Source organism: Neophocaena asiaeorientalis, unplaced genomic scaffold, assembly GCF_003031525.2.
Source record: "Neophocaena asiaeorientalis asiaeorientalis breed wild unplaced genomic scaffold, Neophocaena_asiaeorientalis_V1.1 scaffold515, whole genome shotgun sequence".
Taxonomy (NCBI): Eukaryota; Metazoa; Chordata; class Mammalia; order Artiodactyla; family Phocoenidae; genus Neophocaena; species Neophocaena asiaeorientalis.
Genome location: NW_020175829.1, coordinates 626,199 through 698,287, shown reverse-complemented (window position 1 = coordinate 698,287; position 72,089 = coordinate 626,199). Strand labels below are relative to the sequence as shown.

Here is a 72,089-nt window from a genome sequence, read left to right as displayed (position 1 = left end):
CATGTCTACACTCCCTCTACAACAAAGCACTTCTCACCCATAAAACAGTCAACTACTTTAACCAACAAACACAGAGGAAATGAGGTCTCAACCACACCTCTGTTAGCAAATTGTAAGTATTTCCCACTGATGTATTAGAATATTGTTATTACTAATGTAATGATTTCAAGAGTTTGGCTTTGAAACATTATTTTCATTAAATGCATATTCTGTTTTGGAAAGCTTAAGTGATGTCCTGATAGTTTTAGTAATTTAAAACTCTTTCACATATTATTGCATATTCAAATATTTCATGTTTTATGTTTCTCTGTTGAGAACAAATACAGATTGAAATATTAATTCTTAAAACCTTCATAATTTTACTATAAAAACAATGAGTTATTCTGAACTTTGTGCAAAGCAAGACATTGTGTTTTTGTGTTCTTGGAGTGCATTTTATAAACTAGATCACTGATCAACAAATGATTTGTAGTAAAAGCTGAGCGATGTCTACTATAATTTCGAATTTGAATATAATATGAAATCACCTCTTTAAAAACTTTGAATTTACAATTTTTTAATGTAGAATTATTCTAGAAGAAATAAAATGAAGGGTTTTCTCTGTAAACTAGAAAATATTCTATAGAGTACGGGTTTCTTAATGAGAGGAAACCAGTTAGCAATTTGATGTTAGGAATTATATTTGAGAATATAACATAAATGCATCTGTATTCTAAAGCATGGTGAAATATATGTTTTTACTTTGGAAACACTGTGTCCCTCCTGATTTTGAATTGTATGCTATAGTAGGTAAGCCAGAACGAGTTCATGACTCTAACTCTACCTAAGAGCCATTTCTGTTCTATTTATGTAAATTTGCATATGCCTCCCAATTGCTTTCCTTTCTGTATTAAGGCCACCCAGTCATATCATCCTAAATCAAGGATCAAGTGATACTGATTTTTAAGATGAACTGTCATAGAACAGTACCTGTTTGGCTTTGTTTTAAAATAAAGAGATTGTCTTAAAATATTCCAACCATAGAATTTTTTTTTTTTTTTGGCCACGCCGAGAGTCTTAATGGGACCCTAGTTCCCTGACCAGGGACTGAACCCCGGGGCCCCACAGTGAAAGCGCCGAGTCCTAACCACTGGACCACCAGAGAATTCCCCAACCATAGAATTTTAGGAAAAAAAACCTAGGGATCATGTGGTTCACATACTTCATGTTAGACAAAAATGTTTAATCAGGTCTCCAGGGTCACACAGCTAATTAGCCACAAATAGGTCTGTACTCAAGAATTTCCTGTCAGCTAGTTTTTAATTTACTATCTTAGTCCTCCAAAAGTTAAGAAATACCCATGGCCTCTTGAAATAATGATATTTGGGACTTAAATGAATACAGTCAATTAAAAATCAAGAGTCTTTTAGACCCAACTTCCTTATACTTCCTTATAAGTTTGGATAAAGAGATACCATGTTAAAAATTAAGTACCTAAACCATTTCTTTAATTCATAAGATCAGTAACAATTTGCATTGTTAATAATCAAACAATTTGCACATTCACTGTTAATAACACTTTGCAGATGTCAGAATTACCTTAAACATATATGAGTCAATTCTCAGACTCTTAGATATTTAAGGTAATTCTGACATCTGCAAATGTTAGGCTATATTTTAAGTTAGATTTTTTTAGACAGTAAAATGATAGTTCGTGTTTTGGAAAGGAAAATTGCTACACAGGCATGAACAATGAGATGATGAAAGTGTACCTACAGATATACATGAAACTTTTTATGGTATTGTTTCAGCTTTGTCTGTTCACCAGTTGGCTGCTCAGGGAGAGATGCTCTACCTGGCTGCTCGTATTGAACAAGGTACTAGCCTATTTTTTTAGATGTATTTAAAACAAATTTAATAGGATTTATCAGATTTGTTATTGTTTTCTTTTTATACAAGAAAGTATAAAGACAAAAAAAAAATAGTTGCATAACCTCACCAGGCAGATAACCCAATAGATACTTTAAAAAAAAAGTAATATAAGGTATAGAAGTTAAAGCTTCCCTTACCACCCTCGCCTTTTCTGCAGAAGCAAACATTATAAGTTTCTTATATTTTCAGAAGACTTTTCTGGAAATTATTTATACTTGGGGCAATATGTGAGAGTATAGTATATATGTGCTTTTTTTTATTTACACAAGAGGGAAAATATACACACTGCATTGCGCTTTACTTTTTTCACTTAAATTTTGAGATCTTTCCTTATAAGCACATAAAGATCTATTTCATTCTTTTTAATAGGTCTGTGATTTTGCATTGTATTGCATATACTGTGTTTTTTATTCTTAACTAGTTCCCCTGGTGGTAGTTGATTCCAGTTTATTTCTATTAAATAACAATATTGTTGGCATTCTTTTAAAGTATATCCATAGGGTAAATTCCTACAAGTATATTTGCTGGGTCAAAAGGTATATGAATTTTTATTTTTATATACATTGCCAGATGTTTGCCCTGTCCTCACACCAGAGTTAGTGTTTCTACTTCCCCATACCCTCACTGACACAGAATATTATCAGACTTTAATCTTTGCTAATCTTATAGGTGAAAAATGGTATTTCATACTGGTTTTGTTTGCCTTTTTAAAATTATGATCTATTTGAATTTCTTTTTGTGTGAACTGCCTGTTTTATATTGATTTATATGAACTCTTACCTAAATTAAAGAAGTTCACTTTTTGTTTATGTTGAATCTAGTTTTTTCCCAGTTTGCCATTTTTCCTTTGACTTTATGATGTTTTCAAACACAGGCTTAACATTTTTAAGTGGTAAATTTATTTTTTTCTTTGTGACTTCTGAGTTTTATATCTTGCTTAGAAAAAATTTCCTATTCCAAGATTATAAATAATTCACTCATACCTTATTCTAGAACTTCTGTGGTTTCTTGTTTACATTTCAATCTTTGACCCATGGAATATGTTTTGGTGTAATGAGGTAAAGGTGGAGCTTAACTTTTATTTTCATTTTTCAAAAAGTTAGCCAATTGTCCCAACATTATCAGTTGAATGCAGGGCATATGATTAAAGAGTGGCTTTTTTTAAAAATCATGTCATTCTTTTATAAGAAAGACTTCATCATTATATTCCTATTTGTTTATAAACATTTGAAGGTTTTATTCTCAATCTACTAAATAAATTTAGGGAAAAAACTGTGGACTTTATACCTGGTAGACTGAATCTAGGGAACAAAATGGGTTTTGAGGTAGAATTGCGTAGAATTGTGTTTCAGATTATTCAGTCTTCATTCATATTATATTATGTTAGCAAACCACCAAAAGTTTTAAGAGACTCAAAGGCAGCAGTATTGGCTAGAGAGTAAAAATAGCTTTACTAATTTGGGGCTTTTTATAATATGTATTTATGTAATGCTAAGGGCTATCGTATAACCTCATTTTTATTGTGATCCTCCCAGCTAACTACTGAGATAAGCAAGGTATTCTGGATATTAGAGGAATTAAATGACATGCCCAGAATCACACTGCTAGAAAGTGACAGTCAGGATTCAAACTCTGGTCTCCTGATTCTGTGTCCAGTGTTCTGTGGACTGCCCTGTACCTAGCATTATGTTGTGTCTGGTAGTTTATACTTTAAATAATATGCTGTTTGAACTCAGCTACGTACCTTGAGGCACAGTTTAATGCATTGAGACTGCAAATTGCAAACACACTTCAGTGAACACAAGTCAGCACAAACGTGAACCTCATTGGGTAATATAGTCACCTTTTTAGAATGCCAGTATTTTCATAGAGATATTAATATGTGGTTGTTAAATTAGATCACAAAAATTGCTTTTCTTTTAAATAGAAAATGTTATCAATCACACGGACGACGAAGGATTTACTCCTCTGATGTGGGCTGCAGCACACGGGCAAATAGCTGTGGTAGAGTTTCTACTTCAGAATGTAAGGAAAATGCCTCAGAAAAATGTATATGTACAGTTACTTAAGTTCAGTTAAGTATTTAGTAAAGTTTTTACATCTCCAGCCAGCTAGACGTAATGGTAGAGGATCCAAAAAATGTTTACATGCTCTTCATATTCTTGTGGAGCTTGCATCTGGTTGAGCAGGCAAGTGTAGTCGTCCATGAAGCTGGAGAGAGAAGTGAGTGCCCAGCCCTGCTAAGCACGATGGGAACAAAAGTCCTGTCAGCCCTGTAGGAGAAGCTTCTTGGAGAAGATACAATTTGACTCCAAAGTGACAAGATAGTTAGGATTGAGGTAGAGGGAGGAAGGCAGGCCTTCAGACAACCTTGATAACAGAACGTCCAGGAGTAGAAGTTTGTGTTCTTTCTTTATTAACCCCAGAACATTACCTGACCTAAGTGTTGAACTGTAATTATTATTGATAGAAGTAACAATATTCTTGTTTTCATAAACTGAAAAGTCTTTTATCTCTATTTCCCACTGCAGGGTGCCGATCCCCAGCTTTTAGGAAAAGGTCGAGAAAGTGCACTGTCATTAGCCTGTAGTAAGGGCTACACAGATATTGTCAAAATGCTGCTGGATTGTGGAGTTGACGTAAATGAATATGACTGGGTGAGTCTGTAATACTGATTTTTAAATTACTGGAACAAACTCTAGGATTTATTTGGTTTGGGGAGACATAATAAGCTTTATTAAACCCTTGGAAGAATAATTAATTACCTTAGTTAATTAAACAGCTGGGAGGAAAAGTTAATGTCCTAAACTCAATTATTAGTTCTGATTAAGTATTCTTCACAAAATATTAAAATTACCTTAAACTACTTTTACATGCCCAATTCACAGGAGCATTAAATTATTTGAATCTTGCTCACCTTGAAAAACTAAATCACCTTTCCTTTTGCAGAATGGAGGGACGCCTTTGCTTTACGCTGTACATGGAAATCATGTGAAATGTGTAAAAATGCTCTTAGGTAAGCAGATAAAAGTGGAAATATTTAGAAAACGCCACATGAAGACATTATTTTTTACAAGCTAGCCTCAAGAGAATCCTGAACTATTATTAAATACGTTATTCACCCCTGGCGCACCTGCTGCCCTAAGGTTCCCATGTAAGCCGTAGCTCCATCACACAGCACGCCTGCAATCGCAGTATCTGTCCTTATTGCTTTCCTTTTAGGGATCACATGTGAATCCTCGGCTCTTTTCTCTGTCCACAGTGTCTTTAAGCCTGAGTGCTGTCTGTAGTGGTGTATTAGTTTCAGTTGCTCTAGAGGATGCCTGTATGTTTGAAGTGTCTTCCCTCCGACCCACCAGAGTGAATTCTATGCCCTCTGTGTACTCTGTACTTTGTCAGACCATCCTGAAAATACCTTCCAAATTTGCAGAAAATCTGTCCCGCTAATTGCGCATGAGCCAGTGATAGACAAACATATCCATATTTTCATTTTATTTATGTAGATTTTTCTGTTTTGGTATAGAAAATGGAGCTGACCCAACAATTGAAACCGACTCTGGATACAATTCTATGGATCTAGCTGTAGCCTTGGGCTATAGAAGTGGTAAGTGGTTTAGAACTCTCAGGTTTCATTTTAGTAAAGTTATATAATAATACAAACCAGTGGTCCAAACTATTCTCATCACTTGCAGTTATAGAACATGCATGTTATCCTAACTCCTGACATATACTTTCAACTGTGGGCAAAATCAATAGATTCCTACAAAGTCTAGAAATGAGTTTGTTACTATTACTTTTCACCATCCCAAATAATTAGTTGCTGGAGGATACGTGTACGCCTATTTACAAGATGTGTTTAACATTTCATAGCAAACTATTTATAAAATGCTTTATAGTTGCCCTTTCTCTGTTCCTTAGAACAACCTTGTATTCTGGACTCTCCTTCAGTTTCAAAATTTAGAAACCAAGAACAGAAAACCCAGTAACTTGGACAATTACTAAAGTCAGTGACAGACTAAGTTTGAAGTATTGCATTGTAATCTTATTGCCCTCAGACTATGATTATATCCTAATTAGAAATTATTTTAGGAAAATGTTGGTGATGTTAAGTTGAATTTGATAGTTTTTAAAAATTTTGTAATCAACATGCTGTTGATTGATCACATGTGTGTTCTAGTTCAACAGGTTATTGAGTCACATTTACTGAAACTGCTTCAGAACATCAAGGAGTAGACATAGTCATCAGAAAGTGTTGTCTGCCCTTCCGTTTACTTTTGGCCCTTATAAATGATAGTTTTGTTTACTTATAAATTTTTACCTCAGTTGCAATATTGACTGATTTTTAGTAAGTTTTAATAAATATTCCTCTGAGTAATTCACTGGTTTATAATAAAATTAATGTTGATGCTTTTTTATAAATGTGTTTTACCGCATATTTAAAATTATAAATGAGTGTTTTGTGGCATGTAAATTTTTATGGTACAGATAGTTATCTGTGTTTGTATCAAGTGCTGTAATTTAACATTTTTGGAAATTATTCTGCCCTATTCATCTTCACTCTTGTATTAACTCATTGACTTTATATAGAGTTTGCTATAAATCCATAGGAAAAAAATTTGTTATTATTGAATTTAAAAATGCACAGTGTGGTTGTTTACAAAATGGTATTATAAATGAATAAAGTACTTTTCTTCTGTTAGTTTGCATGCAGGTTGTTCTTTTTACATTGCGTAAGATTATTAAGGTATCTCTTTGGGAGTTTTAGTTTAACCCTTCTGTCCTGCCAGGATACTCCATTAGATCAAACAATATAATTAAAATAAACCGAATGTTAATTAGTCAACAAAGACTTATTGATTGTCATTTCTAGAAGTATATTGAGAATATTTTAACCTTGTGAGTAAGTTTTCAGTAGGAAAAGCCCTCTGTGAAAGAGAACTCATTTCTTCAATAAAAGTCAGTCAGATGCTCTTTCCACTAAATTCCACTCAAGGAGCATTATAAACTCGTGCTATACCAACATCTGGAAGAGAGCCACGAGCTAGGAGTTGACATGACCACTGAGCGTGGGACTTGGGTTAAATCACTTCATCTGGAAAATAGGTGTGATGTCAGTTATGACAGTTGGGTTGTAAGCCACATAAACTTGATCTAGCTAATTTAAGCAAAAAGGAATTAATGGAAAGACACAGAATGGAAGGAAAAGCTGAAGAAGCAGGCCATACCAAAGGGATGAAACTAGGCCAGGGATCTCAGTCAGGAAGTCATGGCCAGTCATTTTGGATGCCGCTTTGGTAATGCTTAAATCCTCTTGTTTATCATTCTGCTCAGAATTAAATTTTTCAGGAGGCAGAAATCTATTTAGCATGGGATATAAATGCACCACTGTATGGAGTTGAGGGGAGAAGGGGATGACTTGTTAACAACCCACCATTGCCCCAAGACCACCTGGAAAGCAGGAGGCCTAAAGGAAAACGACAGGAAGAAAAAAATGATAGATGTTCACTCCAAAGGCAAGCTAAATCATACGTGAAAATAGTACTAATGCTTCCCCCCTTGTCAGGCATATGCTTTAAATCGATTTTACCTAAAACCATTCACCCGTCCATTTGGTTCCTTTTCTTATCGATGGCACATTATCCATGAAGTGTTTGTTACTTCCTGTTCATATTACAAAGTAACAAAATCAATGATCCCTTTGGGCACATCGCTCAGTATTGTTTGCAAGTGCTCTCCGCAACTGAACAGCAACCAAACAACCCATGCTGGGATTGACTCTAAAATAACCACTCCTAATCGGACTCAGGTCGACAGCCAACAGATCTCAGAGAATATCTTGAACAAAATTCCCCTTTCCTATTCTATCACCTTTTAGCCTCGGGGTCCCTGATAACAAACCCCAGAAAAATCCCTTAAGAAATAGACACAGTTAATTAAAACACAGGAATGATACTTATGGGCCAGTTCTGAAATTCCTCTTTTAAAAATCAAGTACCTTGGACTTCCCTAGTGGTGCAGTAGTTAAAAGAATCCACCTGCCAATGCAGGGGACACGGGTTTGAGCCCTGGTCTGGGAAGATCCCACATGCCGTGGAGCAGCTAAGCCCATGTGCCACGACTACTGAAGCCCGCGCACCTAGAGCCCGTGCTCCGCAACAAGAGAAGCCACCGCAATGAGAAGCCCTCGCACCACAACAGGAGAGTAGCCCCTGCTCGCCACAACTAGAGAGAGCCCATGCGCAGCAGCGAAGACCCAACGCAGCCAAAAATAAATTTATTTAAAAAAAAATCAAATACCTTTTAGGTAGTGTTAATTGATTGCACAAAAACTTATTTAGAGCTTATGTACCAGACACTGTGCTTGATGTGAGGATAAAGTACTGAGCAAAAATAGACACAGTCGTGCTGTCAAGGCACTCACTGCCTAGTACAGTACTAGGGCTCGTTACTGCCACAGAGTGAAATACACTAACAATAATTTTCAAAAAGTTTAAAAACATTATTCTATGTAAATATAAACTGAACACCTGTCAAAGATTTTATTCAACTAATTAATTGGTAAGGAAACCAGTTAGATGTTAAAACTAATTCCAAGAGCTAGATATTTTAGGCAATGTTAGTATAAGCTTGCTGAGTTAGACACAAATCTGATGAACATCCAACAAGGCCATAAACCGTAACCTTTGAGGCTATCTTTTCCACTGGACAGAAATTACTGGCATCTCTATAGTATAGAAATCTACAAACTAACATGTGACTTCACTAAATCCGGTACTTTTAGTCAATAGTAAGCAGAGAGTTGAACTACTTAGTGGTTTTCCCCAGATTAGTGGTTCTCAAATTTTAGTGTATATCAGAATGATCTGAGGGCTTATTGAAAATATAGATTGCTGAGTCCCACCTACAGAGTTTCTGATTCAGTCAGTCTGGATTGGGACTCAAGAATTTTAATTTCTAACAAGTTTCCAGGTGATGCTGGAAATGGACTATCCTTATGTGAACTTGAATTCATAAAATGTTTCCTAGCTAATGATTTCTGTAAGAAAAATATTTTTCTTAATACTCTAGCACACAAAATACCAGAGGAGATTCAGTTTCTTCTGGGATTTGAGGGAATATTTGATTCATGTAAGTGACTATCTTTATAAACCAATCTAGTTTTTTAATACCCTCCAGTGTTAGGAAGATATTTCTCTTACACAACGAGAGGTAAAGGTCTTTCTTAAGTATAGACATGCAGACACACAAACAGAGGGAGAGCGTCTAGCTTTGTCTATTAGCTACAAATCAGAAGTGAACCAGAAACAAAATCTTAGAGTTATTTTTCTTCCAGTGAGCACGTAGTTCTTAATTGATTTAAGGTTGCAAATAGAAAAATAGATTTTTTTTAAAAGAGCAAAAACAAAAAAGAAAGAAGACTACTAAGTGGATTCTCTGTCATCTTCCACCCAACAGAGAACAGGTCTTCATTATACACCCATCAGAGATCACCAAATAGACCATAAGAGCAAATCCCCAATCGTTGCTGACACCAATTCAGACTAACTTACTGAAGGTGTACAAGCCAGACATAAAAACAAATACGTAATATCAGTAGAAAAAGAAAAAAAGAACTAGAGAGTCAGAAAATTTAAAGTTCTGTTGCCACCCAGGATTCACTTCAGAAGCCAAGAAAAGATGTGCAAGCAAATAGATTTAATTTGTCTCTGTTGGGTTAATCCCCTCAAACATCTCAGTGGATGACCTTCAAAACTGATCAAATATAATTTTCTAAAGGTTATATCAATCATGCGAATAAAATGAACACATGACAAAGATTTAATTCAATTTATTAACCGATGATGTAACCGAAAGTGGGGTCCAACTGCTCACCGCTCAATAAAGAGGCAAGGTTGGTGGAAAGGAAAGTGTGCTTTATTTTGGATGTCGGCATCCGGGGTGGGGGGTGGGGGGTGCAGACTCCTGTCCAAAGGCCGAATCCCACCACCTACAACCAGGGAGCAAGAGCTTTTATAGATGGAGGGAGGGAGGGGGCTACATGCAGAAACAGCACCGACAGCTCTGACAGGCATCTTGAAATTGGTCATCGGTGGTCTGACCAGCGTCATCTTAAGTACAATTAATCTTCAGTTCCAGGGTCGGTTTGTTCCCATTTTCTTGAGGCCAATTCTTGGAATTGTGGCAGCTTATGTCATGGCTACTGGTCATCATGTAGTTAATTTCTTCCACCTGATGGGGGTTTCAGTCTCTATAAGACAGCTCACAGGATATGGCTCAGAATATTATCTATATTGCCCTTGAGGAGGAACTAAAGTCCTTGACTATGCTTAATGACTAAACTATTGGAAGGACCATAGTGTCCTGCTCCGTTTCAATGAGGAAACCAGTAAGATATGAAAACTGGCTCTAAGAGCATTTGAGAAGCTGAGCATTTTTAGCAATGTTAAGATAAGAGTGCTGGGTTATAGACAAATCTGACTGTTGTCCAACAGGGACAGAAATTATCATTTGGGTGATTTTTTCCACAAGACAGAAATTATTTGCTTCTCTACCAGACAGAAATATCCAAATTAACATGTAACTTCACTAAGTCTGGGACCTTGAATAAATAGTAAATGGTGAATCAAATTACATTTCCCTAGGTTAATCCTTGGGTGGCCTTCATCTCACATGACATTGAAAAAGGATGTGTGGCCATGACCCTTTTTAGTACTTCAGTGAAAGCCAGCCTGGGAGTAAGGTAATCACCTTTGTAATGGCTCTTCTGTCATCAGCTGACAGGTAAACTAATATAAGCCTCCTAGTGTTGGTGACAACGCCTCTCTCACATTCTCCTCCAGACTAGACCATATAATTCATTTTCACTTTCACTTTTTCCATGGTGAAAGAAGCTGTGAACCAGAGAGCTCAATGAAAAAGGTTAATCATTTTAATATTCTTGAACTTTCAAAAAATATTGCCAATAGCTTGAAGAAAATGTTTGTTTTTATGGAAGATGTAATGGAGGATGTTAATCACTAAACTATAAAGATTTTTAAGGTTTATAGCTTTGCATTTTCTCTAAAATCCATTTTCTCTAAAACTGATTTTAGAAAACACTATGATTTCATTACCATTTCCTGTCTCTTTAGCCATACCTAGAGTTAAAGTAAGTCAAAAAGAGAAAGACAAACACCATATGATATCACTTATATGTGGAATCTAAAATATGACACAAATGAACCTATCTATAAAACAGAAACAGAATCATGGCCATAGAGAACAGACTTGTGTTTGCCAAGGGGGAGAGGGTTGGGGGAGGGGTGGAGTGGGAGTTTGGGATTAGCAGATGCAAAGTATTATATATAGAATGGATAAACAACAAGGTCCTACTATACAGCACAGGAAACTATATTCAATATCGTATGATAAACCATAATGGAAAAGAATATAAGGAATGTATACATATGTATAACTGAATCACTTTGCTGTACAGCAGAAATTAACACAACATTCTGAATCAACTATGCTTCAATTTAAAAAAATGTCATGTACTAATTGAAGTATGTTCAAGGCTCAAATATGTCTGTTACTGGGTTTCCCATATACCACTTGTTCTGCTGTGTCGAAACATCAGTGCTCTTATTGACACAACAGAAACTCCTATGTCCTGAGGGGAACCAGAGGGCCCAGAAATTTAGAGTGATGGAAGAAAGGTCCATTCCAAGGGCAGCTGGTTCTCAATTGCCACGGTGGAATTATCTGGAGAGGTTTAGAAAACACTGAGGCTTGGGCTTCCCTGGTGGCGCAGTGGTTAAGAATCCGCCTGCCAATGCAGGGGACACAAGTTTGATCCCTGGTCCGGGAAGATCCGACATGCCTCAGAGCAACTAAGCCCGTGCGCCACAGCTACTGAGCCTGTGCTCTAGAGCCTGCGAGCCACAGCTACTGAAGCCCACACGCCTAGAGCCCGTGCTCCTCAGCAAGAGAAGCCACCGCAATGAGAAGCTCGTGAACTGCAACGAAGAGTAGCCCCCGCTCGCCGCAGCTAGAGAAAAGCCTAGCTGCAGCAACGAAGACCCAACGCAGCCAAAAATAAAATTAATTAACTAACAAAACAACAACAAAAAAAAGAAAACACTGAGGCCTGCCCTCTGCCCTCCACCCCAGAGCGTCTGATTTATCAATCTAGGATGCCGTATGAGGATATATAATAGATTTCCACGTGATTCTAATGTACAGTCAAGGCTAAGAACCCCTACTCTAGGGGCGATTAGCTCCTGGCTGGTGGAACCAGCATATTGCAAACCACATCCTAACGTTTGCCTCTCACATTGCCATCTTGTCTACAAAGAACCTTATGAAAGAACCTAGTTTATCCTTTCTCTCTGGCCTGTTGGTACCTTCTCTGATTTTTTTGGTAAAGATAAACATGTACCCTTTTAAGCCTATGTGACAAAATAAAGAATTTTGAAACCCTAATCTTACCTTTTGTAATTCACCTTGTTGTTCAGCAAGTTGTTAGCTGTGACTCAACATCCTTTATTAACCTGCATTTCTTAAAGACAGAGCCCATATGTGATGCCGTGTGACTGTTTATCTTGCTTACCTTTTGGATAAAAAGGAGTCCTGAACGTTCAGGACAGCAATTTGCACCCACAAATACCAAAGAGCTTATCTTGTTATTCCTTTGTTCTAGGATTTCCTTGGAGACATGGGTGTTGACTGAAGCACTGGCCTCCAGAACCCATGCCAGCTCACAGGGGTCACAAGGCCAGGTAACGCCTCCTCCATCATGCATGCCTGTTATGAAAACCTTTTCCTCTTAGTTGGCTGTCCTGGTGTTTGCCCCTCTTCCAAGGAGACTGTCAACAAGAATTAAGTCAATTGCATGTACCCCTGTCTCAGTGAGCCCCTTCCTCAGAGGCCCCCTCAGCTGAGTCAGGAACAGCATGTCAGTATTTAAGCAAGAGCCCATCCACCTAACCAAGCCAGAGTTTGGCCTGTTCAGAAGATAAACCACTCTCTCTGCGCCATTCCAGATTCTTCTTTTAAAGATAATGTTGCCTTGCCTATGTTGATGAGATGTTATAGGGCCCTTCCTGAGAGAGCATTGTGTACTTGGTCAGCTTTCACGTAGCCCCCTACTTGGGGAGAAATCAAATATATCAACCACTATTGTCTGCGAGAAAGAGCCTAGCACAAATGTCAAGCTTTGTGCTGGCTGCTGGGGTCATTGGCTGTGCCTCAATGCGATACAGATTAACTAACAACAAAGCACTATGAGATAATAGATAACAAAAGCCATCGTCAAGCAGGAATAAACTGGAGGAAGAAAATTATTTCTGTGGCTTTAGGAAGCAAATGTCAAATCACTAATACTTAGGCATTTTAAAACTTTATTACTTTTCTGAATATAAAAGTAATGTGTACTTCTTGTATCTGTTGTTAGGATGCTTTTAGCTATCAAATAAGACCCGCCTAAGATGGCTTAAATAAATAAGTGAATGTATTGTTCACATGAAGAGTTAGGTACACTTCAAGGTTGGTTCATAGATAGCAGCTTAACAATGCCAAGTAAGACCTGGATTCCTTCAGGCTCTGCACTCTGCTGGCCACAATTCAGCTTCATCCTAAGTCTGGGTGCCCTGCGGGTCATAGTGTGACTTCCAATAGCAGGGGCCATATGCTTCCTCGTTTCTGTCCAGTCCACTGAGAGAAAAAGGTGTCCCATACCCCCTTCCAATAGTGAGGAAGAACTTCCCCAGAAGCTTCCAGAAAATCTCTCTCCTAGTTTTATTTCCTGCAGTTGGGTCACATACTCATTTCTGAACCAGTCATGGAGATTGAGATTACCCTAGTACCCAGCAGTCATGCCCATTCAACTGAGAGTCAGCATCTTGTGTAGCACCTGGGCTGAGTGGGGAGAAGCATTGGCCTTCCATTAAGAAGGAGAAAGAGGAACAAATACAATACACGTGAAATTCACTTTGGAGAGCCCTGACCAGTCACCTTAAGTAGATAAGCAAAAGAATAATACAGAACTAGAAAGAGAAGATAAAATGGAACGATAAAAAAAAAAATACTTGATTGATTCAAAAGAGGGCAGGAAATGAGAAATATGGGAACAAAGAATAGATGATAGACTTAAATTCAACATTAAATGTATGAGGACTAAACATTCCGAGAGACTGGACTAAGGAAACCAAGCAAGAATCACCTATTACTATTTTAAAGAAACATACTTTAAGTATAAAGATGCAGATAGATTTAAAGTACAAAGATAGGAAAAGACACCATCAAACATCAACCAAAAGAATGTTGGTGTGGCCACATTAATGTTGGTACAAGGAACTTCAGGGAGCTAGGCTGGCCAAAACTTGAAGAAGAACAATGTAGAAAAATTAAATTACCAGGTATCAAGACTCACTGTAAAGCTACAACGATTAAGCCAGGTGTTGACAAAACAAATAAACCCATGGAACAGAAGAGAGAATCTAGAAACAGATGTGTACATATATATCACTGATTTACACAAAGGCACCACTGCAACTCAGTGGAGAAAATAGTATTTTTTTTTTTAACCAACAGTGCTGGGTCATTAAATATCATTGTGAGAAAAAATTAAGTTTCAGCTTTCACATCTTACTACAAAATTAACTAGAGATGGATTACAGGTCTAGTTAATTTTGGAGGAAAACGTAGGAGAATACCTTCATGATCTTTGAGTAGGGGAAGATTGTTCATCAGCCCTCCATGGTTTCTAACTTTTTAATCTTCTTCAGTCTAATGATTTAAAATGGTAGCTTGTTTCCATTTTAATTTACAATTTTTTAATCACAAGCGAGGTTGGACACCTTTTCACAAGCTAAGCCACTGGTTTTTCTTTTAAGTGTTCATTTGTCCCACTTTTCTGTTAGGTTATTGCTCTTTTTCCTATTAATTTTTAAAGTTCTGTATATACCAAGGAATGCTTCTTAATTTTTAAAGACTTTTAGAGCAGTTTTAGGCTGACAGCAAAATTGAGCAAAGGTACAGAGATTTCCCATATACCATCGTCCCCGCACATGCACAGCCTCTCCCCTTGTCAACATCCCCACTGGAGTGGAACGTTTGTTACCCTTGATGAACTTACATGGACCCATTATAATCACTCAAAGTCCATAGTTTACATTAGAGTACACTCTTGGTGTACATTCTATGGGTTTCGACAGGTGTGTAATGACATATGTCCATCATTATGGTATCATACACAGTATTTTCACTGCCCTAAAATATCTTCTATGTTCTGCCTATTCATCCTTTCATCTTCCCTAACCCCTGGTAACCTAGCAAATGGAATTCTATTCCTTGAAAAAGGAAGCCCTACTACTTGCAAATAATAAAGAAAAGAGCTACTGATACCAGAAGAAAAGATGAAATACTAAGTAACAATTTAAAAAATTTTATTTTTTAAATATTTATTTGTTTGTTTGTTTATTTATCTGGGGGCACTGATGCACAGCTTACAGGATCTTAATTCTCCTACCAGGGATCGAACCTGCACCCCAGCAGTGAAAGTGCCGAGTCCTAACCACTGGACTGCCGGGGAATTTCCTAAAAAATAATTTTAGATGCATCTGGAGGTTGAAATTTTTAGAATGAAACCCTGTCTTATATTTAGTAATCAATAAAATTTTCCTCATGAGGTGGTCTGTAAAAAGTTCTTTTCTGAGATATCTGGCTTTCAAAGTTTGATGCTGTTCCTTAAAAATCCAGCTTTTAATCTCTAAAAATCTTGTATGCTGACTGGAAGTCATGGATAACTGGATTCACACTGAGATTTGTAACTCTAGAAGGTATCAACTACCATTCTTCTATGTTAAAAACAAACAGTCTCAGAACTTTTCCTTTCTCTCCTCTCCTTTTGTACATAAAGGTATGTACAAAGTAAGATGACTAGTTGATTCATCTTAAAACAAGGTGTTCCAGGAAGTTTATTCTGACAATCAGGTTGTCATTGTCTTTTGGCTTTATGCTGATTTTTCCAGAGCAGGCATAGTTTCTTTTCTTTTCTTAATAAATTTATTTATTTATTTATTTTATTTTGGCTGCACACAGGCTTTCTCTAGTTGCGGTGAGCAGGGGCTACTCTTTGTTGTGGTGCGTGGACTTCTCATTGCAGTGGCTTCTCTTGTTGCGGAGCTTGGGCTCTAAGTGCACAGGCTTCAGGAGTTGTGGCACGTGGGTTCGGTAGTTGTGGCTCGTGGGCTCTAGAGCACAGGCTAAGTGGTTGTGGTGCACGGGCTTAGCTGCTCCACAGCATGTGGGACCTTCCTGGACCAAAGCTCGAACCCGTGTCCCCTGCACTGGCAGGCAGATTCTTAACCACTGTGCCACCAGGGAAGTCCAGGCATAGTTTATTTTCTGTGTAGTTAAATTCACCAGTTCCCTGGTGCTCCTAAAACAATGTCTCAAATCACTTCCCTTCAAAGAAGCCAAAAAGCCCAGGTGCTCCCTTTCCTAGCTTCTCCTTTATCCAGCCTCCCTTGCAGCTAGAATGCAAGTATGTGATGAAGGTTTAACCAATCAGATGCTCCCACCCCAGATTTTTGAATTGGTGGCTACTGATGCAAAGCACTAAGAACAGTGGAGTCCATAGCAGTGACGGCAGTGACCACAGCAATATCCAGTTTCTGGGAACAGCAGATACTATACAAAATGTCACAGCCATGTCCTCACTGGTAAGATGTTGGCTGTGGCCCCGCAGCTGCCTGGTCTCCCATGTTTCCTGCCTTCCTCCAGCCTGCTTCTCAAGGCTTCCTGGTACTTTTGTGAACCAACTGCTTTTCAGTCCATTCCTTTTCTGTTTAACTAGAGTTGGTTTCTGATGCTAAAATTTTTTGCCAGTTATAAGGAAACAAGGAGAAAATCCCTCTCCCACACTCTGTGTCCCTCTTTGCCATCTGAGCACTAAGAATCCTTCATGAAAACAGCTCCTTATATACAAACAGCTCATACAGCTCAATATCAAAACAAAACACAAAAACAAAAACAACCCAAACAACCCGATCCAAAAAAAAAAAAAAAAGGCAGAAGACCTAAATAGACATTTCTCCAAAGAAGACATACAGATGGCCAATAGGCATATGAAAGGCACATTGCTAGTTATTAGAGAAATGCAAATCAAAACCACAATGAGGTATCACCTCACATCAGTTGGAATGGCCATCATCAAAAAGTCTACAAATAATAAATGCTGGAGAGGGTGTGGAGAAAACCTACACCGTTGGTGAGAATGTAAACTGGTGCAGCCACTAAGGAGAAAAGTGTGGAGGTTCCTTAAAAAACTAAAAGTAGAGTTGCCATGTGACCCAGCAATCCAATTCCTGGGCATATATCCGGAAAAGATGAGACCTCTAACTCAAAAAGATACATGCACCCCAATGTTCATAGCAGCACTATTTACAATGGCTAAGACATGGAAGCAATCTAAATGTCCATTGACAGATGAATGGATAAAGAAGATGTGGTATATATACAGATACAATGGAATATTAGCCATACAAAAGAATGAAATAATGCCATTTTCAGCAACATGGATGGACCTAGAGATTCTAATACTAAGTGAAGTAAGTCAGAGAAAGATAAATATCATATAGTTTCACCTATATGTAGAATCTAAAAAATAATACAAATGAATCTATATACAGAACAAAAATAGACTCACAGACATAGAAAACAAACATATGGTTACTAGCAGGGGACGTGGGGAAGAGATAAATTAAAAGTAGTTTGGCATTAACAGATATACACTACTATATATAAAATAGATGAACAACAAGGACCTACAGTATAGCACAGGGAAATATATTCAGTATCTTGTAATAACCTATAATGGAAAAGAATCTGAAAAAGAATATAGATAGATATATAGATAAACTGAATCACTCTGCTGTATACCTGAAACTAAAAAAACATTGTAAATCGACTATACTTCAATTAAAACAAAAAAACCCAGCTCCTTTAGTCCTGGCTGTGTGTTTGCTCACCCTCCCCGCCCCCTTCTCTCATCTCTCCAGGTCTCAGGTATGATTTCAGTTTCCAGAGCACCAGCCAGCAGCAGAGACGTTCAGCTTGCTCTCTCTCCATCCCTCGCTGTCTCAACCTCCTCCAGGACAAGAGCCCCACCCTGTACAGCAGGGCTCCTATAAGTACCCTCCTGGAGCCACCGTTCCATTCATTCATCCATTTGCCCAGACAAGTCCGGCTGCCTGGCGAGCACACAACTGGGGCCTGGTTTAGAACCCCTACATATTGAGAAACTGGATACTTTGGGAAATAAATTGTCCTTTTTCTAAAAAGATCCTTCTAGATTATCTTTAGCAGGACTAAATGATTCCTGTTGAACCTGACACCTGCTTCCTAAAGGCTTGTCCCCTCCCTCTTTCCTCCCTCTCTTCCACCAGCATTCACAGAGCACATTTTAATGAGACAAGATGGCAGAGCCTCAGCTCAGCCCTCCCTCAGAGAAGTTTCACTTCACTCCAGTATGCTGTGTAACCCAAAATAAGTTCCTGCGCATCAGAATAGTCAAGACTGTTCCTTCTCTTGCAGGTGACAGAAGTCTCTCCTCTTTCCACTGCAAAGGAAATGCCTTCAGATCGGAAGGCATTTACTTTTTTCAAAAGTAAATAAAATGGGACTTCCCTGGTGGCACAGTGGTTAAGAATCCACCTGCCAGTGCAGCGGACACAGGTTCAAGCCCTGGTTCAGTAAGATCCCACATGCCGCAGAGCAACTAAGCCCGCAAGCCACAACTACTGAGTCTGCGTGCCTAAAGCCCGTGCTCCACAACAAGAGAAGCCACTGCAATGAGAAGCCAGTGCACAACAAAGAGTAGCCCCCGCTCACTGCAACTAGAGGAACCCCGCGCGCAGCAACTAAGACCCAACACAGCCATAAATAAATAAATAAATAAATAAATAAATAAATAAAATGGCTCTGCAAAACAAGAATCATTCGGTCATGTCCCAGGAGCCACTCAGTGATACCTTCTCTGTGTTTCAGCCAATGGCTTCAAGGCACCTAAAGTAGCAGTAGGTGTTTCCCAGACTCTGGCTCCTAGGAAACTTTACCTGGAGGGTGGTTGCAGGTATATTCTGAGTAACCAAGCTGGTTGGGGTTAAATCCCACTTAGTCCCTCGGGGTCCCCAGGGACTAAAGATTACGTACACGAATGGCTCAGATACATCCACTGCCAGTCATTTGCAGTAACCAACTTTCCATAAATGTCAATACGCGGGCTTCCCTGATGGCTCAGGGGTTAAGAATCCGCCTGCAAGTGCAGGGGACACGAGTTCAAGCCCTGGTCCAGGAAGATCCCACATGCCGCGGAGCAACTAAGCCCGTGCGCCACAACTACTGAGCCTGCGCTCTGCAGCCCACGAGTCAAAACTACTGAGTCTGTGTGCCACAACTACTGAAGCCAACTGCGCCTAGAGCCCATGCTCTGCAACAAGAGAAGCCACCACAGTGAGAAGCCCATGCACTGCAAAGAAGAGTAGCCCCCGCTCTCGACAACTAGAAGAAGCCTGTACACAGCATGAAGACAAAACACAGCCAAAAATAAAATAAATAAAATACAAATTTTTTTTAAAGCCAATATGCTTATATTGACATGAATATGACACACATATATAATAGTTTCATTATAAAGGCATATTTTAATAAAGTTAAGTATATACATAAACACACATAGTCTCAATTAAAATATATAGGTTAAGTTTTTTGCCCTAAAAGTTATAAGCAGGCTAAATTATTTACAAAATAATAAAAACCAGCCATAATTTTCATCCTGCTGAAGATGACTTTCCATGATCATGACCTAAGCAGATTTTTCATAGGCCACAGGACCCGGAGGTCAGATTTTCTGCATCTCCAGGTGCCAGGGGCACACACACTTATAATCCTCTGTCAGAGACTTAGTCAGGACCTGGGAAGGATTATTCCAAATCAGGGCCATCAAGAGGAGGAGAGGGGGATCCCCAAGTGACAAAGCCACAGAAGAGCTCAGGAAAGCCTCTGTCTTCACCTGCTTTGAGGAGGGCTGGCTCTATTCCCCACAGTGTCCCTAAGTCACAAGCTTCCCTACCGCCTCAAGGGCTCATTTTGGAAACTATCTTTGGCTGCCTAAAGAGAAGGGTTCATGCTCCAGCTCAGGTAGTCCCCACATACCTGCCACATAAACGTACACCTGGGAGAAAGTTGAGGCTGCTCTTGGGTGGGCTTCCCAGCAACCTGTGCACCAAACTCGTGTCCCCCCACTGAGTAGGACTTGAATGCCATTGCCAATGGCTTAATGGCCATTCCATAAGATAATAATTTGTCATCGCTTTTTAAACCTTAAAATTGGCCAAATTCTTTATAGCACACAGACTTAGATCCAATACTTTGATTTCGTTCCAAATTATTTTAAAAGTCAAAAAGATTTTAAATTGAAAATTTTGTTTCGACTACCTCGGGCACTTGCCAAAACACTCTCCAAGTATTTTTTTCAGCGATTCTCATTATACATTTGCAGAAAGCTTTTAATAGTTACCAAAATGCATCTTCCCATTGCTTCATTGGATTCACTCAGGAGTCCCTAGGAGCTCGAAGGCTTGGTGAGTGTATCCATTTGACAATCAAGGAAACCGACACCCAAAGAGGCATGAGACTTGCACAGCTAGTAAACAGTAAAGAAGCCAGACTTCCCAAGATTGTTCTCTGTACATGCTCACAATAGAAATACACAGAGGACTGTCCCTTGGCATTTTCCAGGCTGAAACACTGAGGCACAAAAAACCCCCCAAGAAACCCACTACCTATCTTATGAGGTCTGTTATTTTTTATTTAAAAGAGAAGAAGTTGACTGTGAATAATTTTCTATCTATATTTTCCAAAAGCAAAGAGAGAGAAAATAAAGGAAGATGATCAGGACTAATGATGTACTGATGTAAGAGCCTTTTCTCTCAGCAGGTGAAAGGCAGGCAACAAGCACAGGTTCTGTGAGGCTGCACTGCCGGCTGTCACCTCCTCTGTGCAATAGTGACGTTTCATCAACATTGTGTATTAATGCTGGGATTTAGTAAATCAAACTGTATTTTTTTAAAAAACAGAGTCATTAAGGAGCTAATATGAACATTTTATGTAAAACGAATAATTAGTCCTTAATATTTTTATGCAAATATACCCTATTCAACGATTCTAAAGTGCGCTCGATTTTTTTCTCATTTTAACCTCTAAAATCAGCACGCACCTGTGAAAGTAGGATGCAGTCAATGTGTCATACAATAATTGTCCACCAGGTGGCAGTCATGATGTAGTAATAGGAAATTTTCCATTGACGCATTCCAATAGGATGGAGAAATCCTCAATCTCAAAAGCACCTTAGATTTGATGAAATACGTAATGGCTTCTTTGGAGCAAGATACAACTACAACAAGTGTTTATTTTAAATAATACTAGGACCTAGGTTATATTCTAATCCTAGTTTTAGAATTCACCAACAGAGTGAACCCATGAAACCCTAAGCACTCCAACTTCCACCCCAATAAAGGCAGAACCCCAGGTTCTGTCGACCCACACCACAACCTCTCTGTGTGACCCCGGGTGTGCTATGCACCCTCTAGGACTTTTGAGTAATAAACCTTGTCTTTTCAAAGTTCTCTGATACAACCAGTTGTTGTTGAGGTACGATTTGCAACTATAATAGGAACCACAAGGGCAGGTCCAGCCGCGACATTGGTTGGGGAATATCTGTGGGGGGCCTCACCACAAGTAGTACCTGCTGGGGTGAGTGCCCCCAGGCATTCCTCCCTGATAGCATCACTCTTCACAGGCTGAGACCAGACACAAAACAACTGTGCTCTCTTAAACAGCTCACACCACTATTTCATGACCTTTTATAGTTGGTGGCTTCCATAGAAAATTTCAAGTACATATTTTGTGCTAGGCAGATAATTATTTCCTTCTTCTCCACTCCAGCCTTCCGTCAATCTGTCCTCACTATACATTTCATAAGCACACCAGTCAGTATGATTAAAATGTCCCTAAAAAGGCAGCCAATCTTCAAAGAAGCCAATAAGACATGACCCATTTCAGGAAAAGAAAGAAAAAAAAAGTTGGTTCAGAAACAACTAAAATGTCAACATGGTTTGAAAGAAACCAATCAGTAATACAGACATAAAGATGCTACGCTTGTGATTAGCTTGATTAACAAAATAATAAAGCCTGTTAGAAAAATATTAATAAAACATTCTGGTGATGAAAGCTTATCTCTGATGAGTTGGAAAAGCAAAGAAAAATAATCCCGAGCCATTTCCCAATTTAGAAAGATTTTGTTTATCCTTCTTTGCTGGAGTTGGAGCCAACCATTCTGATGGTTTGGATTAGCTCTTAATATTTCTAGCCATTTGAGTATTCACATCAACAGTGCATTTCTGGGAACAGGCTATATCACCACAGAGAGCAGGCTGTGGAACGAAGCTTCTCCACACCTAGGTCACAAGCCTCCTCTCTCCTTTCACCACTTTGACCAGTGGCCTTTAGTCGAAAATGGGCAAGGAGAAGTCAGTGACCCCAGGCCATCAATGCACCCAGGCGGTCCACATGGTGCCCATTGGTCTTCCTCCATCCCCAGGCTTTCCAAGAGCTCAGCTGCCCACTAAGTATCCAGGCTTGCAGCCAACTAACCCTCCCTGTTAGGCATCTTAGTCACTTGTTTTTTTAACTACATTATCGAAGTTGAGGCAGTGAAACCATGACAGAGGGAGAGAAGTTAGTGTAAATAAGAGGCTCGTACAATTCTTGAGACTTGCGAGAGATGAGTTCTTTTATCAGGATACCTATTTTAGGCTTGAATAGAATTGATGTGTTCATTTATTCATTCACTTTACAAATCCATTCTCTCTCCAAACAGCTATATATAAGATTCATGCCATGGTGGAAATAATTAGAGTTTTAGAATCAAAGGGACCTGGATTCAACTCCTGACTTAACATTTTTTCTGAGCCTGTTTCCTCACCTGTAAAGTTAAAATAATCATACCATCTTTGAGGGTTTTTCTAAGGATTTCAAATAATGTATATAACATTACTGGCACATAGTAAATAATAAATCAGAGCTATAGTTATTACTATTTTATTTTTATTAATGTTGCTGCTGCTAAGCAGTACAACCCCCCAGTTCAATCCTCCATATTTACCTGAGGATGATTCTTCCTTTTAGTCAACTTCTTCAGTCTGACAGAGAGAAATTCAGATTTCCACCAGCTTTTTGTTAACTCAGCTCAACCATGGCAGTTCTCAGCCTCTATCAAAGACTTCTTCCCTGGGCTTCCCTGGTGGTGCAGTGGTTGAGGGTCCGCCTGCCGATTGGGGGGACACAGGTTTGTGCCCCGGTCCAGGGGGATCCAGCTGCCGCGGAGCGTCTGGGCCCGTGAGCCATGGCCGCTGGGCCTGCACGTCCGGAGCCTGTGCTCCGCAGCGGGAGAGGCGGCAGCAAGACTTCTTCCCTGACCAAACCTTAATCAGGCTCCTCCTGTTACTGAGCAAGGGCTCATTGCCTGACGCACGTAGAAGCCAATACCATGGCACCGGCTTTTGAGAAAAGAAAAAGCTTTATTGTGAGGTCAACTGACAAGGAGGCTGAAAGCCTAACTCAAATCCGCCTCTCTGATCCAGGGTTCGGGAGAAATTTAAGCGGTTAGGGGAATTTCAAACTTGGAAGCTGATTGGCTAGTCTCAAATCAGTCCTCATAAGCTACTGGTGCTGCTGGAAGCCAAATTTTCTCTACTGAAGGACTTCTCACTTCACATAAAGGGCTCCGGTGGAAACATTTCTATTCTTTGGTCCTGGGGTCATCCTGGAGACCTGGCTTCCTGTCTTGCACATGTGCCATGCTGTGTCTAAAATAACTCGTCTGATTAGTCAATCAACCTATTTCAGGAGGCAAAGCCAGTTTAAGCCGGTCAACATTTTACATGCTGTTTCACTCTCAGCCCTCTTCTTAACTTGACCTTGGGCTGCTTCCTTTGACCTTGGCCTGCTGCCCTTGACCTTGGCCTGCTGGGCCCAGTCTTGGCACAATTCTTCCTAAGCCAATTAATTTATTGAGAAGCCCCCACCCTTGATAGGTAATCACCGTGGCCTGCTTTAGCAAGAATCCCATTCATCAAGAATCACCCTGCGCTTGATGTCTGATCAAGTTCCTCCTGGTGACTTCTGTCCACTGGCCCCCCTCACTCTGTTTGTTGGCCATAAATCTCCAGTTTGCCTTTGCTGTATTTGGAGTTGAGTTTAGTCTTCCCCTCTTGCAATGGTCTTGAAAAGAAGTCTTCCCACCATTCTAACAAGTGTTAGAATAATTTTTCTTTTACACCCCTCATCACTGCACGTCATTTCTGATTAGATGGTGTCACTGCCCATTAAGACAGAAAATGGCACTTGGCCTCTAGAGTCAGGACGTGTCACCAGGGGGCCCAGCTGACTGACATGGGGCCATCACTCATCCGCATGCCATAGTGGACACTCATCCGCTGAAATAGAACCACAGAGCTGGTTCCACTCAGAGCCCTGGAGGAAGTGAGATGGCTCCACTCCAGGCTCAGGCCTCCCCAGTGTGTTGAACCCTAGACCCCCGGAGAACCACACTGTTGCTCTGCACAATTGCCTTTGCCTCCCCTTGAAGGCCTGCCCTTGCCCTCTCTCAGTTAATTTCTGATTCAAATTCACGCATCCTGTTTCTCCAGTCCCTCAGAGCCTTATTGAGCGACTCACTGACAATACTCTTAGGAGTGAACCGCTGATACTGACTCCAGGTTCTTCCTCTCAGAGCCACTCTTGCAGTGTATCCAGGGCCTTTGATGACTCAGAATTTAAGAGCTGGCAGAGGCCTCAGTGCTCAACAAGTCCTGTGTTTTCCTGATGATAGCATTGAGCTGAGGCCCTTGTTAAATACAAGTTACCAGGCATCTGCCCCTGGATATTCCAAATCTGGGCTGGGGCCCAGGAATGTGGGGGGGGGGGGGTGTTTTGTTTTGTTTTTTGCGGTACGCGGGCCTCTCACTGCTGTGGCCTCTCCCGTTGTGGAGCACAGGCTCCGGACGCGCAGGCTCAGTGGGCCCAGCCACTCCGCGGCATGTGGGATCTTCCCGGACCGGGACACGAACCCGTGTCCCCTGCATCGGCAGGCGGACTCTCAACCACTGCGCCACCAGGGAAGCCCAGGAATGTGGGTTTTTAAGAAACACTCCAAGGGGTTCTCATCTTCAGGGAAGACTGGGAGACACTGAAATTCTACCATAACCCTGATTATTTTACAGAAGGGGAAGCTGAGGCCTGTATAGGTGTAAAGGCTCACCCAAGGCTGCCTGCTCCTCCTTGGCAGATCCAAGTCCAGGGTCAGGTTGCTGACTCCTGGTACAACGACTGTGCCCTTCAGTCTGTAGCCTTGGCTCAGGGAAGCAGGAGGCTCAGGCTGGGAGTTTGGGCACCATGTTGGCCAGTGGGTGAGGGGTCCACTGCACCCATAATAACCCCTCTCCTAATGCCCTGTGTCATGCCTGCGGTCGAGTCGGCCTCCCATTTAAAACAGGAAATGAGCAGGCCTGTGCGAATAATGACTGCTGCTCCCTGCCCTCTTTCTGTGGATCTGTTGCCTGTGCTAAGGGTCAGGAGAGCCAACTACAGTCTCTAGTGACCTTGAATTAGAGACACTTTATCCATCTAGGCCCCAGTTTCTTCATATATAAAATAAGGTAACTGAAATGAGATTAGGGTCTCAAAACTTTTCCCAAAAAAGAGAGTCTCCTGATGGGCCCAGGAGCTCAGTGTGGAGTTACAGTAAGAGTTGGGGCTGATGTTAGGGAAGAAGAAAGAGGAAGAAATGGAATCTGTGGGCAGTGCTCAGAGGTGAGCTGTCCTGGAGTGTAAGTTCCTCAAACCAGGTAATGAATGGACCCCTTCACATTCTTGGGAAATTATTGCAGACCACTAACTATCGTTTTAATTTTTATCATAGTGTTATTTCCATATGTACAGCCATAAAAATGTATAAACTCCATGTTTATAGGTTACTATATCATTGCAGAACAAAAGTGAAATCAAATGCCGTAAAGCTAATGAAATTCAAATCTGTGATATTAATTTAATGTGATAGGTAAGTGGATGATATTGTCTTGCAGAAACTAAATTGCCAATTTGCGGTTAATAGTAGAAAAATGTTAGCTCAGGTCTGGTCATATATTTGGTCTTTTTCTATATTGTGAGTTTGAAAATACAACTCCCAAGAACATCTGTTTGCACACAAAACAGAAGTATTAATGCATCCCAGCCTTTGTTTGTAATTCAGGAGGAGGAAACCTTCCACTTAACCAACACGCTGTAAGTGAGCAATGCAGATGTTACTTGATAACTCTGTAAAGTTTTCTCTTTGATTTGAAGATATTCGTCTGCATTCAATGGGCGACTAATCCAATTATTGTTGCCCTCCAGAACAGACCATTCTTCAAGACATACTGACTACTAAAATTATTGTTAATTGAATGGTTGAAAATTGATATTTTCAAAGACTGAGACCACAGTGCACATCTATTGAAAACATAAACACGGACGTTATGAGGTTAAGTTCCTTTTTTAGTCTGACATGCCTGTATTCTGTGTATCCTGAGATGATTCAATTCTCCCACATTTCTGTGTTCAGCCTGCTGCAAAAAAATCTCAGTGATGGAGTATACCAAGAAGGCAACTGGATTGCACTTGGTATAAACTCAAAGATAAACACAAATCAAAAGAGAAAAACAAGGATTCTGATGATACATGCCACTACTCAAGTGTGGTCATCCATATGATTCAGAATCTGCTTATAATAACTGTTACAGACGATCATCACCATGAAAACAAAAATTTAAATTTCTCATAGAGAATTTACAGATCCTTGAGAAATTGACTAACTCTGGGAAAGAAGAGTTTAGTGGGAAAAGTCAAACAGTTTGCCTTTGGGAGACTAAAGTCCAAGTCCAACTGTGTCACTAACTGACTCTGGAAGGTTGGGCAAGTGTTTACATCTTTAGGCATCTGTTTCCTCATCTATGAAACAGTCCTATAATCCCCCTTACGTCACAGGTCCACTATGACGGTGAATGAGACAGCTTACGTGCAGGTGCTTAAACAACCCTCATCCTGCTTACAAATGGAAAACAATCACAATGGCAGGGCCAAGTGGCTAGAGGTTGACTTCTATACGCTTTGAAATGCCCTGGCCACTTATTCCTGAGTAGCAGGGGACAGATGTGAATACCTCCTGGCCCTTCTGGTCCTTCCTGTCCAGGCCTCTCCTGAGCAAGTAAGGGTGGTGGTTATTGGTTAGCTTTCTGAAAGCATCTAAGAGGAGTGAGGGCCCATTCCTTGCTCTCTGCTGCCCTCTTCAGTATGAAAATTGGCCTTGCATCGGACGGGGTCTCCGCAGCAAGTCCGGAAGTACCGTCCAAGCCCAAGCCTTATTGCCCTCTGGGCACCTCAGCTCAACAGACCAGCTTCAGCCCCTACTCAGGATCCCACAGCTCCAGGCTGGCCCTGGTTCACTGCAGGCTTCAGGCCCTAGGCCTTGTGCAAGCTCCTCTGTTCATTTCTCAGTCTGCACAATTCCTTCTCCCACTTTCTTTGTTGTTAGGGCTTAGTTAAGATGATTTTAGGGCCCAGAGACCCTATAAAGTTTCCTCATGTTTGTTGACCTGCAATGAAATGATTTCCAATTACACATTAGCCCCTGAGGTAAAAAGATATGCTCTGTTGTTCTAATTCCATTTTAATGTTTGAGGTCAATTTGAATGTCTAATTCTATTTTAATGATAAGTATTTGCATTAGCCTTTTGAACACCCTTGAGGCATGGCACTAAATAAGCAATGAGTTCTTAAAAGCAGCTTTTTTGTTTGCCACTCACATCCCCATTATTCTTTAGACTAAGGAAGTCATTTCCAAATGAACCACACAGGACTCACAAGAGGCTCCAGTGGGTTCAGGGAAGAAAATATTAGAACTTTTATTTTCATATAGTATATTTAATTTCATTCTTCTAAAGTTTCAGTCTTGCACAATATTTTACAATATACATAATAGTGGACTAGCGCAGGCACAGAATTTATACATAATTTGTTTGAGAATATTACTTTGTTTTCTTAATTATTTTATTGAAGTATAGTTGACTTACAATGTTAGTTTCTGCTATACAGCAAAGTGATTCAGTTATATATATATATTTATATATATACATTCTTTTTTTATATATTCTTTTCCATTACAGTTTATCATAGGATACTGAATATAGTTCTCCGTGCTATACAGTAGAACCTTGTTGTTTATATACATAAATATTTATATATTGTAGGGAAGTGCTAATTTTATTTATTTGTTTTGTTCCTGAAGGGATATACGATGATAAAAGGTTGGAGACCTCTATTCTAGAAAAGTATTTATCATCCTGGCTGGGTTTCAGAATCACTAAGGGAGGTTTTTAAAAAAGTGTATTATGCTCTAACCCCATCCCAGACTTAGTAAACCACCATCTTCAGCAGTGAAGCTTGTGATATATGATTCTTCCAATCTAAGAATATGGTATATGTCTCCATCTGTTGGTATCATTTAATTTCTTTCATCTGTGTCTTCTGCTTCCTGGACTTGTGTGGCTATTTCCTTTCCCATATTAGGGACGTTTTCAACTATAATCTCTTCAAATACTTTCTCTGGTCCTTTCTCTCTCTCTTCTTCTGGGACCCCTATCATGCAAATGTTGTTGCGTTTAATGTTGTCCCAGAGGTCTCTTAGGCTGTCTTCATTTTTTTCCATTCTTTTTTCTTTATTCTGTTCTGCAGCAGTGAATTCCACCATTCTGTCTTCCAGGTCACTTATCCGTTCTTCTGCCTCAGTTATTCTGCTACTGATTCCTTCTAGTGTAGTTCTCATTTCAGTTATTGTATTGTTCATCTCTGTTTGTTTGTTCTTTAATTCTTCTACGTCTTTGTTAAACATTTCTTGCATCTTCTCGATCTTTGCCTCCATTCTTTTTCCGAGGTCCTGGATCATCTTCACTATCATTATTCTGAATTCTTTTTCTGGAAGGTTGTCTATCTCCACTTCATTTAGTTGTTTTTCTGGGGTTTTATCTTGTTCCTTCATCTGGTACAGCCCTCTGCCTTTTCATCTTGTCTTTCTGTGAATGTGGTTTTTGTTCCACAGGCTGCAGGATTGTAGTTCTTCTTGCTTCTCTTTTATAGTCTTTTTGGGTTTGTATCTTTTGAGGAAAGGGATTGCGTGACAAGAAGTCTGAAAACCACTTGCGTAGGAGATCTCTGAAGTGCTTTCAGCTCTATAAAGAATTTTAGACAGCTTCCTCCATATCAGTTCTTCATTTGCAAAATGGTATTCAGCACATATTTCAGAGAACTGCTAGTGTTGGAGGGTCTCCTGCAGAGGCAGGCGTGGCTGTGGCTCACCACGGGGACAAGGACACCGGCAGCAGAAGTTCTGGGAAGTACTCCTTGGCATGAGCCCTCCCAGAGTCTGTTATTAGCCCCACCAAAGAACCCAGGTAGGCTCCAGTGTTGGGTTGCCTGAGGCCAAACAACCAACGATAGATGAATTTTTAAAAAGCACCCCCTTGTGATTCTGACACAAACCCTCTCTGCTAAAAATCACATAGTACTCTAGACTGTCAGCTCACCGAGGGCAGACGATATCCATCTGTCTCGTTCACCATTGTTATCTATGGAGCCTAGCACACTGCCCAACACAGATGTTCCATAAATATTTGCTGAAGGAATGAATGATGAACAAATGAACCACAATCCAGAGACAGCCACTGGTAGCTCTCCTGGCCTTTGTTTTAATGCTTAGTGTTTCTATATGACTGTTTTGCACAGTTGAGAACCAATCACATATAAAAGTGAGTAGCTTATTTGATCACTTTTAGTAAACAGATTTGTTGTTTTTGTTGGCCGTGCTGCATGTGGGACCTTGATTCCCAGACCAGGGATCGAACCTGTGCCCCCTGCAGTAGACTTACGGAGACTTAACCACTGGACCACCAAGGAAGTCCAGTAAATGGATGTTTCAATATTGAAAGTGTTTTAGCATTGTTTAGCATTTAGCATCTATTACAAATTTGACTACGTAAAAAATCTTTTTACGTAAAGCTTTCTTCTATATACCCAATTATAGGCAGAGGATAGAGTTCCAGAGGGGGATTTTCAAAGAGTGAGAGCATTTTAAAAGGCTGTAGCTGCTGTGGGAAGGACAAAGTAACACTGACCCCACAGGAGCAGAAGACTTTGGTTTCAGGGGCAAGAGCTTCCTGGTGTTTGTGACCCAGCTGAGGGAGGATCTTCAGTGGAGCTCTGTGAAGTGGCAAAAAGCCTTGGCGTGTCTGATTGCGTCCCAGCACTTGCTTCTACCACTTACTGGCTGTGACCCTAAGGTTCTTTAAGCCTATGTTTCTTCACCAGTAATGTGAATGTTCAAAGCTACATGACAGGGCTGTTGACTCTGAAGCACTATTAGGTGTTGGAGATAATGTTTATACTTGTCAGAGGGACAAAAAAAGCCTTGGAGTCTAGGACTGGTTCCCATGAAAAGATGCCATCCTGTCTCTCTTCTATTACAATGTACTGTTTACACACAAAGGGGTTTGACTGCAGACTGAGGCCCCAGAAGAAGGTTCAGAGATATCAGGAACTCTGGCCAATGGGTCACCGCAGAAATATCAAGGGTGAGTCTCACTGTTTGCAAAAGGCAGTGCTGCTGAACTCTAAGGAAAGATCAAGAGTAGTCTGAGCAGTTTTTCTCTTCGTGGTGTGCCAGTAAAACCAGTCAGGCAGCTGCCTCTCCTGTTCTTCCAGGACTGCTCACTCAGAACCAGCAAGCAATGTCCTTTGGAATGCTCAGAACCCAAGACCGAAGTCTGCATTTCATCTTTGGCACAGGGCTGTAGTTCCCAAACTGTGGTGTGTCTAAGAGTGACCTGAGGTGCTCAAAAAATATTCAGACTCCCCCCGCCCCACCCCCTAGAGATTCTGTATGTCTGGGGGGAGCCCAGAATCTGCATTTCCTTCCATGATTCTCAGGTAGGTAGCCTGAAAGCCAGGTTTTGGGAAACACTGACATAGTAGCCACAGCCCTGGATAGGGAACCAGGAGACCTGAGTGTGAGGTGAGACAGTTCCCCTTATCTCAGCATAAACCTCAGAAGTCACTCCATCTCACTGACCCTGTTCCTTCATTTTAAAGCTTCATTTACAACCGACAGACCAACACCCATTCATCAAAAGGCCTGTTGCTCAGAAACTGAATTAGATACTAGACAGGAAAAGCACCACTACAACTCAAAGCACACATTTAAAGTCCTGAATGTTGTCTCCTGCCTTTCACACTGAGATAAACACGGACAACGGCTGGCTAATTTACACCATACCCCCAACCTGAGCCTCTGCCCCAAGATGACTTGTTCTCCTCTGTGTCTGTGTGTTTTGTTGTGATAGAGCAATGCTGGCCTCCCACGAGGCAGTGTCTCTGGATTTCCTGCATGGCTTTTCTTGTGCTCAGAGTGATGGCTGCTGTGATCAGTCTTGGGATCACCTTTGGGACACCTGTAAAACCTGCAAGTATGTCTCTTCCCTAGGTGATGGATCTGTCAATAATTCACTCAACCAGCAAGAGTATATTTATCTCCCATGTATTTCCAAAATAAGTGACTCTCCTGATATGGGTGATATGGAGTGAGTCCACTGATAATTGATGGTTGGCACATGCTATGTGCCAACCATTGCTCTGGACACCTAACACATCTCATCTTTACTCCATTCTTTTCAACAACCTTGAGAGGCAGTGGTTGTCATAACCATTAAGAACAGAGACTCAGGGAAGTTAGGTGACTTGCCCAGGATCATACAGCTGGAAAATCGACAAGCCAGGGGTTCCATTCCAGGTCTACCCAACTCTGAAGCTTACACAGGATATGGTTTCTATCTGCAAGGAGTTTCTGCCATATTTAGGGAGACCAGAGATACAGTGGTGAACAATACAGGAGAGTATATCGTTCAGTGTTAAATGAGGTTGAGTGGGGTAATAAATATTGTTAGCAATTTGAGTGAAACCAGCCACAATCCCAGTCCAAGCACCTCATGGATTAAGGGATACACACAGTAGTGTTACCTGCTTCCTAATTATTAACCTAGTCCAACTATAAAACTTTCAAGATGCAAAACGCACCTTCCCCAAGCCCTCACCAACTCTAACCCAGGTATTTAAGATATTTCCTGTTTACCACTACACACACCAAACCAGAATTTTCTGGCAATACGTTATTTCAGGTGTAAATATGTGTAAATATTTGAGATATGTGTTACCAATCTGCTATTTACCTCTTAACTTCCATCAAAATTTTACAGTACTTAAATTTCTTTAAAAATATCATCACATTATTCTGGTAAACTCCCACACATTTTTTAGTAGATTCATTGCATTTAAACATGTCTCAATTTAGCACACAGTGTCCCCTTGAGGTTGGTGTAGCAATTTATTTTTGCTCTCATTTCTAGCTAAGAAAAGCACAGAGGGAAAATCACAGATACACAGAACCAATGTGTGGAGAAGCTCAAAGCAGATAACAGGCTTGTTGCCCCCTCCTGGTCACCTTCCTTCTCAGGCAGGAGTACATACTTGTTTACCCAAAGGCCACTGGCATTGCAAGAAATGCAAGCTAAGTCGGCCTAGAGAGTTTGGGAGCACAGGGGAGAAAAAGGAAGAAAGGGAGGAGAGGAAATCATGGGAAAAAGAACAATAGAAAGAAGCAAAAGGGGGAAGAAGAAAGTGGATTATTAAAGGCAGGTTATTCTATTATTAGAGCTTGATGTTCATGGTCACAGGTGCATAGGTCAACATCCAGTATTTGTCTTATAAATCTTCCAATTTGTCATATCAACCGTTTAAAACAGCTTCACAGCGACTGGGCTTCTTGTATGAGGACCTCTCTACTTGCTTGCCACCCTCCCTGCTCTGTAACGGCAAGCGGGACTGCAGTCACGGTGAAGATGAGTCTGCTACATATTGTGGTGAGGTGGACAAACAATACAAATTAAAAAGCAGTCACCAGCAGCTAATATCTAAAATTCAGAATTATAATTAAAACATTATCAATGAACGAATGTTTCTATGAGAAGTAATGCCGTTGTCTATACAGGCCAAATGCCCAGCAGCCTCTCACAAAACTCGATATTCAAGTGTCCCAACCAGAAGACTTGGACATACGTGGACAAGGTGTGTGACACAAGAAACGACTGTGGGGATTGTTTAGATGAATCAGGTAAAGATGAAAATATGTAATTAATGTTTTAATGGGTTCTTGGAGTTGCTACCCTTACATTTCAGCCACATAAATTAACTCATGCTTAGAAACCTTCCTAAGGATATTTACATTCACAGTTAAGCAATTCTATCACTTCCAATAGTTTGCATATTTAAAGTAGGTGAGTTCTCTAGCTAAGAAGCAAATAAAGCCAGATTTGCAAAGATTAACAAAGATTAAGATTAACCTTGACGAACAGTTTTTGTCTGTTACCAAAATTCTGTTTGATTTCTTTGGAAATTTTAGTAAAGATCAAAAAAAAGTCTGTTGAATGCTTTGACTTTCTAAGACTTTTTGTTGTTGTTATTTAACCTTTTGCCCTTTCTCCTCCACTCTCCTCTCTGCCTTTCACAGTGTTCTCTATGGTGGTTTAACACTGTGCAGCACCCCTGATCACTTTACAGTCTGGTAAACTGGATTATTCTAAAACCATGGTGGTAGATACGATTCCAATACTGCATGGCCCCAATCAACAATGTAAAAGGCTCATCGGAAATAAAGTACACTAAATAGATCATATCCTGCCTTTTGTCTAGTCCTCATGGAAGGTAGAAATAGAAATGCTTCCTAGGAGTTGCATGTTATCTAACAATGTGTTGACAAGAAAAGACTAGAAGTATAAACAGATCTTTCTTGCTAGCTGCCAATTACCAAATACTGATTCTCTTCCTTGCTTATTGAACGTATAAACTCATATGGACCTTTCCTTGTTTACGTAGTGTGTCAGTATGTTTATTCTCAGGCTGATGGAGAGAGACAGTACTCTTCTCGGTTTTTCAGAGTACAAATTCTTTCACCCAAATATGTAGAATCTTTAATAAACATCTGTAATATTCCTCTTGGACAGTCTTCCCTATTTTAAAAATCCAAATGGCTATTTTTTTTCCAATAGTATCTTTTCCAGTTCACCTTGACATTTTAACAGTTATGGTTTTAAAAATAAATAAAATTGTCTAGTTGCACAGTGCCCAAACTGTTCAGGCTACAGATGTGATGCTGTTTTCTTTGCCGACTGTGCCTGTATTCCCAGAACTCGCTGCAAAGATGGCAGTCAAGACTGTGCTGATTGGAGTCATGAAAATTTATGTGAATAGAAGACTTTTCTAACTATTGTTTTGGAAAGGCTAAAAACTGTTATTAGTCCCCTTAAGATTTCTCTCCCAACAACATAAGTATCTTAAAGGGGTGGGGTGCAGTAGGGAGAGCTACTGAAGCACAAATCCAGTGTTATGGAATAGAGAAAAAAATGACTGGTAGAATTCAGACCCGTCAGTGACCTTTGACCCATTTTTTTTTAAAACTTGTTTCCAAGTTTTAGAATGTAGCTTTCTGCCCTTACAACACAGGGTTATAATGGGGATGACACAAGTGTACTCCAGGTGGGTTAGTTCAACAAATAAAGAGTATTAATCCTAAGAATCCTCAGTTCATAATCGATGTCCATCTCTTCATTAGGGTAACCCTGGTTCAGATCCAGCTGAAAGTAAGTTGGGGGCTAGTCTTAAAAGCAGTGGACAACAGCCAGCAAATTGGGACAACAGCCAAAAGATCAACCAGACTAGAATCATCTGCCCCTCCAGCCTGCCAGGACCTGAAATTCTTTCCAGTAGGTACTGAGATCAAAAAGGCAGACCTGGGTTTGAATCTCGCTCTACCACTTAAGGGGTATGTTTTAAGGGTTTCCTTATCCACATAATGTGGCTCTTTGGGGGAGATTGTTATGACAATCAGTAAGATGATATAAAATGAGTTATACAGTGCTTAATAAACACAGGAATTGTGGGCAATTTAAGAAAAATTATAAGGATATGGTAGATTATATTATTGTTTAAAAAAAAATCTGCTATCTTGCTCTGGGGGAGGATTATACTTCCCCAATCCTCATGGCCATCAGACTTGACTACGTATGTGACTTGCTCTGGCTGCCGAAATTTAATGATGTGTATCACTTCCCAACGTTAAGTCTGAAGAGCCAGCTGACTGTTTGCCATCTCTTTTCCTTGTCCTGAGACTGGAAATGTTCTGATTAGAGGCTGTTCTTGAAGTAAAGTGGAGCCCAGCCACAGGCAAACCACAAACATCAAGCCTGACGAACAAATCTTTGTAGCAACTAAAGTTTCTAGTCATTTCTAACTGCAGCATAACCCTGCCTATCTTGATACTGAAAATGTTACAAGAAAAACCTTTCTTACCAGTCTATTGCCACCAACACACACCACCGATTCTTTAAATAATGGACCAAAGAAATATTTTTAGAGGTTGGTGGGAGAAAAAAAAGTCTCTAAGCACAGGCACAACAGGACTAACCTTAGCCAGCGGCCTAGAAATCTATTGCACTTCTCTATTTAGTCCCTTTCCTATACAGATCTAAGGCAAATAACTATAAGGATATTCAGACAGTGGCCATCTTCACATGCTCAAGTCAGCCTCTGTCACTGCAATCTGTTGGGATGAGTTGAGAACATCTCTAATTGTGCTGCTCAAAGGAAGCATCACCAGTGGAAATGCACTAGCATTACCTGGGAGCTTATCAGATATGCAAATCCTCAGGCCCTTACTCCAAGCCTTCCAAACCCTCTGCCCTCCAGGTAAGCCACTCCACTTGCCTTGGCCAGTTATATACAAGAAGTGATACTTGTATCACTTTAAGAGCCAGCAGGTGACCCACCATCTTCTCACTTTGCCAGGAAACTGAGTGTCCCAAATAGTGGTTGCTCCATCAGTCTGGGACCTGGAGTGAGTATGTAGCACAGCCCAACCTAACCCACAGTAGTCTGGAGACATGTACTTGTTTCCTAATTTTGTAAACCACTGAGACTTTAGTCCTGCTTACTGTAGCAGTATACCTTAACAGAACTGATATACATCCTTCGAAGAAAATAATACAATGTTAAGATGTGCAAATATTTTTTGCACAGCATCTCATTTTTGAGTTAACAGTTGACTTTTAGATATAGCTGTATAGTACCTTCAAAAGGTACTCTCCAATTAGTATGAAAACTTAAATGAATTCTTATTATTGCAAGCAGAAACTAAGGCATTATGATTGCCAATACAATTTTTTTAAAGTAGCCCTATATTGAGGAAATTTTCTGGGGTAATGGAACTGTTCAGTATTCTGACTCTGGTGGCAGTCATATTACGTGTTAAAATTCTTACAACTGTATACACGCATGTCAATATTACTGTTAACTTAAAAAGTAACAAAAACAATTTTAAAGAAAAAAGTAGTCCTATTCATTTAAAGTGTTATCACTTAAGGAAGATAAGGTGACATTCCTAACACAAACACTACTTTTTTTCAGGTATCTTAGAGAATACACTACACAGAATGGAGTTAAGAGATTAATAACTACTTTAACTTTTTTGATGTAACCTCGGTTATATCTACAAAATGGAGTTACTAGTCCCTACTTCATAGATTGAGAATTAAATGAGAGAAAATTAAGTGCTATAATACATATACGGCACTCAGTATATGTTTACAATATAGACAGTATTAAGAGAAAAAAAATCCTTGCTTACCCATGAAGGAATATACTAGTCTCATAATTACACGCATCACAAACTATGGAAGCTCTGAGGCCTGCTGGAGAAAGAAGTTTTCAGACATAAGAACTTTAAACCACCTTTGATACTTATACTGTCATTTTAAATCTTTAATCAGATTCCATCCATGATTACCAGTCATATTACATGCCATGATTAGCTTTCTATAAACAATTTTGCTTTCTGTGTACAAATCAGTATCAATGAAATAAAATATAAAACCGTATACTAAGCAAAGAACTTTATTAATCTTTGTTTCAAACTTTATTCCCAGGCTTCCTCAGCTTAATTAGCTGCAAAGAATGAATTGTATATAAGCAAAAACTGAAAAGAGCTGCAGTGTCCAGGGGCTTGGCTTAAAAATATTAGAGATCTAGATTTTATCAGATCCATAAACAAAATTTTAAAAAGCAGTCATAATATAAAATAGCATCTCCCAGTAACTTCTTCAAGATTTATCTTCTTCAGAAGTTGACTCAATTCAGTTTGCTTCATTTTTGGAAGCCTCATCAAAATTCTCCACAAGATCTAGGAAAAGGAAAAAAAAAAGTAAAAACTCAGGAAAAAAAAAGCCAAGTCTATAAAAATAATCATCAGGCCTTAAAAAGAAGATAGGGAAATGCTCTCAAAATATATCCTACAGTTAAATTAGGATATAAATTTAGACACCTGTTTTTATTTCTAATGAGACCACTACTCATTTGGCATATTTTGAAGTGTATATTTTGGCATATAATTAATACAAGGGAAAGAGGGAAATTATTAACTTGCCAATGACATAAATATTATGCTTAAAGAATATGTATATGTCCCACCCATTCCTGCCCCATTCCAAGAATTACAGTTAAGTAATATTAGTTATGTGGGGGACAGAATCAAAGAATACCATGACACACAATTTGAAGTTTTCCTGGATTCCTGAGGATACCTGTCTATGCAATGTGGAAATATTTCTGAGTCTAGGGAGTCTACTGCCCAATATCTGTTTTACAACAAAATAAATTATCCAGTAACAGAAAAATGCCTCATGATTGCCAAAGGAGTTTTTCTGCTGATTTCAGAATGATTATATAGAAGATATTTCTACAACTTCTCCATGCCTTCTCATACATTTATGGATCTCAAAGTAGGAAACGAGGGTCATTTGTGATCTGCAAGTACCTATTATATTTAGGTTACTACACACATATCTATTTACACAATATTTAAGGTTAGATACCTTCTTGGGATCCCAAACAGAGAAAAACCAAGCCTACAAACCTAACTCCCAGGTGACTAACACTGCATTATTTTTCTCATTCTCCCTTTGCCCCACTTTACCCTATTTCACATACCTCCCCAGCCCCTGGCCTAAGGTAATCTTTCCTATAGTACAAAGATTCTTCATTCTCTATCTCACATACCTCCCCAGCCCCTGGCCTAAGGTAATCTTTCCTATAGTACAAAGATTCTTCATTCTCCCTTGCTAAGATTCTCTAGTTTAACCACAAGTGAAAGTTCCTACCTGGAACTTCATCGTCATCATCCTCTCCAGTAGCAAGTGGTGCTTTTCCATCCACAGCTGTGAAAGGAAATGTAAATGTTCAATGAACACTAACCAAAAGAACAACAGGTGAACGGTCAAGTGTTGTTACAACTTATGTTTATGGTGACATTTGGGATTTCTTTTACAGTACTAGCAATAGCATGATAGTATGACGTCTACAAATGAGCTAGAATACTAGTACCAGCCAACACACCAAATTCCAAACCCATTCTCCTTTCAATCCCTCTCACCTACAACACGGTACAGGTAAACCCACATACCAAAAAACCTTTACTGAAGTGAAAATAAAATAATCAAAAAATTAAAAGTACCTTTGACTGGTAAGCCTCCACTTTCCTTTTATTACACAAGAAAGTGAACTACACTTGAGAGCTGAGACCTCACAGTACTAGCACTGTACAATTTTCAGTGGAATCCTTCAAAAGCCTACCTCTGAAAGCCTAAGACTTTCTAGAACCTCTTAGGCCTTTCGGCATGACAAAACAAACAAACAAAAAACAGCAACACACACAAATTGATTAAAGCAGATAGAGCAAACCTCAAGAAAAACATGGATGACTAAACCAGCAGACCATATAATAAACCTGTCTCACTTCTACATTTCCATTCCTCAAAATTTTAATCAGAGAGCTTCAGCATAAAGTAGCTATACCCCGATATACACCTATTCAACCACACAATTTTCTGCCCCGAACAAAATCCTTATTACAGTATAATTAAAAACACCAGAATAGCAGGAGGCCAATTCTTAAAGACTATTGGTAATACCAGTTGAATTTGTACAACTGAAGAAGTTTAATAATCTGTAATGTATTTAAATATATTTCAATTAACTGTCAGTTATTTTTTTTAAAGGCGCAAATTAACATTTTCATCATTTCCAGCTAATAAAGGTACAATTTTTAGTCTCTGATCCAAAACAGAAAGCTAGTAGAAAGCAAACATTTCACTTAACCAAGTATAATGATCAAAGCATATTACAACACACTAAAAACAACTGCTTAAAATCAGTATAAAAATTGGTATTTCTTAGAGGAAAGTCTGCATTTCCAAATTTAAAAATATTCATATCCACCGTGCAACCTAAATCTTAGAAATCTACTGACAACTCAGTAACCCTGGACAAAACTGCTACTAGGAAACTCACATTGTTTGGGCAGAGCTTCAGCCAGTCTCCTTAAACTGGTCAGACTGTCTGCGCCAAGCTGGTTTAAGATGCTGGGGAGCATTTCTGTCAGCTGTTTTGTCTCAGCATGGCCTGTAATGGTGAAAATGTTTGCTGCCAGAGATGCCTGAACTTTAGGGTTGTTAAAGTGGATCACTGTTCCTTGGTTTGTGAACATATTCACCTAAAAAGAAAAAAAAAATTGTTAAATTAGCAACACTCACCAAAATCCCTTTAAAACCAAACACTGTATTAAGCAAAAGCTGAAGTCTGGCTAAGTAACCTAGTATGTCACCATAATGCACAAGCAAAATTCTGCCTGAAATGGAAAGTGCAATCTAATCCCTTTTACACTTAGCAATCTTCCTGATAATAGAATAGAAACATATTTTAGGGAGAGATGAAATTCTCTGTTGGCAGTAGTCAAAAAAACCATTTAAAACGCACAAACATTAAAGTTTTCAATCAAATCTTATTTTTGTAAAGAAATAAAATCTGACACTTACCTCTTCAATACCAGAGATATTGTTTACCCCTAACTTCTTTAAAGAGAACTGAAGCTTTTTGTCGTCTGCTGTGGCTGTTCTATGAACCACCTTCTTCTTTCTGCGAGCAGTTCCCTAAAGTGGGGAGAAAAGGAAAGAACACAGCATATGTTTATACCACAAGAGTCATTTCCAAATGGACAGTTTCTAATTCCTTTCTGACCTCTCAATCTGTGTAAGAAAATTACCATAACCACAAACTTTTATGCAGTGAGTAGGCATATTAAGGCACCAATGGAAGCCAAAAGAGGACAATGAAAGGAATTGTCTAAAAATCCTTCATAGGGCTTCCCTGGTGGCGCAGTGGTTGAGCGTCCGCCTGCCAATGTAGGGGACACAGGTTCATGCCCCGGTCCGGGAAGATCCCACATGCCACGGAGAGGCTAGGCCCCTGAGCCATGGCTGCTGAGCCTGCGCTCTGCAACGGGAGAGGCCACAGCAGTGAGAGGCCCGTGTACCGCAATAAATAAATAAATAAATAAATAAAAATCCTTCATAACTTCTAAGCTTCTAGTTTTGTCAGATATAAAGAAATGATCTTTTCAAAGTTCTACTTTTTACGTTATCTGCTCTATACGTGAGCATGTGCCAACCTAAATTAAGCCTCATTTAGAAACTCCATATCCAGAACCATTAACCTTTTCTGTTTCGATATTAAAGAAAAATCAACGTCCATTAATATTCACAGACAAGATACTATAAGACACAAATATGTCTATATATAGACTTCTACAGCATCCAATAGTAAAATCTGAAGTAAAATCTATCTTACCTAGCAGGTCCCTACACTATCTGCCCTGACCCTCTATGCCACTCTTGACACTCCACCTTCTATCACACATGTAAACTCATCTTCAGACAAATAAACCTCTTTGCTGTTCCTTAAAAAGGCCAAACAGACGGGTTTCCCTGGTGGCACAGTGGTTGAGAGTCTGCCTGCTAATGCAGGGGACACGGGTTCGAGCCCTGGTCTGGGAGGATCCCACATGCCGCAGAGCAACTAGGCCCGTGAGCCACAACTACTGAGCCTGCGTGTTTGGAGCCTGTGCTCCGCAACAAGAGAGGCCGCGATAGTGAGAGGCCCGTGCACCGCGATGAAGAGTGGCCCCCACTTGCCGCAACTAGAGAAAGCCCTTGCACAGAAACGAAGACCCAACACAGCAAAAATAAATTAATTAATTAATTAACTCCTACCCCCAACATCTTCTTTAAAAAAAAAAGACCAAACAGGAGCCTTCGCATATACTGTTCCCTTCTTCCCCTAACATCTGCATGGCTCCCTACCTCACTACAGGTCTCCGTTCTTTTGTCACCATATTGGAGTGGCTCTCCCCAACTACCCAATGAAAAATAGTAATTCCCACATTCATTTTCTATCTATCCAGGTTTATTTTTCTTCATAACACTTATAAGAAATATATTTTATTGTCTTTCTTCACTAGAACGTAAGCTCCTCGAGGGCTTCGATTCTGTTTATTGCTATAAACCTAGTATTGAGTACGGTATCTGATTCACTGAAAGCACACGTCTTAATGAATGAACAGAATACAGGCTTCAGGAAAACTTGTCTCTTGTACATATATGCCAAATCTCCAATCTCCCTCTCCTGGAAACTCTTTAATGACACTCTCATGGACTCTCTCATACAGACTAATCCATTCATGCAGCACATAAGGCTCTTCATGGAAAGGCTATCACCCACTGACTTCACCTTCCCCCAACCTCCACACCAATTCCTATTCATCCTTTTAAAATCCTGCTAAAGCCATCATCTCTTCTGTGCCTTCCCTAAACTGCCATTAACACCCCCAAACCAAATCATTCCCATCTCTGTATTTTGAAAATGCTTCTGTTCCACTATGTATATTACACTGTGAAAAGGGGTTTTTGTTTCGTTTTGTTTTTTTTTTAAGATGCCTATCTCCCCTACTAGCATTAAAGTCCCCCTCTAAGGACTTTAAACTTCTTAAATTTTATACTCTCAGGATCCAGCAATAGTAAAGGCTTAAACAAATCATAGTTTAACTGAAAAAAATATCAATAGCTACAAAAAATACTGGTTACCAAACACCCCCAAAAACCTTTAATAAAGATCATCTTGAAGCAATGTAGATACCGGGTTTCCAAAGAATCCTCTCTAAGAGACATTCCAAAGTACTACTATAAGATTCTAAAAACAAAACCAGCCCACATTCTATAGGTTTCATACACTTTACACTCAATTTTTACTGAAATAAAGGGTTTTCATAGCATTTACCTAAAAAGTACCTAACGCTTTCAGATTTCTCTAAGGCAACACTAACTCATCTAATTTCACATTCCACAGTAAGTAGGTTTCTTAAAACGTGAAGAAAATGTTTCCGTATTACAATGACAGAAATAGTTCCTACATTTACTAAACAAAGTTTAATCCTACATCAGCCTTAAGAATCCTAGAAATCCTGGACTTTCCTTTACCCTAGAATGATGTCACTCACAAGTTAAAGACTAATGATCAGAGTAACAACAAAAAGAAGGCACACAAGCACATTATTCAAATGACTCCTTCTGAAACCTGCACTGAAAGGAATGATGGTTAAAAATACCAATGTAAGAGCACCCAAACACTGACCCACAAGGAATACGAGTTTTCCTGGCACCTGAAGGCCACACCTAGCTTATAACAATTGCTAAAAAGGACAAGAAACACCTACTCCTGTTAATGGGTAGGTGTAGATCTTGAAAACCAGCTTGGGGGCATGGGGGAATCATGATACTTTCACTTCTGGCAAAATCCAGTAATTAACAGATATACATCTTATTACTTAAGTCTAAATGCAAGTTTTGGCTATTTTTCAGTAGACTCTACTTGAAGGTAAATGCTTGAAGTGAGAAAAACTAATAGATAATAAACTTGAAGCATGGAAGCTTTACAAGTTTTACCAAGTAAAGACACGCTCTGTTTCAACACGCTACCACACCTTGTTAAATACTAGGAATGTGCTAACACAAGATAAAATACAACTAGGTAGACCTCTGCTAGAGTGCACATCTGACTTAAGTAAATTAGAGAACCTAAAACTTACCAAGTTCAAAAAAGAATCCGCATGAAGGGGACCAACAGCCACCAGGAAAGATCAATTAAACAAAAACCGATCATTTAAAAACCCCCGTCAATCCCTCTCATTCCCTCAGTTTCAGTGTAATTACAAAGCAAAAATGGAATGGTATCTGCTTAGGTAATATTTCCAAATCCACAGTCGTTGCTCTTAAATTTAAAAAAATGTACCTGTAAGAATGACATCTTCAAACATCGTAGAAAATACACAACTACCCTGGGTTGTATTTAGCGGAGAAAGGATTTCGAAAGGTCTTAATTTACAAGAGGCATGAACTTCTAATTTACAAGAGGCATGAACTTCCAACTATTAAGTACCACAATTATCCACAACCATAAACTAAAGTTGAAAAGATAGTTGAAACTTAGATCCAGTTAGCTTAGTTATTAAAAAAATAAAATAAAATAAAAATCAAGCACTGACTGTATACAACTTAGATTATAAAGCCAATGACAAGACAAGTCAAGGGTATTAAGGGTCACGTGATGATCTAACCAAAATGACACATTTTCTTTCTAATTAAATTAGGAAACACTTCTGTTCTACTTAAAATACTGTAACACTGAAAACATCTACATAAAAGCAGTTTGCAGTTTAAGTGCTCTCTTTGCCTCTTCGCTTGCATTTTTTTCTTCTAATTTACAACCTACACGTCTCACTGATACACTGCACTGTATACCTAATTTAATCCCTTGCCACTCCCTTCATAACGATTTGCAAGCTCTGTGAAATGCCCTCTAGAGACAAAGTGACAAGCCAATTCTATTAAAAATACAAAGTAAAAAACCTAAACCATAAAACTTCAAAAAAAAAAAAACCCAAAAACCAAAACCCCCAACGCTAGTAAAACTTACTTTCCCACCAATGCGCACTTGTGCCTGCAGTTTGGCGAGTTTCTCCTGGTTCATGATAGTTTCTTTCATCTAGAAAAACAGGAAACCCTCAGCGAGGAAAGATCTAGTTCACTCTAGCATTCCACGCTCGTTATTTCCCAAGACACCAGGGGAATAAACGTCCTACACAGGCCGAGGCCTGGATCCCGAATCCACCCCGCCAAGCTCCCGAACTTCAGTTCTGAGGGAGCCCAAAGAGCACCCGCTTTCCTACCCCTCCCCCGCTCTTTAAAGGCCCACAAAAAGGGCTCTAACCCACAGATGGTCAGCGCCTCCCACCCCCCGGCCCCGGCCCGGCCTTGCCTCGGCCTAGCCAGGGCCTGCCCGGCCCGGCCACTTTCCGCAAGCCTCGCGGTACCTGAGGCTCCTGTCCTCGGGTTCCGCCGCGAGGTGGAGGAAGAGACGGCGTCGCCTCGCCCCCAGGGCAGCCGCCCCTGGCCCGACCTCGACCCCGAGAGTCAGCCTGAGTGGGTGCGCCTGTCCGTCGCATCGCCTTCCTCTCCTCAGCCCTGTCCCTCCCTGTCTCGCTCCTTCCGGGCACTTCCCGCCCCCGTTCCCGTCCTCCTCCCACGCCGGCGTCCAAAGCCTTTTTGTACCTTGTTGGAGCGGAAATGGGGCCGCGCGGGGGACTAGGGTTGGCGCTCAGGGGGGTCTCGGGCAGACCAGCTGAGATAAGGCGCACACACGCGGGGACGCAAGATGGCAGCTAGAGGGAGGCCGGAAGTGACGCAAAGCCACTTCCTCTAAAAGTCAGGAAACGGACTTCGCCGCGAGCTCAGCGGCTGGCTGCGCATGCGCGGCCTCCGGTCGCCGTGTTTGTGACGGTCTTCCGTCCTCTCGTGGTCCAGCGCTGGCAGGGTGGAGACTGAACGAAAGACTGGGCTGGAAGCACCGCGAGTGACCCTGGGAAAGGCTGTGGAAGGGTCAGAGAGCACGGTTCTTTGCACAGTTAGGGTTGAGTAAGTCGGTCCTTTCTCAGGGCCCCATCCCCAAGTTCTTCATCCTCAGAAGAAAGGGCCTGTTCACGTTTGCGGAAACGATCGGGGAGCCTAGAGTGTGCTCACCCCTCCATTCGCTGGGAGGTGTAGATTGTAGCGATCATCGGAATGTTTTCGAATTTCCCCTTTGGCCCGAATGAGCCTTTACCAAGACGTTTTGTAAAAAACGAAGCTAATTTAGCTTTCACAGTTTAGGTGGTTTGGTTGGTTGCGGGACCATGGTTCAGAATTTCTGGGGAGCGTGTTCAGAATGCAGACCTGAGCCTCACCTCTCAGCGATTCATTCTGATTGGGGATGGGACCAGGTAGTCTGCATTTTAGCAGGTGGCTAACCACCTTAGACCCTGACCGTGATTACCTTATTTCTTTTGTGTCTTAGACAAAAAGTTGACTCCTTGATACTAGTTGGTATGGATTTGACAATTAGCGATTCACAGTTGAACAAACTTTACCTCTCTTAGCTGCGTAATTCAATCAAAGGAGAATTTGTGTCCGGTGTGTTTGGGGAGGCTCAACCGATGTGAGTTAAAAATTTCTAAACACTAGGACAAGCTTTAAGACAATCTTAAAACAACCGATATTAAAAATGGCAATTTAAATCAGAATGCTTCCTGATCAGCCTTTTTGTGTCTTAGCTATGAAAAGCGTTTGCATATTAAAAAGTGAGTCGGAAATCTAAGCTAGAGACAATACAGTTTACATAAAGCAAGAAAACTTGTCTAGGTGCAGATTTCTCCCCAATTAAAATTAATGTTTTTGTTTTTGAATACTTATCTAATGTGAATTTGTTAGGATTGTGACCTCTTTAGGAAAATGACTGATGAGGACCACTGTGTTGCTTTTTAGGATACTTGTAATCGTTGATACTTTCTCAAAAAACAGTGTTGCTTCTATTATTAAATATGAGTCAAGTTTATTACAGAAAAGGGAGTTTGTACTATTAGGCTCTGGGGGTCACTGTTTTAACAATAAGGGTCAAAATGACTGTGCTGTAGGAATATTACAAAACATATAAAATACCCCTCTTTTTGAAAGTATATCTTTGTTCAGGAACAATTTTCCCCCCTTCCTCCATGTTATACTGATGGCATTTGAAACTTCCCAGTCCTGTGAGGTTTTCTGAGTATTTGCATAAACACAGGTTTCTACTTAAGTAACCGGCCACCTGATTTTCTTCACCTGTTTTCAGGAAATGTTCCAGGTTTTAACTTTCCTTTGTTTTCACTTTACTCTTGTTCTTTTGTAATTTTTAAAACTTTCATTGTGTTGAAATCATGAAAGATTCCCTAATAGTATGAAAAGAAAATTTTGATTCTGACTCCTGGTTATTTTGTGAGTGGTCAGGAAATTCTGATTCTGCTAATATTTACATACCAGTCTTTTAAAAGAAATAACTGAAGGGATTCCTCCCCCACCCCCTGAGAAAATAGCTACTAAGTTGCCATCTTAGCTCAGTGATGGCAAAAGAGTAACTCACATTACCATTTCCTATGTGCTCCCAATGTCTATGACAAATATGGTTAGCTGGCTCCCACACTTTACTACTGAGCTTGAACAAACCTAAGAATCATTTACTCAGCACTCAACCTGGCCTTTGTCAATAGAGCGGGTAGGCAAGAAAGGGGAAATGTGCAGTCCTCCTTGGTTTATGGTTTATGGTCTAATTAACGTCCATGAATTGTTTTCACCTCTCAGTTGGACTTGAGTCTGCTTCAGTAAGAGCTAAAATATATATTTTATATTATGTTTATTTCTTAAGAGCCCCATTCTGACCCACACAAGAGGTATTGGAGATCACTGAGTATAAATGTTCCTGTACTTTTTTTTTCCGGTATGCGGGCCTCTTACTGTTGTGGCCTCTCCGGTTGCGGAGCACAGGCTCCGGACGCGCAGGCTCAGCAGCCATGGCTCACAGGCCTAGGCGCTCCGCGGCATGTGGGGTCTTCCCGGACTGGGGCACGAACCCGTGTCCCCTGCATCAGCAGGCGGACTCTCAACCACTGTGCCACCAGGGAAGCCTTCCTGTGCTTTTAGTTGCTTCATTTTCTGGCCCCTTGACTGATAGCCACAACGGATTTTTTTTTTCTTTTATGTTTCTAAACCTTCTTAAACTCTTCTTCTAGCATCCCCACCTTTATAAAGTTAACATCTATACTTCATCTAGCTCTTAGTTTAAGTGTCTAAGGAAAGCTTTCTCTGACATCCCCAACATTAAGTTACATCCATCATACTCATTTCTTTTAAAAGAATGAGCTGTTTTTTTAATAAATTTTATTTTACTATAAATTTATTTATTTTTGGCTGTGTTAGATCTTCATTGCTGCACGCGTGCTGCTTTCTGTAGTTGCAGTGAGCAGGGGCTACTCTTCGTTGTGGTGCGCTGGCTTCTCATTGCGGTGGCTTCTCTTGTTGCGGAGCACAGTCTGTAGGCACGCAGGCTTCAGTAGTTGTGGCTCCCCGGCTCTAGAGAGCAGGCTCAGTAGCTGTGGCGCACAGGCTTAGTTGCTCCGCAGCATGTGGGATCTCCCTGGACCAGGGCTCAAACCCATGTCCCCTTCATTGGTAGGCAGATTCTTAACCACAGCGCCACTAGGGAAGTCCCCATCATACTCATTTTAGTTGTGGTATTTTATTAAATGGAAAAGGAGAGGTTGATAATTTTGTTGAGTTGATGGAGAATTGAGAATTGTTGAACTAGGAGTCTTCATAACAATTTTCTACTGGGTTAATGTTGAGTGTTGGCTCCTTGATTGTTGAATTCTCACAGAAATCTTATGAGATAGGTACTTTCCATATTAGTGGTGAGGGAACTGAGGCTTACAGAGTTAAAGGTGTGAAAATAGACACACTCAATCTCATCTTCCCTCCACCAAGTCTATCCATCTATATGCACCTGAACCTATAGATATTGCCTTCCCTCCTGTTACACATGAAAGAAATAGTCTCTCTACTTGTTTATTTCATTCAGGACCTTGGTTCTTCTGTTATTGTTTCCCTCCTATATCTCTTTTCCCCTTTTCAACTAGATCATTCTGCCAGTGCACTGAATATGCCTTAGTATCAGGTATCTTAAAAGAGAGCAAAACAAAAAAAATTTTGACTTCTCTTCCCCTCCAGCCACTACTTAATTTTTGCACTCCTCTTTATAGCAAAATTTCTCCCCAAATTGTCTAAACCTCCATCTTGGCAAATCCAAAGACAGATTCTTAGTTCTCATTTTAGGCAGTATTTGACATACTTGGCCCTTCCACATTTTTGAAGCATTTTCTTCTCTAAGTTTCCAGAATATCTCACCTCCTGGTTTCCTTTTACTTTACTGGCATCTCTTCAGTCTACTTTGCTTTATCTTCTTCCTCCAGCTTCTAAATATTAGAGATGCTCACATCTTAGTCCTGTGTTCTTTTCTATCTGTATTCTCCCTAAATGGTTTCATCCCATCCCATGACTGTAAATATTATCTTCATTTTGATAAGTCCCCAAATTATAATTCCAACTTTTTTTTTTTTTTTTTTGGTGGTACGTGGGCCTCTCACTGCCGTGGCCTCTCCTGCTGCGGAGCACAGGCTCCAGACGCGCAGGCTCAGCGGCCATGGCTCACGGGCCCAGCCGCTCCGCAGCATGTGGGATCCTCTCGGACCGGGGCACGAACCCGCGTCCCCTGCATTGGCAGGCGGACTCCCAACCACTGTGCCACCAGGGAAGCCCTATAATTGCAACTTTTTGAACATCAGACTGAATATTCTTTTTATATTATTACAGAAAACTTCAGGTACATAAAAATAAAAATTATATAATGAACCTCCATAGGTTCGTCACCCAAGCATCAACAATTATTAATATGTAGACTCATTATTCTTAATATGGTAGGGTGATTATTTTTCATTTTTGATGTTGACATATTTGCAGACCTTTATTCCATATATACTTTAGATTTTGTTCAATTATTTAAAATTTTTTTAATTGGGATTGATTGTATAGATTAATTTGGGAAGGTTATTTATCTTTACTCATTATTGTATGAGTCTGCATTCAGTTGCAGGAAATAGATCTGGCTATTTTAAATATATAGGGATTTAATATGGGGAATTGGTGTTTAGAAACTTGTTTAAAGGACTGGAGGAGTGGGCTGTCAGAAATGAGTCCCAGGATAATACTGCCAAACTGGGCAGTTAAGGGAGCTACTACCACTGTCTCCACCCATCAGGATGATGGAGAATCAAGACCCCACAACTGGAGTTATTGATGTTAAGAACACACTACGGTAGCTACAATTCAAGAATAAACAAGTACTCAAAGCAAATGACTGCTTTAGAAAGCTGTTGCAAAAAAAAAAAAGAAAAGAAAGTTGTTGCAGAACAGTAAATATTATCTTCATCTCCGTGATGCCTACCAACCAAAAAACAAAGTAGCAGGAAGAAGGCTTTTGCCTTACTTCTACCTTCCAAATTTTACTTAAATGTACCTAATTGGCAGAAATCATTTACCTGTAGAACCCTAACTGCATGTCTGGAAATGTATTGATAGTATTTAACTTTTTAAGATTTATAGGATAAGGAAGCAAGCTTGAAAGAAGTTTGAATGAATGCTGAATCTTCACATTCATGAATGTAGTGCAAAATATTTTTCAACTATTTTACATATTTCAATAGAGAAAACTTTCTGAAGATCTTGTACATTCTTTGTTAGCTGGATTCCCAGATATATTATAGTCTTTTTTTTTTAATCTCTCCTATTTCAGATATTGCAAATATCTTCTCCTGGTCTGTTAAGTTTGTCTGTAGTACCCTGGTTGAACAAAATCATTAACTTTTGACCCCAAGGTGATCAGCCATCAAGTTACAGAAAATATGAGCAACAGAAAAAACATGTTAAATTATTCCACAGAAGGCAGTCAACAAAATTCAGGTTACAGGAAATGACAGCACAATTAATCTGGTATTTCAACAAATAAATTTTAAGGGAGAAAAAAGGAGAAAGGGGCTTCTTTAGATAAAAAGAGGCCTAAGAGACATAGCCAAAAAAAAAAAAGAAAAACCAGGCAGAACTAGAGCGTTTAGGGATGCACACGCTTAGGTGATGAAAAAGAGATTGTCAGAAACATCAGGATAGTAGCTATTCTTGGGAGGAGAAGAAGGGTTGTAATTGGGAGGAGACACATGGAACATTGCTAGGGTGGTGAGCAAGGGTCTCTCTATTCTGACCTGTTAGTGGTATGCAGTTTTCTGTATTTTCTATACTTAACAATAAAAGTTTTTTAAAAGGACATAACACAACATATATAATACAAAGTTATGTGCATATTTAAGGTCATATTTCAACACTAGAGTGGTGTGGTGTAAAGAGAAATGTATATTTGGGCTTTGTCCCAGGTTTCTGGGCCACAGCTCCTAACACCCTTGGAGTGTTGAAAGTGTCTTCTGTATGCTAATGAGATGACTAGTGTGCTGTGGCCCCTGTAGCTTCAGGTTGGGTCAGGTTGCCACAAAAGATCAAGATAGGATTAAAGGGTTGAGGGTTGTAACTTTCAGTCCCATCCCTCCCCCTTCCCCACCCCTCCCCCTGCCCCCAAACCTCCAGGGAGGGGAGAGGGCATAGAGGTTGAGTTTAATCACCGATGGCCTGGCCAATATTTTACTCAGTCATGCGTATGTAATGAAACCTGTATAAACACTCCTAAACAAGAGGGTTTGGAGAGCTTCCAGGCTGGTGAACACATCCAGGTGCTGGGAGGGTAACACAGCTAAGAGAGAGCATAGAGACTCCAGAAATCCCCCTCCCGCATACCATGCCCTATGCATCTCTTACATTCGGCTGTTCCTGGGTAATATCCTTTATAATAAACCAGCAATCATAGGTAAAGTATTTTCCTGAGTTGTGTGAACCACTCTAGCAAATTTCTGGACTTGAGGAGGGGGTCATGGGAACCCCCGATTTACAGCCAGTTGGTCAGAAGTTAAGGGTGGCCAAGGACTTGGGACTGGCCTCTGAAGTGAGGGCAGTTTTGTGGGACTGATCCCCTTTAACCAGCGGCATTTAATGCTAACTCCAGGTAGATAGTGTCTTCATCAAATTGAATTATTGGACACCCAGTTGGTATCCAGAGAATCGGAGAATTGGATATTGGTGTAAAAAAAAAACAAAACCAACCACTCGAACAGGTACCTTTTGCGGGGAGGAGAATAGGAGTGAAGATAAGAGAAGAAGAATACATGAGATGCCTGGCATGGATTGAAGATGACTGTGCTAACAGTGGCTAATGTCTACATAGCTTTTACATTAGACACTGTTCTTAGTGCTTTACGTATATTAATCCATTGGATCCTATGAAGTAGGTACTATTACTCCCATTTTACAGAAACAGAAAACTGAGACACAGAAAATGTTAAGTAATTTACCTAAGGCCACAGTGCCGTAAGTGGCAAGGGTGAAATATGAACACAGGCAGGCAGCTCCACAATCTGTGCCCATATCTATTATACCGTGCCACTGACTACTAGGGAATATGATTATCTCAACTCTGTACCTGATACCCAACAAAAGTATATTCAATTGCACACTCATTATCTCTACCTAGATGACTAACAGACTTCCCAAATATACCACATCTAAGCCAGAACAATATTTCCCATCCACTATTAAATCAACACTAAGAGTCAACTCTTTCCTTTTTTCCTATAACCTCCCATATCAAATCCATCAGCAAATGTTATCGGTCCTACCTCCAAAATATATCCCAACTTTGACCACAGACCATATTTACTGTTTCCAGCCTAATCCAAGCCACCATCACTCTCCTGGGCTACTACTGTAACAGCCTCCCAACTTGCCTCGCTGTCCCCACTTTGCCACCTGCAGCTCATGCTCCACACAGCAGACAGTTTTTTTTACAAAGCAGGTATTATTCCCCTGCTTATAGCATTCTGATGGCTGCCCATTGCATTCAGAAGAAAATCTAGACTCTACTATGACCTTCAAAACCACACATAACCTGTCCTTAACTACTTCTCATATTTTATCTCCTATTACTCTTCTTAAAGCATCTTCCATATTTAGGCTACTCAGAGTACACAACAACAAAAAGTTTCCTTGACCTTCATTTTTATTTTGGAAAATAAAATAATAGGGTCAAAATATTAGGAATGATGAGTTTATCTCAGTCTCGGGGAAGTAGTCATGTAAAGTAACATTTGAACTGACCACTCCCCAACCTCAGTTGTCATCAACTTCCTTAGTCGTAAGTTTGAGGTAGTTTGTTATATAGTATTATTGTGGCACTAGTGGACAAATACAATGGCAACAATTAGTGCTCTATGCTGTTGTGATACTGTGGTTTATAATAAATGTAAATTTGGTCTCAGTCGTCAATTCTGGCACAGAGCTCCTAAAACCCTTGGATTTTCCTAAGTGATAAGAGCAATTAGTGTGTCTTCTGCTTTTCATAACAAACCCCTTTCAACCATACCTGAGTTTATGTTAATGAGATAACTTTTGGAAGAAGTTCGTTGCGGGGGGGTGAGGGGTTATTGCCAGGGGAAGCAACCTTGATTAGAGGGTTGTAATTTAGCCCCACCCTCTGAGGAGGGGAGGGGCTGGAGATTGAGTTCAGTCACCAGTGGCCGATGATGTAGCCAATCATGCCTATGTAATAAAGCCTCTATAAAAAACCCAAAAGGAGAGTTTGGAGAGCTTCCCTGTTGGTGAATACATGGAGGTGTGGGGAGAGTGGCACACCCAGAGAGGGCATGGATGCTCCACACCCCTTCCCACATACCTTGCCCTATACATCTCTTCCACCTGGCTGTTCCTGTTTGTATGTCCTTTTATAATAAACCGGTGATCTAGTGAGTAAATTATTCTCCTAAGTTCTGTGAGTTGCTCTAGCAAATTAATTAAACCTGGTAGCCTCCAATCAATAGCCAGTAGCTCAGAAGAGCAGGTAGCAACTTGGACTTGTGATTGGCATCTAAAAGGGGCGGGCAGGCTTGGAGGACTGAGCTCTTAACCAGTGGGATCTGACAGTAGTGTCAGAATTGAGTTACATTGTAGGACCCCTGATCATTGTCCCCTGAGAATTGAGGAATTGCTTGGTGGTGATGGAAAACACACTGGAGCTGTCCATCCTGTTCCCTTACTGTTAGCTCTCAGTTTGGCCACATGGTTATTTAGTAACGTATTGTTTAGCCTCCATGTGTTTCTGTTTTTTACATTTTTTTCCCTGTAATTCATTTCGAATCTCATAGCATTGTGGTCGGAAAAGATGCTTGATATGATTTCAGTTTTCTTCAACTACTGAGGCTTGATTTGTGATTTATTTATTTTAAAATTTATTTTAAATTTATTAAGTTATTTTTAAATTTATGGTTAGTACTTTTTTCTTCCTAAGAATTTTACTCACCCCATACTCTGCTTTGTTTCTTGCAGTTTTTGCTTTCACAGTTAGCTCTATGACCCATCTCTAATTTTTGGCTATGATGTAAGGTAGAGATCAAGGTTGAGGTTGGGTTTTTTTTGTCTGTTTGTTTTTTTCCTCACATGGATTCTAGAAAGACCCTTGGTAAAAGACCAGAAAGAAAAGTTTTGAATTGGACTCTGGGCCTAGCTCAGCAGAAACAAGTAGTTGAGGTCTCTCTGCATAAGGATTATATAACATAAATTAGTAAAATAAAGTGGATCATTATACCTTAGAAGGTTCTACTAAACCTGACACAGTGGTATTAAAATGGTAGGCGGAGCATTCATAATTCTTTTGGCTTTTCTAGATCCTCTCTCTCATAGGATTTTATTGATTCATTTGCAAAAATAAGATCATTAAATCAAAATCTAAAATAATACCAAGGTCTAGCCTGTAGCACTGCTTTAGGAAAAAGAAAAAGCACCTATAGAATAATATATATATTTTATGCTATAAAATGTAACTCAGGAGGTAGAGAGTAATAGTTTTCAGTCTCCTGTAGTTTTACAGAATTCAAAATTTAAATGTTAAACTCCCTCATTATTTTCTTTCAGCATACAGTCTGTTTTGAGCTGAGATCTGCTGAACACATGAAGAGAATGACATTTGCATTAAAATCTAGTTAAAGTATAACCATGATCTGTGCTTTTAAGTATCATGGCTGATTTTCAGACTTGGTACATCACTGTTGTTTCAAACAAAACTAGGATCAAAATGAAGCCCTACCCACTAGATGACTTAACATATAAGATGTAACCTAAACAAAAATTGCCCTGTTGCCTGTTTAGCAAAATCTCAATTATGAGACTTCTTCCCACCTTCTCAACATCTGTTGAAGATACAGGCACTTGCAATATGGTCATATGGCCTTTTGTTCTTTTGTCTTTTTTTTCTTCTTCTTCTTCTGATGCTGTACTGGCTTATTTTTTCAAACACCTTTTTAGGCTCTCCTTCTCTCCTGGTCCTTAGACTTTCTACAGGACTACCTGCTTTTTCTGTCTCTTCTCCAGAGAGTCCAGTCATTTTCTGAGCCTCCACAATCGAGTCTCTGCTGACTTTTGAATTTGTATCACACACCCTGGCCCCTTGTTCCCAAGTCCATATCTTCAGATGTCTCCTGAATCCATTTGGATGTCCTCAAGGGCAGTGTATCTCAACGTAAATCATCCTAGTGAATTAAATCTCCTTAACCATCCTGTTTTTTTACTACCAGTTACTAAGGCTGATAAAATGATATACTACAGGCTGTGGCTTCACCTCTTATTAGCTGGTCTGCTGTTCCATGATTTCTGTCCACAGAGAAATGGACAATGTTAACTGATTGTGCACCCAGAGAATCTGAAACCATCTTTTGTTGTATCTTTGCCTTACGAATTTCAATGTATTTATTTTATTTTTTAATTTTTAAAAACTTTTTGAGAGGAAAGCATTTGGGAGTAAGGTTGTTGAAAATCAAGAATTCACTAAAGTTCAGATTACTGAGTACAGGACTATTAAATGGAATACTCATGAGGAATACGGAACGGCTTTAGTACTAGTGAATGCACTGATTAGAACCTTACAAGCAAATTCCAAAATATATTAGCCAATATACTATAGTCCAATTAAAATATATATTTGCATACTTTGTAATAAAATTGTCAAAATCAGTTTATGTTTATCTGTCATAAATTAGCAATAGACATTTGTCATGGAGGTCAGAGTAGAGTAGTATTTCATAAGTATAGATTCATGTTTATTGCTTTTCAGTGTGTAGTACCTTAATGATACTTCATCATAAGTGAGCTGATAATAACAGAATGTCACCTAATTAATTTATGAATATTTACATATATGGCAAACATTGTGAAGGTGCCAGCATAAAGGAAATAAAATACATTCTTTCAGATAAATAATAATTCACAATTTAACCAAGAAATTGCAAGTGGCACCAAAATTACTGCTTCAGGATTAGTGTCTGAGATTCAAAACAGTACCCAGCAAGAACTGTAACAGTTTCTCTGAGAGTGGAGTTTGAGAAGAAACAGGTGATGGGTCAAGGCCCCAGGCAGGGAAAGCAGATTTGTATGAGGAACTGAAGAAGGATTCCTGGTCTCTGGACAGTCATTGAATGAGGGAACAGGGCAGAATTGGGTTAGTAAATGAAAAAAAAACCTTCTGATTGCTAGTGACAGAGACTTGACTCCAGTTGGCCTAAGCCACAAAAGACACCTGAAGGTCCAGGGGCTCAGATAGCTTCAGGCGTGACTGGATTAAGTTCTCAGTGATAACACTGAATGCTGTCTGTCTCCTTTGGTTCTCTGGCTCTGCTTTCTGCTGGGTTGGTTTTATCCTCAGCCAGGCTTTCCCCAGGTATGGCAAAGAGAGACCCCAGCAGCTTTGAGCTTACAACCTGACATATGTAACCCCTACAGAGAAATATCTCCTCAGTTCCAGCAAAAGTCCCAGTATTAACTCTGGCTTTGTTGAAGTGACATGTTCACTGCTGGCCAGGCCTGGGTCACCTACCACCACTAGAATCAGGGAATGGGATTATGGCTCCAAAAGGAAGAGAGTGATTCTGTTAAAAAAAAAAAAAGATGTACAGTAACTTGGGGTGGGAAAAAAACAAGAGGGGACAGGAGGACAAGATAAGAATGTGAATAAACCCATTCTTATTTTCAAATTTTGGCTACAATTCATCTTGGCAAACCAACAGCAAAATGTTTTCATGCCAAAATGTTTAGGTGGCTTTAATTCAGAGTTTCACAACTTTAAAAAAATTATCATTCACTAAAGAACTTTAAAGGCATTGTTTTGCCTAATCACTTCCCTATGAAATTTTAATACCACAGGTATACTGTATATCTGTTTATGTAGTATATGTATATCTGTGCTTTATACATAGGAAGAGTAAGTGTAAAGCCTCCTCTTTTTATCCAGTGCAGTATGAACAACAAAATTTTAAGTTAAAATTTTAGTTAAATTGAAAATCAAAGCCATTACCCTTTATAACTGTAATTGCTGTGTAACTTTTAGTATAATTTATTTGCTTATGTACTGTAATGTATCAAATTATACATAGATATTGGCAACTTTTAGAAGTACATGGTAATAATAACAGTGTAATCAATTTAAAAACAAATCATTCAAAATGGGTTTTTTTTCAGCGAAAGAAAAACAATTGAAAAAAATTAAGTTTCCTAAACATTAACTTTTGCTTAATATGAGAAAATGGCTTTTAACCTAGTTGGATGTTAGATATTTATTCAACTGTTGTTGACAGTTTTTCTTTTCAGCACTTGATATAGTTAATGGGTTGACTAACTTTTGTAGAATTAAATAGTAAAAAGAAACCATTTTTATTTACTTCTCAAAGTTCAAGTCACACACAAAGCCCACACAGGCAGTATGCCCAAGGCAGCCAATGGCAGTCAGTAGCACATGCAGGCCACCTCTTACTATGTGACTTCGAGACTGAGCTATCAATCAAGAGAAAGTCCTCCAATCACAGCCATCTATTTGGCATAGTTTTGCAGTACGAATATAGCATACATTTACGTACCTTCCATGCCAACAACAATACTGCTCGTGTGATACCCGAGAAAGGTCAACAAGAGAAATAAAATACTAAGGAATACGATTTTGCTGGGTAGGGTTGAACTTGGGAGGGTCAGAAGTCATTGTACAGTAATATTATTTTTCACCCATCCCCACCCTGTCTTGAATCAGTTTTCACCCCCTTGATGGCACTATCACTCCCTCTGAGCATGAGTACTAACAGGTAGCTTAAAGAGCAACTTTTCCTCCTCACAGGGAGCTGAACTCTGTCTTCTAGTAAAGTTTACGTATTGGTTCTAATTTTCCCATACCAAACAGATTTAATCTCTCTTTCATATGAGAGATCCTCAAATATTTGGAAACAGAAATTATATTCCCAACATACTGAAAGGCTCCTCTAAGCATTTCCTTTCTGAGGCTAAACTGAACCACAGGTTCCTTGAACTGGCACTCATTTGACTCAGTTCCCCTGTTGCATTAGGTATCCTTTAGGGGCAGACGCTATGCCTTGTTTCCCAAGCTGGTTGCTCTGTTGGGATCCACTCCAATCTCTTCTTAAAATGAGGTATCTATATCTGAACACAGTATCTGATAGAGTTAAGGAAGGCTATCTCTTCCCCTGTTTTGGGTGGTACTCCTCTATAGACTATGATTATACCAGGGCAACCTGGCTGATGCCTACCAAGTCATGAACTGAAATCCTGAAGCCTTTCTGCACAGGTGCTGCTGATATGCTGAATTCCTCCTCCATTTAGTTCTAGTTTTCTGAGAACTATGTGTGCTTTGCGTTCACACCGGCTGCATTTAATTATGTTAGACTCTTCCCTATACTCAATCATGTTGAGACATTTGAAGATTCCGATTTGGTTATCCAACTCATTGTCCTTAATTAGTTATACTTGCTTTTCTAAATAGGTTTTTCATAAAGGTTAATAAGAACAGAAAGTATGAGGAAGAAAAAAGAAGCACATTTTCTAGTCCTTAGAGCTACTGTATGTGCTGAGACTGAGCACATGAAGTTTGTATCTAGGCTTCTTCCTGAAGGGGAGGTTTGCATTCCTCCTTCACGCATCTCCCACTTCAGGGAGGGAAGGGGATCTAAAAGGGCCATCTCAGGACTTCCTACCTACTGACTTTTCCAAAGTAAAATATACTTAGCACCTGAGATCTAATGACCTAATATCAGTCAATGTCTGTTGTAAATTGTAAACATTATTGGAGTAACAGAATCTTATAAAAATGCAAAATATGGTCCTTTTCAAGCCCATAATACATGAAATATTTTATCATTTTGGCCATATTAACATATGTTAACAATGTGACATCAAACACCGAGTCAATCAACAGCATAATTTTGGAGGAAAAAAGACCTTGCTACTGATACTCTCTATAGTGAAGGCAAAAGAGTGTTTCTGACTTGAATTATTTGGAGATTTGGCCCAATCCTTGGCTCAGCAAGAGTAGACCTGGCTTATGAGAGTTAATTCATACCATTTGGAGGCTAAAACAGTTATAAAGCTGCTTTGGAATGTCCTAAATTGTGCCTGAGAGACCTGTTTTTGACAGATGTGTTCATGTAGTCCAGTCGATTGGCATATGGAAATTTTATGTACAAGCTAGTGCAAAAGTTTCAACATGGAACTTTTATTAGTGCTTCCACTGGCATGGGGAGACAGATGGTATACACATTGCTGGCAGAAGCAAGCTTTGCAGTTGGCCTTACAAGCCTGACCTTTCTTGGTTACTTAGGTCACTTAACTTCACTCCCCCCACCACCGCCGCATGCACCTCCTGCCCAGAGTCCTCTATAGGAATTCTCGCCCAATTGCTTGACTTAAGATTTCCCTTCTTCCCACCCATTCCTTGGCCCAGATCCCCACCTCCTCGGTCTGTTTGCCTCCTCCAGCTGGTCCAGGGTGAGATCTGGAGGCTGAAGTAGGGAAGAACACACCCCCACTGTTGTTCTCAGCCCCCATCAACCCCTAACGTTAGTCTTGGCAGTATCCAGCCCGTTTCCCCCACGTTGACCCCAAACTCCCCCTCTCTTTAAGTCTCACCACCAGCAATGAAATGCCCAGTTGAGCAAGAGCTACAGATTAATCTGTCCCAGATATTCCTAAAGAAAAACTGGCGTTAGGGGAAATGTCTTCCCTTCTACTCTGAAGTACCTACATGAAATAGCACCAGAGGGGCACTCAGGATGGAGCCTTTTTCCTTTTTCAGTCCCTACCATTTTCTCCACTGCTAGTAAGTATACAAACCCTCAAAAAATCCTTAAAGGTGTGTGTATTTTTAAAAGGTATATCTGAGGAGGTGAAAAGCTGAGTCTGAATTCTGTTCTTCAGTTGCCCGAGGAGGAAAGATTCTGTTCAGAAGCTACTAATGGTGGCAGTGGAAGAGGAAGTAGGTGTGTTGGAGTGCCTGGGGATCCAGTCTTTGGAGATGCATTAGCGCAAAAACCCAACAGCCACAGTGCCTCAAACTCCTGTCCCACAGAGGCCCATTTCCCCTCTGCTCCACTTGTTTGGCCTCCATCTAGATGCTCACCCCAGCCTTGTCCTAGCCTCTTTCCTCCTCTCCCAGCCCCATGGTTTGGCTGGAGAAGTATAAAGAAAGGGGACCCACCATTTCATTACAGTGGTGGTAGGTGAAGGGCAGAGGAGAGATATAATGAAGTTCTATACATATCTTCCTGTAAGTTGAATAGTACCGTTAGAACCACCTTATACAGAAAGTTGGGCTTACTCAGTAGGCCATAGGGTGTGATTGATAGAGAATTGGCCTAGGAATCCGAACTTTCCTCCTAGGCTTTGTTCTGTCACCCAGTACTTTAGACAAATCACTCAACTCATGTGCTTTGCAAAACATCCATTTATATATCTTTCAAGCAGAAATTATGATATCTGCCCACCTCGCAAGACTGTGAGGGATTTTAGATTATATAAAATGGGCAAATAGTGCTTTGAAAGACAGCCATACAATTGAGGAGGGTACTGCACTATTGCCAGCATGTGAGACATAATCTGAGAGGAGGCTTTAGCGTGTGGTGGGCACAATGGACAATGCTAAGATGGAATGTAGACTTTTTAAGTCCCCAAAATGCATCTTTGGAATCTTAGGGCTCTAATGTTGCACAGTAAGCATGGACCCTTCTTGAGTCCACTCACCAGGCCCAGTGGTGAAGTATTGGTGACCTCTTGCTATTTTCATTTCCACCCCTTCTCCAGGAGCTATATCAAAGCCTCCACAGAACTCAACCCTTTTCAGTCTTCCCCTACAGCAGAAATCATGATTTAACGCACCTATGCGTTGATTTTCCTTTCCTATATGTGATTTTAAGCCCCTTGAGGTCAGGGATTGGGTCAAATTCATTTTTATAACTCCAGTGCCTAGCACAGTGCCAGGTTAACTGTAGGTGCAGGTAACAATTATCGAATACTGGAAAAAATAGCTGCTAGAGAGATGGACCCAGGTGTTTCTAGAACAGTTAGTGGAAAAGTCAAGCTTTGAGAAAATACTTCCAAAATTCACTTGGAAGAATAAATGTTCAACAGTAGTCAGGAAATATTTGAAAAGTGTTAATGAAAAAGGATTGAACTAGCTCTAACAGATATTAAAACGTATTATGAAATTAAACCAGTGTGCTACTGTCACAAGGATAGATCAATGAAAAGACTACAGAATCTAGAAAGAAACTAAAGTGCATGCAAAAATTTAGTGTATAATAAAGGTGGTACTTTAAATCAGCGGGGAAAGTACGTATCATTCAATAAATGGTGTTAGAACAACTGGCTATCCATTTGAGAGGGAGCATTAACTTTAGAGCCTTATCCCATACCTTACAAGAAAATAAATTTCAGATGGATTAAATTTAAAAAGTGAGATATAAAAATTATATATAATAAGGTATGGGTAAATATTTTTAAAATCTGAGTATGGGGCAAGTCTTTCTAAGAATGACCCTGAAGGAAGAAAGCATAGATTTGACCAAATACAACTCCTGTTTTAAAAACAACCAAAGTCAAAAGACAAATTGGAAAACAGCCGTTGCTTATATACGACAGAAGATTAATATCCTTAGTAAATAAAGAGTTCTGATATATCAATAAGAACCACTCTCCAAAAGAAGGTGGGTAAGGAACATGAAAGGGTAATTCAACAAGAAAAAAACATTCAAATATATATGTGTGCAGCCTCAACTTCAATTAAGGACGTGCCAATTAAAAGAATGAGATTTTTATTTTTACTATTTTAATGGCAAAGATTTTAAAAGAATATAGTGCTCAATACTGGCAAGGCTGTGGAAAAGCAGGTGCTCTTATCTCAGAGGGATTGTTTACACACAGTTGGGAATTAGGATGGAGTGAGGGAGAGAGGGGTGGAACAGTCAGGGGTGGAGAGCACCAACACTCACAAAAGAGGCTCAGTGTTCTGAGCCCTAGTCCACTCATCTGAGATTTGCTGAAAGCTCTTGATGGGATGGAAAGTTAGACAGCAGGATAGCAAAGAAGAAACAGATCCAAGAGGGTACTAGGAATAAGGGTGATTTCTGATGCCATTACATCTATGTTTCCCTTCATAAATTCTTCCTTGGTCATGCTTTTGATTTTTATAGAGCATCCCAAGACTCAGCTCTTAAAACTCAGTGCACATTTATACTGGTTTCTTTTTAAAGTTGTCTACATTTTCAAACATTTATATTCAGGAAGTGCAATGAGGTGGTAGAAACAAACTAGGACTGGCATTTATGCATGCTGCATGGTGTGGATGGAAAAGTCACCCCCAGATGGGCAGGGTAGGGTAACAGTGAGAGCATGAATCTCAGTTTACTAACTGGGGGGTTTCAGGCACATTGTTCAATTTGTTTCCTATATGTTTGTAGTTTTGTAAGTTGGAATAATACTACTAACCTCACAATGTTGTTGTGGGGATTAAGTAAAATTGTGAATGTAAAATCCTGAGAATTAGTACGTGCTCAATAAGTTAGGTTCCCTTCCTTGCCGAGAGCACCAGCACAGGGATTCCTTATTTTACAGGAGTCACCACACGTTTCATCTGTGGTCTGGTTCCCTTCCAAACAGGTCCTGAGACCTCACACTGTCTGAGGGTCTTGCTAACCCTTGATAAAGGGTTCTTGGCAAAAAATTGAGCTGTTTCCTATTTTGCTGACCTCCAGGCTGAGAGGAAGGCTCTGGATTCTGGTAAAATACTGATGGGGTCAATCTAGCAGGGCCTCCACCCAGCTCCCTGCCTGCGCAGGCTCATGTGTTGTGGCTTGTATAAAAATTAGAGAAGATGTGACCCCATCTGGTGAGGAAATGGAGAACAGAAGATGGGCATCAGGAGCCCCACTGAGCTTCCTAAGATACTTTAATCACATTAGGGTGGCCGTGCCATCACGGAGCATCTACTAAGTGCAGATGTCTATCAGAATTTGGGAGTTACCTGTGGCCATCGTATCAATGACACAAACCCACCTGTTAAGGCCCAACAAAGAGGTCAGGGATGGAAGCCCATACCCAGAATGGGGATGGTGGATGTCTGACTGCTCTACCTCCCTCTGAGACACATGGCATTAAGTCAGGTAGCTTCTGGCATTGCAGCTGCTATTGTTTCTAGAGACTTCCTTTTGAGAAATAGTGTGGTGAGAGTGTGTTTTTAAAAAAATTAAAGAGATGAATCTATGTAAGAAACAGAAGATCGAGGTCTTAATTTCCCCACTGCTATCTTCCTGGTCATTGGTCCTCAAACCTTAACATGTATCAAAATTACCTGGAAGGCTTGCTGAAACATTCAAGAGCCCCAACCTTGAATTTTGGTGTAGGCCCTGAGAATATGCATTTCTAAAAGCTCCCAGGTGATGCTGATGCTACAGGTCCAAGGATGGCTCTGAGAAGTGCTGCTCTAGGAAACTTTTTAGAGGTCTGGCCCTATTGCTAGGGGACCCACCTTGAAGACAGATTTATTCCCCTGCTCCCACCCTTACCCAGATTATTCAGACCAGTGCCCTCTGGTTTTTAAGAAATAAAAATTTCCCCAATCTCTTTTGTTCAAAATAAGAAGCGATTACTCAACTGGAGCAGAAATGACAGTTTATAATAGGGGTACACTGAAGTCCAGATTAGTAATCCCCAACACTGGTTAAACTTTAGAAAAACCTAGGAAACAAGGAAGGAAGGAAGGCCGGCCCCCGCCCAGGCCTCCTACCCAGATATTCTGATTTAATTGGTTCAGGGTTGGGTCCTGGCAGGAATATGTTTTAAAAGCTCCCCATGTGACTCTCGTTTGCAAACAGGGTTGAGAACTGCTGGTCTTGATCACTGGTTCTCAAATTTGCCTACATATTGGAGATACTTGGGAAATTTTAAAATACTGAGACCTTGCTCCTACTTTCAAGATTCTGATTTATAATGGGATGCAGCCTGGGCATCCAGAGTTGGTAAATCTCCCCCAGGTGATTCTAATATGTTTAATATACAGATAAGTTTGAGAACCACTATTCTAGGTTTAATGAGTCAGGTTGTAGCTTGGTCCGCCCCTCTCCAGATACTTTCTACCACAGTGGTTCTCAAAGTATGGTCCCTGGACCAACATAAGCACCACCTGCGAACTTTTTAGAACTGTCCTTTTTAGGCCATACCTCAGACCCACTGAATCAGCAATTGTGGGGGTGGGGAGCAGCTGTCTGTCTTGTAACAAGCCCCCCAGGTGACTTGGATGCACCCTAAAGTCAGAGAACCACTGCCGTATTATCATCGTTATAACTTGAGGGTCCTGATCGCCATTCCCCTAGAGACCAGCCAGAGCAAGAAGCAAGAACTTCAGTCTTCTGAATTTGGGGCGATACCAAATCCTCAGTTTCCAGATGAGTGATGCCAAAATTCCTAGTGTGACTGAGTTTCTATATAATCTGTGAAGCTTTTGTTAACTAGAAACTGGCGGCATTAAATTGGAGAGTCAGTTACGGGCTGCAGCTGCAATCTTGGTCAAAATTAAAAGCAAGGGAGAGGTAACAGAAGGAAGGCAATGTAAAGCAAACATCAGCCCCTCTTGTTTGGGCTGTGAAACAGGAGCATGAAATAGGGGAAGGAGGAAAGGCAAGTGTCCGTGCCAAGTGAGACCAGAGCACCTTGGTCTGGGAGATTTCCTTGGGTGCTAATGCCCTTCAAGTTTGTTATACCTGCAGGTGAAATCTATTTTCCTTTTTATAGGAACCTGCTTTCTTGCTGAGAGAAAGAGCTAGTGTGTACTGGGTTAGATGCTGAAAGATAATCTCCCTGATCACTTCAGGGCCAGGCAGAGTGACAAAACACACAAGCAGTGACAAAACACACAAAGAAGGAGACTTAACGTGCTTGACAAAGGACTCCTTTGTTCACCCCCATAAAACCAGTTTACACTAATTCATTTCATCCTGGGGTGAGATGTTGTGAATACTAAGGTGAACATGGCATAGAACCTGCCTTCAAGTAGATTACACTCTAGCAGGGGAGAGAGGTGAGCAAGTGTATTTCTGCACTGTGTGCTGATTGCTCTGTGAATGAAGTCCAGTCGGAATACAGAGGGAAGGATTAATTCTGGATGAGGGTGGAGGTGAGGTAGTCAGGGAAGACTTCATGGAAGCAGACCCTGGAGCTGGATTTTGGAGGGAGAATAGGTTGGCAGTCAAGGCGGGCAGAGGGTTTTCAGCCAGGACAAGGGCCCAGCGGGGTGAAGCAGTGTACTGAGTATTGTGAGCTATCGGTATTCAGGATTGTTATGGGTAAATCATGAGATGGGAAGTGACAGGGGATGCCACTGTAGGGTTGAGCAGGGATGAGGGCCTTTTTAGGCTAAGCTTAAGGAACTTGAATTTGATCACACTGACCTGTAGTTGGCAAACCTAGCTGATCACCAGAATTACCTGGGCAACTTCCAAAATAATTCCTGGGCCCCACTTCTAGAGGTTCAAATTCAGTAGGTCTGGGTGTCTCCCCAGGTGAGCAGGAAGGGAAAGACTGATGAGTGGAAAAGAGGCTGGGAAAAGCCAAATGGCAGGAGTGAGCAGTACTGAAAAGCAATTTGGAGAGCTAGTCCAGTGGATCGTGGGGTAACTAGGTTTCTACCCCACTTTTTTCCCTACCCCACTTTTAAAAGGAATGTTTGGATTTTCGAGACTGGCTTTTGTGCAATCTTCATTCAATGGTTGGTGGTGCAGAACATCTGCTGTTGTGCACTCGGGCAATGAGTGTGTTACCAATACTGATCTGGGTTTAGCAGGAGCCCCGCCTGTGTGTAAAGTTTATTTGGCACTGTACGAGTCACCTCAAGAAGTAACAATAATGGTAACAAATGAGGCATGATAGGATTTACTGTTACAGTACATACTTATTAATATTTGTTTTACCAAAAATTGATAATAATACGTTTAAATTTACTTTGCACGTAAAATAAAACTAACAGGGATGAATTCCTCTGAGTGAAGACAAGATTAGTCAAGACTGAACTACAGGCACTAATAGTGAGTGTCTACTACAAATAAGCAAATCAGCAAAGGAACTTAAAGTAGAGTGAATCCTTGGGCCAGAAATAATAATTTGTTGGAAGTTCTGTTAGGAAGCACTAGCTGTTGAAGCACAGCTTTTCATTGCCTTGGGGAAGAGTCAGTCATAGAGGTTCCAGGTGTCTTGTTTGGAACCAAACAGTTGATATTTGAGCTCTCTGACCGCTATAAAAATATGAAACATATGATAGTAGTTCCCCCCAAATTACGTTTTATATGTTGTGAGCTGACTTACATGAAACGAATAATATAAGCTGTAATAGGTTCTCATTATTAAACTTTTTAATATCGTGATGTGGTAGATTATATCTTCCAGTGATGGCAAGTGACAATATCTCCCACATGCACTTTTTTAAAATTTTTTTATTTTTATTTTTATTTTTTTTACTATTTTTTAATAGATCTTTATTGGAGTATAATTGCTTCACAATACTGCGTTAGTTTCTGTTGCACAACAAAGCGAATCAACCATATGCATACACATGTCCTCATATCCCCTCCTTCTTGAGCCTCCCTCCCACCCTCCCTATCCCACCCCTCTTGGTCATTGCAAAGCTCCGAGCTGGTCTCCCTGTGTTACGCTGCTGCTTCCCACCAGCCAACTATTTTACATTTGGTAGTGTATATATGTCGATGCTACTCTTAATTCGCCCCAGCTTCACCCTCCCACCCCATGTCATCAAGTCCATTCTCTCTCTCTACCTCTTTTTTCCTGCCCTGCCCCTAGGTTCATCAGTACCTTTTTTTTTTTGTTTTTCTCTTTCTGACTTACTTCACTCTGTATGACAGACTCTAGGTCCATCTACCTCACTACAAATAACTCAATTTCATTTCTTTTTATGGCTGAGTAATATTCCATTGTACATATGTACCACATCTTCTTTATCCATTCATCTGTCATCCCACATGCACTCTTTACATGGTGACTTTGACACTCTGCTCGTTGAAAGTTGGGGTCTATGTTCATCTTATGGATTAAATTGTTTCCTTCAAAATTCATTTGTTGAGGTCCTAACTCACAGTATCTCAGAACATGGGCTTATTTGGAGATAGGGTCTGTACAGAGGTAATCAAGTTAAAATGAAGTCATTAGGGTGAACCCTAATCCAATATGACCAGTGTCATAAAGGCGGGGAAATTTGGACACAGAGGGACAGTGATGTGAAGAGACATAGGGAGAAAATGGCTACCTATAAGCCAAGGAGAGAGGCCTGGAACAGATCCTTCTCTCACAAGCCTCAGAACGAACCAGTCCTGCCAACAACGTGATTTTGGACATCTAGCTTCCAGAATGGTGAGACAGTTGTTTAAGCCACTCAGTCTGTGGAACTTTACTGTGGCAGCCTAACAAACTAATACAGTCCCCTCCCCTTGAATCTGGGGGAGGAAATAACCTATGTGACTTACTAGGCTAAGTTATAAAAGGCATTACAGCTTCCATTGGTTCTTTAGGGAGACTGGTCAGCCATGCTGTAAGGAAGCCCAGGCCTCCTGAAAAGGTCACATGTTAGTGTTCTAGCTGACAATCCCAGCTGACAGCTGTCATCAACTGCTAGAGGTGTAAATAAAAACACCTCCAGATGATTCCTGTCCACAGCCCTGGGTCACCCCAGCCTTCAAATCATCCTAGCTGAGTCCCCACGTACTGCAGATATATCAACCCCTTTATGGTCCTTGTGAATTCCTGACTCAGAGAAGTTGTGAGCATAATAAAAAGTTGTTTCAAGCCACTAAATTTGGAAATAATTTGTTACTTAGTAGTTGGCAACATGTCATTGTTCACAAATTTTTATTTTATGTGACTCATGTTTTTGTTGAAATCATCAGGTACCTTAGGTCCTAGACAACGGTCCTCACTTCTCTCAGCCCTTTGTGACATTAGGCCCAGAAGTTAGTCAAGAACAATCAGTGACTCTGCCTCAAGTCAATTTAATAGACCTAATGAATGAATTTCAGACAAAATGAACAGGACAGGGAGCAGTGGCTCAAGGGGGAGGGTAGGAATTTCAGAACAACTTCTGAGATAGTTACAAACTTTAGCAAGGTTACCACAATTTTCCTGGAGCAGGGGAGGAATCTCAGAGCCCCGTAAGGCAGTACTTTCCTCATCTGGGACACAGTCCAGGAATAAAAAAAGCAGAAGTGCCAACCTGTCAGGGGGGTGATAAGTATTGGCTGTTCTGGAAGAAGAACTGGGAAGCAGATTGTGGCAAGATCTAAAATTTCAACCAAACTAGACAGCACTGCCAACCTGACTGCCCCACAAGTTCAAGTTCAGTGTCTGAATCCCTAAGGAGCAGAGGTAGGAAAGAAGACATTGACACATCTGCACCGAGGAGCTGTGTTCATCAGACTCTAAGTGTCAAACATAAGGAGAATGTAATCCGTAAATCTGCCCGCAGTTATTTCCTAGCTCACTCTTCTTTTTGGCGTTTGGTTTGCCTTTCCTTGCTTTTTAACAAAATTCATTTTGAAAAATTTCAAATTTTGTCAGGCATGGGGGAATTAAAAAAAAGTTTTATTGATGAATAATCAACATACAATACACATATTTGAAGTGTAGAATCTAAGTCTTGACATAGGTATATACCGGTGGAACCATCACCATAGTCAAGATAGTGAACATATTCTTCAGTCCCAAAAGTTTTCTTGGGCTTTTAAACCCCTCTCTGTCCTTTCCCATCCCGCCAAGGGATGAGGGAGTTTTGACCTACACACGTCCGCCTTGCTTGGGAGGCATATTGCCCCTAGTGGCAGAGTATGGTAATGATATCACGCTTTCTGGAAAAGTCGGCTGAATAAGGAGAAAAGTGGAAACTCAGATTCCGTATAAGTGGAATGAGGGTGTGTGTGTGTGTGTGTGTGTGTGTGTGTGTGTGTGTGTGTGTGTTTCTTACAGGCCCTTCCTTGACTACCCTGTAGAGACCTTATGAGACTGTGGTTCTGTTATCTGAGAACTTCTTGAGTATAGTTTCTTTTTCAAGCACATGCTTGTTCACACTCGTGAGTATCGTGCAGAAGGTAAGAGGGATGCTTTCCAAGCTCACTAGTGGTGTTAAGAAGTGAGAAGAACCACTTCATACCCGTTAGGATGACTACTATAAAAAATGAATAAACAGAAAATAACACGTTTTGTGATCATGTGGAAAAATTGGAACACTTGGGCACTGTTTTGGGGACTATACAATGGTGCAGCCACTATGGAACACAGTATGGCAATTCCTTAAAAATAGAATTCCCATATAATCCAGCAATTCCACTTCTGAGTATATGCTCCAAAGAATTGAAAGCAGAGACTCAAAAATATACTCGTGTACCCACATTCATAGCAGCATTATTCATAATATTCAAAAAGTGAAAGCAACCCAAGTGTCCATCCATGGATGAGTGGATAAACAAAATGTGGTATATACGGACAATGGAATATTTTTTCAGCCTTGAAAAGGAAGGAAATTCTGGTACATGTTACAACATGGATGAATCTTGAAGACATGCTAAGTGAAAAAAGACATAAAGGACAAATATTGTATGATTCCACTTACTTGAGGTACCTAGAGTAGTCAAATACAGAGAAAGTAGAATGGTGGTTACTGGAAGGGGGTGGCAGGGGGCAGGGAGGAGTGGGATCTACTGTTTAATGGGTACAGAATCTCAGTTTTGCAAGACGAAAAGAGTTCTGTAGATGGATGGCGGCACAACAATGTGAAGATACTTAGTGCCACCGAGCAGTACAGTTAAAAATTGTTAGGATGGTAAATTTTGTGTTATGTGTATTTTACCATAATAATAAAAAGAAGTGAGAGAAAAGAGAAGATTCTGTGTGGAATTTTTGGCCTGATCAGAAAGTTAAAGTGAACATGCTTTACACTTTTTTTTTTCTTATTTTAAAATTATTGGGCTTCCCTGATGGCGCAGTGGTTGAGAATCCGCCTGCCAATGCAGGGGACATGGGTTCGAGCCCTGGTCTGGGAAGATCCCACATGCCACGGAGCAACTAGGCCCGTGAGCCACAACTACTGAGCCTGCGCGTCTGGAGCCTGTGCTCCGCAACAAGAGAGGCCGCGACAGTGAGAGGCCTGCGCACCGCAATGAGGAGTGGCCCCCACCTGCCGCAACTAGAGAAAGCCCTTGCACAGAAACGAAGACCCAACACAGCCAAAACTAAATTAAAAAAAAATTATTATATGCAACAGGGAACTTTAGCCATATTAATATTTCTTACAGCAGTAGTACTTGGGTGTTTTATATTTTTTTAAAATTATGTCTTTTCATGTATCTAAAATATGTAACAATACAAAACTCAGAAAGTAAACATATTCATTCAACAAATACTTTGGAGGCACTTAGTCTATGCCTGACCCTGTTTGATTTACTGGGGTTACAGCAGTAAACAAAACTGATATAATTCCTCCCTTCATGGAGCTCACATTCCTATGGGAGGATTGTTTGGATGAAGTACTTTTTTTTCGATGAAGCACTTTTTATATAAATGATTATTTCTCTGGGATTGATGCCTAAAAGTAGAATCACTGGGCCAAACAATATAAACATTTTAAGGCTTTTACTACATCCTGCCAAATGCCTTCCAGTCTCATCAGCAAGCCACAGGAGTGTCTGTTTTCTCACACCTTACCAGCCTTAGGTATCTTTTCCCCCCTTTGGGGGAAAAATAGCATCAGTCTAATGTGCATTTCTCTGACTAGCGGTTAATGTAATTATAAACAAGGTGTGACTGGCGGTTAATGTAATTATAAACAAGGTGGAACAGTTTTCAAACATTCATTGTTCATTTTTCAAATACCATTATTTTTATTAAAAGTCAATTTAGAGGACTTCCCCGGTGGCGCAGTTGTTAAGAGTCCGCCTGCCAATGCAGGGGACACGGGTTCAAGCCCTGGTCTGGGAAGATCCCACATGCCTCGGGGCAACTAAGCCCGTGCGCCACAACTACTGAGCCTGCGCTCTGGAGCCTACGAGTCACAGCTACTGCAGCCGCGCGCCTAGAGCCCGTGCTCCACAACAAGAGAAGCCACCGCAATGAGAAGCCTGCGTACCGCAACGAAGGGTAGCCCCTGCTTGCCGCAACTAGGGAAAGCCCACGTGCAGCAACAAAGACCCAACGCAGCCAAAAATAAGTAAATAGTAAGTAAATAAAGATCAATTTGTAAGGACTATTTTAACTTTATTAAAACTCCACTGGTCACATTTGTTGTAATTATTTTCCCCATCTGATCTTTCCCCTTTGCCTCTGTCTATATATTTTTACCCAGTTTTTATGTAGCAAAATCTATCCATCTTTTTCTTCATGATTTATTCCATTCTCTGATACTTAAGGTGTTTGCCCATTCCAAGATCCAATAAATAACTCCTATATTTTTGTTAGAAATGGTTTCATCTAAAAAGAAGGTTTCATCATTTGCATTTACTTTCAACCAAAATATTACAGTTGGGGGATGGAGGAGGACAAAGCACTGAAAAACTTTGAAAAACTCTCCCCAAGTGAAATATCCTTGTCATCCTCTCCCCACATCTAAAGAACCACCAGTTTTATTCACCTGGAATTTATTTTGATATATGACCTAAGTGTCTAACTTTTTTTTTTGGCTCCCAAGAAAAGTTAACCGACAGTCCTATACAATATACTGAATAATTCCTTCCTTTCCTCTCTAATCTGTTGTGCCACATTTAAAGTCATGTACTAAGCAGTCCATGTTCACAGTTTATGGCCTGTTTCTGGACTCTACAGTTTGCACTATCAGTCTACTTTTATTTGAAGTCCACATTATTTTGATTACTAGAGCTACATAGTAATATCTAAGGCGAGCTCTAATGCCCAACCATTCTTCTTTTTCGAAATATTCTTTTTTATTCTCACTCATTTATTCTTTGATACAGCCTTGGAATGAAGTTTTAAAAACCCATAATTTTTTTTATCATAATTGCATTAAACTCATAAATATCAATACCTTTAAAATAGTCATTATGCCCACCTATCTAGTTACAGTTGTTATATAGCAGAACAATTGATTTATCTATATTTGTTTCATACCAGCAAAGCCTTGCTAAACACAGCCTGCCAGGAAACATGCTACACACTGCATGTGGACGCAAAGATGGCTGATATACATCTTCTAAAAGAGGTCACCTATAACTACTCCAAGTCAGAACATTGTGGATGCAGCAGACGATGCAGATGAACGCACAATTTGATACATTTTGACATGTCTACACCTATGAAATTGTTACCACAGTCAAGATAATGAACATAATCATCACTCCTTAATTTTCCTTGTGCCCTTATGTAATTCCATAATTCATTCTCCCATTTCCCCCATTACCTCAAGGCAACCACTAATCTGCTTTCTGTCACTCTAGATTTGCTTGCATTTTCTAGAATTGTATATACATAGAGTCATACACAATATACTCTTTTTTTTTTTTTTTTTTTTTTTTG

At 40.2% G+C, this 72,089-nt stretch overlaps 2 protein-coding genes across 5 annotated transcripts in view; one reads left to right on the top strand and one right to left on the bottom strand.

Annotated features, from left to right (window-relative positions):
• ANKRA2 (ankyrin repeat family A member 2) overlaps positions 1 to 6,610 on the top strand; it is a 10,790-nt gene extending 4,180 nt beyond the window's left edge. Inside the window, exons 3-9 of the mRNA XM_024732815.1 lie at positions 1 to 112; positions 1,791 to 1,856; positions 3,839 to 3,936; positions 4,443 to 4,568; positions 4,861 to 4,927; positions 5,435 to 5,515; positions 6,089 to 6,610. The exon at positions 1 to 112 is cut by the window's left edge and continues 47 nt beyond it. Coding sequence (XP_024588583.1) covers positions 1 to 112; positions 1,791 to 1,856; positions 3,839 to 3,936; positions 4,443 to 4,568; positions 4,861 to 4,927; positions 5,435 to 5,515; positions 6,089 to 6,144 — 606 coding nt within the window. The 3' untranslated portion in view covers positions 6,145 to 6,610. The remainder of the gene's footprint in view (positions 113 to 1,790; positions 1,857 to 3,838; positions 3,937 to 4,442; positions 4,569 to 4,860; positions 4,928 to 5,434; positions 5,516 to 6,088) is intronic.
• A 25,850-nt stretch (positions 6,611 to 32,460) lies between these two features.
• Positions 32,461 to 44,832, bottom strand: BTF3 (basic transcription factor 3). Of its 4 annotated transcripts, none has more exons than XM_024732805.1 (7): positions 44,700 to 44,832; positions 44,065 to 44,133; positions 40,074 to 40,187; positions 39,550 to 39,751; positions 38,361 to 38,417; positions 36,833 to 36,896; positions 32,461 to 33,002 (listed from the first exon to the last, which is right to left on the bottom strand). In XM_024732805.1, the coding sequence occupies exons 2-7, from the start codon at positions 44,131 to 44,133 to the stop codon at positions 32,900 to 32,902; spliced, it is 609 nt and encodes a 202-aa protein (XP_024588573.1). In that variant the 5' UTR covers positions 44,700 to 44,832; the 3' UTR covers positions 32,461 to 32,899. The 4 variants fall into 4 exon arrangements, with proteins under 4 accessions (XP_024588573.1, XP_024588571.1, XP_024588574.1 ...); XM_024732803.1 differs by lacking the exon at positions 44,700 to 44,832 and adding an exon at positions 44,462 to 44,663; XM_024732806.1 differs by lacking the exons at positions 32,461 to 33,002; positions 36,833 to 36,896 and adding an exon at positions 36,949 to 37,384.
• Positions 44,833 to 72,089: the final 27,257 nt, after the last annotated feature.

Bases quoted from the DNA above. Each gene is read 5' to 3' on its own strand.
- BTF3 (XM_024732803.1), bottom strand. From the start codon at position 44,593: ATGCGACGGACAGGCGCACCCACTCAGGCTGACTCTCGGGGTCGAGGT. The intron at 44,134-44,461 runs GTACCGCGAGGC...CTGTTTTTCTAG, and splicing joins CCCGAGGACAGGAGCCTCAG to ATGAAAGAAACTATCATGAA. The intron at 36,897-38,360 runs GTAGGAACTTTC...TTCTTTCTCCAG, and splicing joins TGATGACGATGAAGTTCCAG to CAGGCCTCAGAGCTTCCATA.